The 64,424-nt window shown below is 41.2% G+C and overlaps 2 protein-coding genes across 3 annotated transcripts; both read right to left on the bottom strand.

The window, feature by feature from the left end:
- Positions 1–10,718: 10,718 nt before the first annotated feature.
- Positions 10,719–32,369, bottom strand: cavin1a (caveolae associated protein 1a). Its single transcript, XM_072694237.1, has 2 exons — positions 31,806–32,369; positions 10,719–11,434 (listed from the first exon to the last, which is right to left on the bottom strand). The coding sequence occupies exons 1-2, from the start codon at positions 32,367–32,369 to the stop codon at positions 10,724–10,726; spliced, it is 1,275 nt and encodes a 424-aa protein (XP_072550338.1). The 3' UTR covers positions 10,719–10,723.
- Positions 32,370–33,954: 1,585 nt separating this feature from the next.
- atp6v0a1a (ATPase H+ transporting V0 subunit a1a) lies at positions 33,955–60,468 on the bottom strand. 2 transcript variants are annotated; one of them, XM_072692895.1, is made up of 22 exons: positions 60,406–60,468; positions 55,802–55,952; positions 54,590–54,668; positions 54,340–54,437; positions 52,378–52,506; positions 51,242–51,324; positions 49,555–49,681; positions 49,368–49,450; positions 49,149–49,242; positions 44,550–44,762; positions 42,058–42,208; positions 41,163–41,302; positions 40,498–40,661; positions 40,327–40,417; positions 40,111–40,229; positions 39,797–40,013; positions 39,426–39,533; positions 38,890–38,997; positions 37,114–37,131; positions 36,430–36,547; positions 35,811–35,982; positions 33,955–35,217 (listed from the first exon to the last, which is right to left on the bottom strand). In XM_072692895.1, the coding sequence occupies exons 2-22, from the start codon at positions 55,916–55,918 to the stop codon at positions 35,124–35,126; spliced, it is 2,523 nt and encodes an 840-aa protein (XP_072548996.1). In that variant the 5' UTR covers positions 55,919–55,952; positions 60,406–60,468; the 3' UTR covers positions 33,955–35,123. The 2 variants fall into 2 exon arrangements, with proteins under 2 accessions (XP_072548996.1, XP_072548997.1); XM_072692896.1 differs by lacking the exon at positions 37,114–37,131.
- Positions 60,469–64,424: the final 3,956 nt, after the last annotated feature.

The following is a 64,424-nucleotide window of genomic DNA, read 5'->3' as shown; positions in this document are numbered from 1 at the left end:
AGGAAGAAGCCCACATTCACTCAGTACAAAACCATATAAACAAATTTTCCACATGACTGACGCCTAAGGCAAAATAGCTGACCACTGTGTGACGGTTGAGCTGTGATGTTACTGATATATATGTTGATTTTATGCTGATCAAAACAAATGAATTGATATACAGAAATGTCCCTTCCTTCATTTCCACGAATTGAAGGTACAGGATATCAAAGGACTCCTCAGATTAATGGTTGTTTGTTTTCATAACTGGGGCTGCTGAGGAAGTTAAAGGAAATTACCAGTATGATACGCCCATGACGCTTATCTTACTTTTGAGGTTACATTTTGCTCAGTTATGGCTGCTATCCAGTGGAAAAGAGGCAACAAGTATCATTATTATTATTTTATTTTAATGCTTCTTTTTTTTAAATGCCTCTGTAATGCTTTCATTTTTTAAGTCTGTATTTTTCGGTGCAAGCACTTTACCGATCCTGAAGAAACTGATTAACTATCAATCAACATTACTGGAGACTTTGTTTACACCTCAAATATTGAATTATTGCAACAATTGCAAAAACATCTGCCTCTTTAAAGGCTTATACATAAACCCACACTTCAGAATTGCTCAGATTTTAGTTTCATAGTTCCATAATAATTCATAGTAGGTTATAAATAATAAGCCCAGAGTTTAAGGGGCTAATTGATTACCCCCAAAAACCCACTGTGACAGTTCAGATTCCTGTCAGTAAAAAAATAAGCATGAAGGTCAATGTCCAAGAAGAGAACACACGCAGGGAACTGCCATTTGGCCTTCCAAAAACTGTCAGTTGTCACGCGAGTAGGCAAAGGATGGGGGATTTCATAGGACAGTGCTTTCAGAAGAAGAATTGAGTGCTAATGTTGGAAGAAGAGGCGGGGAAAAGAAAATCATTTTCAGTTCAGGGAAATTAAACCACTGTAAATGTGTTCCAGTCAGATGCAAATAGATGTTGACTGAGTGCCATGTGTTTCATTTGTTAAAGGATAGAACATGAAGTACTGCAAGAATTCCAGACTAGATTACCATCAATACACACAATCTTTCATCTATCAATCCATTTACACGCACAGTAAATACAGGTAGTTATGGTTGTCCATCCAGTGGGAAAACAAGAATACACCAGTGCTTCCAAACAGTAATGTATGTTTAATATTTAATAAGCTAATGAGGACCACAGCAGTTTATTATAGTAATAACTATACACAGTCTTTAACCTGGTTCATCGGATTATCATTCTAATGGCATGGCAATATAGTGAAAGTATGAAATCAGCTAACATGTCCAAATGTTTGTGGACACCTTTTTTTATCAACTCATTCAACTACTTGAAGTTGCACCCATTGCTGAGAGACATGCAAATGCACACACACACACACACACACACACACACACACACACACACACTACTCGTCTAGTCCCTGAAGAGAAGTATTGCAAATATAATAGGACTCTCTGGAGCAGATAAACATGAACCTATTAGCACTATGTCTGATGCCAGGTGTGGACTACAGGGGTACAAAGCCCCCATCATTGAGCTGTGGAGTAGTGGAACTGTGTTCTCTGGAATGTGGATGTGTGTTGGCACCAGGTAGTGTGTGTGAGCAGCATACGGTTCCAGGAGCTTAGGGTAGTGGGTTTGATCCATGCTCTAGTCATCTATGAGGTGTTTTACCACAGCAACGTACTGTACTGTTCTATATGAGTACGTTCCGTGTTCATGCTGGGACTCTCCCATTCTACTACATCCCAAAGGTCCCCAAGGCCACCAAAGAACCCCGAACATGTTCATGAAACGCATTTGTGCTTTGTGACCTGGTATAATCATCATACTGGGAGTAGCCATTAGAAGACCAGTACACTGTAGCCAAAGGACAAATGCTTTAATAGGCAGTGGGATTGAGGCTGTGATTCATTAGTAACAGGCCTAAACGTCAAAGTCAGTCCATGAAGTGGGATCCATATAGTCAGATCTGTCAATATTATAAATGTACCACATCTCCATCAACAGCGCGAACATCTGCATCATTTGGTTTTAGTGAAAACCGCACCAGCAGCCTAAAACAACCTGCCCCAATATTCTAGTAAACAAGGCCACAAAGCTCAAAGCCAAGCTACAGCTAGTTAAAGGTCAAAGTTAAAGGAAACCTCTTCCTGGAACCTATAAATGGTCTATGGTTTGTGGTTGATGTTCATGATTATGATGTGTTTACTTCCTGGTTTAAAGTTCAGCTTGGACAGTTTTTACTGCTCAATCCTCCTTCATTGATTACACTGACCCAGTTGTTGGTCAATGGTACCATGTGGCATTTGTTGTTTAGGTCAATGAAGACAGGAGAGGTATCTTGGAGGTATCTTTTTGTATTATTAGTCTACTCTAACTAGCTAAGGCTTTTCTTGGGTAAATAGCAATGCACTTTGTAAGTCGCTCTGGATAAGAGCATCTGCTAAATGCCGTAAATGTAAATGTAAATGTAGGAACAAACTGCTAAATCGCTCCTAAAAAAAGTAGCACAAGCTGGAGTGTGCTGGTAAAGGTTAGCACACCAAACCTTAGCACACCCCAGCCCAGAAAAGCCAGCTCCTGTAAACTGAGTTGCAGGAGTAATGGTGAGTTACCCAAACTAGAGCCCTCTCCACCACAAAACCTAACCTCCAACAGCACAGGAAAAACCTCCAAATTCTGGAAGTTACAGAACACAGAGGTTTAATCTCAAATGACACGCTACACCCTATGTATTGTACTATGCAATGCAGTAAATTACGGATTGTAAATCCAAATATATGATATATCTTTAATAGAACAGTATTTACTTTTACTCTTTTTTTTACTTTTTATGTGGAAATCTGAACTCAGTGCTATCTGAGTGTAGATTTATAGCGTGTGTAGTTCACTGGATAGGGAGTAAGGAGGCATTGTGACGTCAGTGTTTCCCTCCGTTTTCCTCGTCCACACAACAACACTGAAGCACTGAAAGTTTTTAAAAATCTCCACTCCCATCTCCACATTACTCCACCCCATCTCCACATTACTCCAACCCATCTCCATAACGCCGTATTACTCCACTCCCATCACCACATTACTCCACCCATCCCTTTACCGCCCTATTACTTCACTCCCACCTCCTCATCACTCCACCCCATCTCATCACCACCGTATTACTCCACTCCCATCTCCACATTACTCTACCCCATCTCCACAACGCCGTATTACTTCACTCCCATCTCCTCATTACTCCACCCCATCTCCACAACGCCGTATTACTCCACTCCCATCACCACATTACTCCACCCCCTCCCTTTACCGCCCTATTACTCCACTCCCATCTCCACATTACTCCACCCCATCTCGTCACCGCCCTATTACTCCACTCCCATCTCCACATTACTCCACCCCAACTCGTCACCGCCCTATTACTCCACTCCCATCTCCACATTACTCAATCCCAACTCCTCACTGCCCTATTACTCCACTCCCATCTCCTCATGACTCCACCCCATCTCCACATTACTCCACCTCATCTCCACATTACTCCACCCCATCTCCTAAATCCCCTATTACTCCACCCCATCTCCTCAACGCCCCATTACTCCACTCTCATCTCCACATTGCTCCACCCATCACCTCAACATCCTATTACTCCACTCCCATCTCCACCTTACTCCACCCATCTCCTGTTGATCGATCTACGAAATGAACATTAGCATTAGGTCTAAATTCATGAATGGTGTTGAGTGGGTCATAATTTATTTAGAATTAAACACTAGGTCAATGACCTCTGCTGTAATTAGCTTCCCTGTACTGTTTCTCTTTTAAAAAGCAATGGGCAGAAACACTCTATATAACTTCAGTGTGAATGGGTGGAGCGAAACTAATGTAGGCTGAGTAGGTGAATATGTGTGAATGCACTGCTTTATTTGACATCATAAAAACAGATGATTCAGTCAAGCTTTTCTATGGTCTTTAAAGGGAGAAACTGGATTGAGCTGCCTAAGTGCTTGTTCCTTCCTTCTTCCTTCTGTGCATGTTTTCCACAGAGCCGCACTGAATGGAAACAGCAGATGTGAATGTGTGTGTTTAGCATGTGTGTGCATGCATCAAGTACAATATGTTCTTTAAAATAAACACCATGACGTACACTGTGCAAGCACCACATGGTGCTTGATGTGAATAGGATGTCGATGTATATTCCCCAGTGTTTCAGACGCATATATTATTCAGACATGTCACAGACATGATACAATGGGCCACAGGAACACAGAAGGTAACTCATTCTAGCTGTAATACTGAATGCTTTTAAAATAGCTGTGGACCATGTTACAGTACACACTTCCACTGAGCAGAACAGGCCTAAGAGGTGTTTCTTTTAAGGGTGTCTTAGTTTTCTTTCCCTTTTCTTACAGAATCAAAACTGTGAAATTTGAGGAACAGTAGTGTCATGAACACGTGTATGAGAAAAGTGCCAGAGAAGACCTGTCTGAACAATAGCATTGAGACCCAGACCTTGTCTGTGTTTACACTGATCTCCTGTCAGTCTGTATGACACTGCTCGATGCCCCATTACTCTAACCCATCTCCTCAACGCCACTTTACTCTGCCCAATATCCTCAACGCCACATTACTCCACCCCATTTCCTTAACATACCATTACAGCACCCCATCTCCTCAACACCCAATTACTCTACCTCATCTCCTCAACACCCAATTACTCTACCTCATCTTCTCAACACCCAATTACTCTACCTCATCTCCTCAACAACCCATTACTCTAACCCATCTTCTCAATGCCCCATTACTCCACCCCATCTCCTCAATGCCCAATTACTCCGCCCCATATCCTCAACGCCCCATTACCCCGCCCCATGTCTTCAACGCCCCATTACTCCACCCCATCTCCTCAACGCCCAATTACTCCGCCCCATCTCCTCAACGCCCCATTACCCCGCCCCATGTCCTCAATGCCCCATTACTCCACCCCATCTCCTCAACGCCCCATTACCCCACCCCATGTCCTTAACGCCCTATTTCTCCATTCCCATCTCATTACTCTACCCCATCTCCTCAACGCCCCATTACTCCACTCCCATCTACTTAATCACCCATTACTTCACCCTATCTCTCTTAAGTGCCCATTACTCCACCCTATCTCCTCAACGCCACTTTACTCCTCCCCATCTCCTCAACTCCCAATACTCAGTCTCTCTGGAAAAGAGATTTTGGAGGAGTGCTTCATGTTCATGGCTGGGAATGAAAGGTGGATCTAAAGGGAAAGAATGGCTCCAGTGTAGTGTTCACCCTCATCCTGACTGCTGGAGGTTGTGCTTCTTGAATCTTGACCACGCCTATTTTAGTGATGTTTATGATTGTGATTGCAACACACGATATCTGTGTCAGTGTCCAGTGAGTACTGACACAAAGTCAGTATTGCTTGACCAGTCTGAATACTTGTTACTGCTGCATTGATTACAGCCCTCCGTTCACTTAATGGATTGTGCTTGAGAGCAAAGAGTACAGGCACACCCACCCACCCACACACACACACACACACACACACACACACACGCACACACAGAAAGCTCCCTCTTTTCCCTATCCTCCCTCTCTTCTCTTTTGCCCTTGCTCTGGAAAAAGCACTCTCTTTAATCAGATTCACTTCCCTAATGGAACTAATGGAACTCCTCTGAGACAGCAAGGATAAAGAGAGAGCATATTTATGAGACAGAGATCTCCTGGTACTCCAGATGGAGTATGCCTGCAGTATCCCTGTTCTGGTCATAATCATTGCCATGATTTCCCATATCGTTGAATGAAGGGGTATAGCGAAACACAAAACACAGAAATTGGATATATAAAGAAAAAACAAGTAGTAGGAATCTCATCCACTTTGATACGGGTCAAATTGTGATGACTAGACAACCTGATCAGAACATCTCCAAAACATCAGGCATGTCTTGTGGGGTGTTCTCAGTAAACAGTGGGCAGTACCTACCAAAAGTGCTCCAAGAAACAGCAACCAGTGAACCAGTAACAGGGTCATGGGCACCTAAGGCTTATTGATGCGATTCACGGACGCTCTACAGACGCTCCACCCACCACTCACAGGACTATAAGCATCTGCTGCTAACGTCTTGGTGCCAGATACCACAGGGCATCTTTAGAGGGCTTGTTGAGATCTGTGCCTCGATTGGTCATTGATCTGTTGTGATAGAACAAGGAGGTCCTTCTCTGTATTATTTAGGTGGTGCTATTTTTATGGCTAATCAATGTATTTGACTTTAGCTCCACTGCTCCAAAATCATTTATAAAAAAGTGTAAAACTGGTCTTTTAACTGTGCTTGAAATGTCTGAAGACATGTAGAGAATATAGGGATGCTTGAAATAGTGGTGTTTTCACCCACCTGCTCTGTCAATCATTATTTCAACCTTCAAGCATTAACTATTCATTTGCATCTCTTTTCTCTGGAGACATCACAGACTAGATAATAGCTGTTTCAGTTTTCATGCAGATGTGTCAGTGTGACTGAAGCAGAAACAAGATGACTCGAAAGGGAAAATGAATGAGACATAAAGTAATTAATGCTACAGAGAGAGAGAGAAGGGTTTTGAGGAACAAAGCAATTTCTGTGTAATGTCTTTATTTTCATATTCACAATGACCTCAACATCGCAACATACAGCGTGATTAGAGTTTTTTATTTGGTTATGTAACTTGTACACGTCTTCCATTCATTAAAAAAAAACCTCACTGAACTGACAGAAGGTCTTCATAAAACCTTGGGTAGGAGTGGACTACAGCAAACCCAGGGCCCGAGCATGTGGCCTTTGGGCAGTATCCTTGGCGACAGGCTAGCCACAGTGATCCTTGTGGCAGACGGACAGGAAATGAAACTAAATCCTGGCTTAAAGGTCGAGGCCAGACCTAAATTAGCTGTGTTCCAGTTACTCCATGGTAGACAGTGTGTACGGCCTATAAAGACTGTGACAAACAGCAAAAAAAAAAGAAAAAAAAAAAGAAAAAAACATGTAAAATGTAAAAGATCTGTCAAAATACAGAACATACTGTCGCTATGGTGACAGAACCTCGTATTTTAGAAATGGTAACGTTACAGGAGAAGGAGAAAACACTGATAGTTTTCAATGTAATTAAATGTAAGGAAATTGAAACTTTCGTTCCAGGTCATTTTGGACCGTTTCTGCTGGTCTGTTCATCTCAAATTTTACACAATGCAGAGAGCAGCTGCATTGACAAATACCAAAAAATGAAGGTGAGGTTTTGATATGACACAGTGCTGCTACCTAGCATCAAATGAAGTACAATATACAGCCATGTGGAAAATATTAGGGCACCCCAAGAAAAGCGTTTGTCTTTTAAAAAATAATGAATCACTTTTAAATTAATGTTAAATTAATTAACTTACAGTTTAAGGGGTTTAGTTCCATTATCTCCATCTTTCAAATTGCTCAAATGTCCAGATGTTTAAATATGGAAAAAAAAAAAAAATCACATGGCTGTAGCTGAATCTGTTATGTCTCTAATGCTCTAATGTACACACAGACTTTTTAAAAAATGCATTTTTTGACATGTAGAACAGCATATTTCTGTATGACTAAAAACCATACATTGAATAAAACCATACATTCCTAGCATACAGTATATCAACAACAAAAACAACAACAGCACAGTTTTCCCATAGGCCCTGGCTTATTCTTCTGACCCTGTATTAGTGTGTTATATGTACAGAACAAAAGAGTGAAAAAATGACCATAGTGAGCATGCATATATATGTTTTATGTACAGGGTAAGCACCAGAGCACTAGCTAAGTGTGTTTAGACACCTGAAACCTATGGCTATATACTATTTTTAAAATGTTCAAATGAAATGTTTTCCAAAATCAGTGACAAACATGAGATACATATACAGTGATGGCACCTTAACAAGCCCCCATCCATGTCATCATTTCAATCCAGTGCTGCAATACTGCCGTACCTTATGTTCAAGTCCAACGAGAAGAGAGAGAAAAAAAACCCACAACATTCATTAACACAGTCATTCAGAAAGTATCAAGAAGTAAAAGAAATGGCTGTGTAAGTAATTCCTCAGAAGTATCTCGCTGATCTTTTAGCGTTTACTCATCTGTGTTTCACACTCCGCATTCACACGTTTTTAGCCCAGTATGACTTAAGGGTCTCCACCCAATTATACATTCTACATTCACTTCTTGGGTTGACGAGTCATTAGCATTCATCAGAAGCCCTGTTGTCTTTAAGGCTAGCTATTGGTGTTAGCAAGTCGAGAACAAGAAGAATTGAAATTCCAAACATGAAATAAACAGGAAATAACAGGATTTATTTTATTTAATTGAATTCATTCAAGAGTGACAGCAACTCGTTTAGATCTCACTGGCTAATTTAGTTGCAGGTTTTGATGCAGATATAGAGAATTTACTTTTACAAATTAGCCAAAAGTGAAGCAACCGCAGGTCTGGTTGCAGAATGATGTGTAGCTTGGCCCATCTATCCACCCAGCCCATTTCCAATCTGCTCTAAACTGCCTTTCCGTCTCCAGTGTCTAAATCCAGTCGTCAGTTTAGTTCAATAATGGACTTAGTATCATAATTCAGATCATGGATTGAGTGTATCGTTGTTACACCTTCAGCTGTAGCTTGTGCAAGAACTTGGATACATTGATCTTCTTTCTTCATTTGAACGCAGTTTCAATATCATCATAATATCAAGATATAAAACCGGTACAGTGAATCGAATCCAGGTCTGAGAGCTTGTTTACACCTTGCATTAACATGTGTTTTAATGTCTAGATTGTATCTGGATTTACACTATATGGAAAAAGGCATACATAGGAAACATGATCAGTCATGGTTTCTTCTGAAATCAAGGCTATTGGGAAAGAGTGTATCCTGCTACTCCCCAGGAACAGCTTTCAACTAGATTGTGGAGCACTGCTGTGAGAGTGTTATTGAGGTCAGGATGTTGGATGATCACCACCCCGCCTCATCCCCAACTCCCCAACCCAAGTATTGGATGAGAACATCATCTTTCCAGAGAACACAGTTCTTCCACTGCTCCACAGCTCAAAGCATTAGACATGTTCATCTGCTCCAGAGAGTCCTATTCTATTGGCAAAACTTCTCTACAAGGATAAGACAAGCTTACATGTGCATTTGCACATCTGTTTCAGCATTGTGAGCAACTTTTAACGTCACTGTTAAAAGTATAAGATCCTTGAGGAACTTTTAGGTGTTCTTCCATTTGAAATTGTAGAGGAACCTTTTAAGGTGCTTTGAGGAACCTTCAAGGAACCTTTTTCTTCTAAAAAGAAACTTCTACTTTCAACAGTGTAGGTGAATGCATTCATTAGAAAGGGTGTCCACAAACATTTGGATATATAATGTATCTGGATACACTTGGGGCGGGTTCCATTTTCTCTCTTGTCTCTAAAATGCGTCTACATCTTAATTTGTGTTTTGCTCGTTGGCAAACAGTTGTGAACATGGTTTTTCAGCTGTAGCTGTCAGCACTTGTCAGACACATTTCCGCATACGCAGCTGAATGCGGTTCCACCAAATGCATTCCATTTATGCTTGTGTTGAACCTAAAGGTGAAATTTGAGTGAAATCGGAACGTGACCTGATTACTGAAAGCACATGTTGACGCAAGGTGTAAACAGCACGCACTATAAAAGAAATAAAGGTGCTTCAAATGATCTTTGAGGGATGCCATAGAAGAATCAGTTTTTGTCAGCTGTCCATAAAGAACCATGTTTATCATAAAGATTTTTTAACCGTTTATTTTTTTATTGTACTTTATTTTCTACTCAATTTGGAAGGCCACCCAATCCCTAGCACTAGCACTAGCAATGCCTCCTACACTGGGAAGGCAAAGACTAGCACATGTCACCTCTAACATATGTGAAGCCAGATACCACTTATTTTCGAACTGCTGCATTGCAAGGTAGCCATAAGCTCCCCAGCTTTGATACAATGACTAACAGACACCCATGCTGACCAACATCCCACTAGGAGTGACGTTGGGAGGAAGTGCCATCAACCCACCCCTGAGAGAGCCAGGCAAATTATGCTCTTTTGGACTCCAGCTGCCGATGGCAAGCAGCATGACTCAGGATTCAAACCAGTGATCCTCGGATCACAGTGGCAGTGTCTTAGTCCCCTGGACTGGGTGAAGGGTCTTCACACATCTTTATTACAAGCATAGCTCTTTATGGAACCAAAAGTGGTCTTTTATGGCCCCCCTCAAAGAACCTTCAAATTGTGTATTTAATACAACCCTAGTCTTCAGGAAGTGCCAAGAGTAATCTACACATAGTTATTGGGTCCAGTCCCAATGAATGCTTCATTATTTCTTTGCAGTGAATTAACACACCTGATACAAGTGACCAGACCATTATCAACCATTATCTCTATAAGCAGAATTTCAATTAGATGTTAAGTGTGTAGGATTTAGAAGAAGACGAGGGGAAGGTATTAAAAAAAAAAACACACACAATCATTACTGTGACCAGTTCAGTCAACATGCTTTTCCTGCATTATTGTCAAGGCAGCTTGTCTTGTTCTTGTATCAATTCTACTCTTCAAAAACACCTCAATGTATACCTCACTTATCCTTTATATGAACTTCTGCATCACAAGATTACATTATTTCCCCCACACTCAGGGGCTGCTTCATTCGATTCACTGGCTCGCTCTCTCGCCTGGCCGCACTGTATCCTGGATCACCAGCCTCGACTCCTCCAACACGGCTCCCATCTCCGGGCTCAGGTTGACCAGCTGGCCCTCCTGCACCTCCAGGTCCTCCTGGGCCTGCTCTTGTTCTGGCTGCTCCTCCTCCTCCTCCTCCTCAGGCTCGGCTTGTGGCTCAGGCTCGACCTCACCCTCACGGATCTTCTTCACATAGAAGGTGAAAGGGGGCACGCGGTATGTTGTGGTTTTAGAGCGCGCGTAGGTCGAGTGGTTGGGCGCTATGGATTTCTTCAGCTTGTCACGGGACATGCGCAGCTTCTCCTTTCGCTCTGTGTTAGGAGCCATCTTTGTGCCCAGTTTGCCCATCTTCTTGCCTAGGCTCAGCCTGGTCTTCTGGAGGTTCTCCCTGGTCCTGAGACGTGTCTTTTCCAGGTTCTCCTTGGTTCTCTGACGGGTTTTCTCCAGGTTCTCCTTGGTTCTCTGTCGGGTCTTCTCCATCTGCTCCTTGCTGAAGGCTTTCTTCAGCTCGTCCACGCGCTGCATGCCACTGCGTTTGATGCGCTGTGCCCGAGATACCTCCACGATTTCCTCAATCTCCACCTCCTCCTCATCTCCTCGTTCTTCTTCTCCTCCTTCACTCAGCACCTGCTCACCCTCTTCATCCTCTGGCTTCTTAGAGGTCTTCACCGGCTTCTCCTTATCCTGATAGATAAATAGATATAGATTGCTTGTCAGATTATCTGCCTTAAGCAACATAAAGCATTCTACACATTTATACGCTATCACACAATGCTAGCAGTGCTGGAAGTGTAAAGATTGTGTTTTTCTAGGCCACATAAAGCCAACTATACATTATATGGACAAAAGTATTGGGACACCTGCTCATTTATTGTTTCTTCCAAAATCAAGAGTATTTATCCTGCTTTTGTTGGAGTAACTGCCTCTACTGTCCAGGAAAGAAGACTTTCTACTACATTTTGGAGCATTGCTGAGAAGGTTAGTGAGGTCAGTATTGGATGGAGCACCCTCATTCCAGAGAACACAGTTTCACTGCCCCATGGCTCAATGCTGGGGGATTTATACCCCTCTAGCCCACATCTGGCATTAGGCATGGTGCCAATAGGTTAAATGGGTGCAACTTCATGTTCCTGAACACATTCATTAGAAGGGATGTCCACAAACATTAGGCAGCTGAACACGCTTGGAGGAGAGCACTAATACTGGATAACAGACACCCACACTGACTAGCATTGTACTGAGTTACGGGATGAGAGGGAAGACCATCCAACCCACTCAGAGAAAGGAAACCAAGATCTCTGGGACTGCTGGGGATTGAACCCTTGATCCTCTGATTATAGGGCCAACGCTGTACAGCACTTACAGTTCTTACATTTTATACACAGAACTGCAGCAGAGCTAGTTTTATATCATTGATAACAGTAATTCCAGTCATAAACAGGTTTGACACGTTGCATAAAGTTAGCATAATATTGTGACCCATATGTCCAAATATTTGTGGACACCCCTTCTTATAAATGCCTTCTGCTACATTAAGTTGCACCCATTGCTGACACAGATTTGTACCTAGGTTGGATCGCCAATCACCCGACCCATACATATTCTCCCCATAATATACAATGCTCCCAAAACACTGGCAGGGTGAACACCTGACAACATACAGCTCTTCCGACACGCGCACAGCCAGTCATCGCCTCTATTTCCGAACTGCCACTGATGCGGCGCCATCAGGCAACCAACGCACTCAGAGGAAAGCCTTGTGTACCTGGCTCTGATGCATCAGCCAGCAGATGCCATTGCCAGCCAGCATTGCACAGGAGTGAGGTAGAGAGAAAGTGTCATCTACCCACCCTGGAGAGAGCGAGGCCAATTGTGCTCTCTCTCTGGGCCCCAGCTGCAAGTATCTAGCAGTATGACCGGGACTGGAACCAGTGGTCCTCTGGTCATTGCGACATGAGACAGTGCACTAAAAAAATCTGTGCTTGCCATCAAAAAGAAAATCCATTAATTAAAAGAAAGTGAATTGTGTAAAAGTGTGATAATGATGATTATCTCATTTTTGTTTAAGTTGACTGATTTCATTTCATTTCCCTGAAGCTGCTTCTGTAATCAACATCTCAACCATTTTCACTTTTATTCAGCGCAGTTCATTCGTGGCGATAAGTCAGCTGTTCAGAATTCAGGTCATGTTCTCAGGTGTTTGATTCAGCATCAGTGTATTTCTGTAACTCAGCGCTGAATAAGTCGCATGGTGTAATTTTTATTTTTTTTTTCTGTGAAGTCAGATATGTTGATTTTGTAGCAGTAGTTTTGTACCATGATGCGCAGAGAGAGAGGCTAAGTGCACCCCCTAGTGGACATTCAAAACACTGACTAATAATTTCCACAAACTGCAGTTTCTGCACACTCTCAATACTAGAGGGTGTAAATGGTTATCTGAGTGATGCCATAGAAAAACCACGTTAACCTTCTAATTAATGCATTCAGACATTTTAAGATGCACCCATTGCTGACAAAATGTGTACATGCACACACAGAGCTTGTCTATTCCTTGTAGAGAGGTATTGCCAATAGAATAGGACTCCCTGGAGCTGATTAACATACATCCTGACCTTACTCACGCTTACTCTTGTCGCTGAATGTAGGGCTGCCACTAACAACTATTTTTTCATTGATTAATCTATTGTTTATTTTGTCAATTAGTCTGTTAATCTTAATGATTCATTTTCCTTTTAAAAAGTTAAAGGTTAAAGGATTACATATTAAGTGCAAAACTGTAGCTTTAAACAAGAACAGTCCGTATAACAGCCAGCAGTGCAGTGGGGTATTTATACACCTTATTAAAATGTATGTGATGAATAAAGTCACTACATATGATTTATATCGCTGCTGTCCGATGAAAATCATGTATCTCCATTTTTGTATGTGTTTAGTTTTCTCTATGGTTTCAACCCTGTAGCTGCTCTGTACACAGTGTCAATAATTCTAGATAAATCGACCAATAGAAATGCTCTAAATGAACCAGAATAAGCTCTTATTTTACATTCACTTCTATTCAGAGTTAAGGACATTTTTGCCTTCTTTTGTAAAGTCACTATTTTGGAGATACATGTTTTTTACTGGACAGCAATGATATCCAGTCAGGCCAAAAGAGCACAAACACACACACTGGCTTTAATAATGAGTGAATTTAGTGGCTACAAGAACAACGGATTCACAGAGCTTCCCTACCAATGCTTAATAAAGGCTGGGTTATGCCTACTGCAGACGCAAGGCCAAAGGCACGGCCAGCCCACACGGTGGCACCTCTGTGATTTATCTTCAGGTGCTTGTGCATTGCTCTCGTGCTGCTGTGGTATGCCTATGATACTTTGTACAGACAACCTTGCACAATGCACACACCTCCCTTTATTAACTCCTTTTTTTTCGAGTCGAACTCTGCTGCAGCCCCAACTGTAGCTGTGAATGGAGCTGACCGGACTGGAGCCAGAAACGACTGACCTCAAGGAGCAGTCCCGTCATGGCAATCAGGAAAAATGTTATCTGAACTAAAAGGTTAAATCCACAACCAAAAGAACAATTCTAATACTGTGAAAACGACCATTTCAGCCTCAACCCCATCGATGACAATGTGACAGCCCAAGCTGAATACCATCAAATCCTCAGAGTAAAATTCCAAAATCTAAAAGTAAAAAGCCTCTCCTGGACCTTGGAGACAGTTACTCCAACAAAAGCAGGACAAACTCTTTTTAAATACCCTTGATTTCTAAAGAAACAATAAATGAGCGGGTGTCCCAATACTTTTGTCCATATAGTGTACCTGGTCAGTACAGATATTTGGAGATAGTTGGAATGTCTCCTCTGCTCTAATAACAGCCTTTGTTGTTCTAGTAAGATGTTGGAACATTGCTGTGAGAACTTGATGGCAGTAATGAGTGCTCCTTCAAGCTTGACTCATTATAAGAAGTTGTGAACTTTTGGACACGGCAAAGTTCAGCACCGAATGCCAGACTGAGATAGGTGTGAAATGGCTCTTCGAAGTGTAGCTTTCATATCGAGCGGTATGTACAAGGGCTGTGTCTCTAAGGGAAGGTGATGCATACCGAAACAGCCCTGTCCACTGACTGCAGCACAGTCAGCAAGATAAGACGCACCCTCACTGAGACAGACTTCCTCATGTCTAATAACAGACCATATTTGCAAACTTTCATCTGATAATAAGCAGTTTCATTATTATACAAATCACATAAAGACGTAAATGTACCACACACTGCGGTGAAGCATCGGCATGCTCACAGAAATTCACACACACACACACACACACACACACACACGCCTACACTCGCATACGGCACTAACACTGAAGATCAGATCATCAGTGTGCACATAACACATAAGAGTCATCAGAGACGAGGGAGGAGGATTGTGCTCGTGGATCTTCCAACCTCAAGAGAGAACATTTCTTCAGTCAGATTGTACAATGGCTGTGAAGTGGCCACTCCCACACACTCCTTATCTCTCCTAGCTTGCAGTGTAGGCCTCTGTAGTTACTGCTGTGCTGCTTATTCTGAGCCTCCTTAAAGTGTTAGGAGTCTTGCCCAGGGATTCTTATTAGTGTAATGTGGTGTGCTTGGCCTGCCGGGTAATCAAACCTTAGTCTGCCACGCTGAAGGAGACCCCATGTCAAGATAATTAGAGGTTATAGATAGTCTATTCAAACTAGCTGAGGTTTTTCTTGGGTAAATAGCAAAGCACTTTTGTAAGTTGCTCTGGAGAAGAGCGTCTGCTAAATGCCTTAAATGTAAATCTGAATGTAATAATTATCTTGAGATAATTTTGTTGGGTTAATTATCCCAGATAATGCTCACACACACAAATCATCACACACACACATGCAAAGATTCAATCTCAAGATAATTTTCTCAGGGAAATTATCTCTGGAAACTAATGTCAGGAAACCTTTCTCAAGAAAAGGATAATTATCTCAGGAAAGGATTACGAAGGAAAACACATCTCAAGATAATGATCTCAATATCATCAAGAAAATTATCCCAAGATCCTTTTCTCAGGATATTATATTGGAATAATTACTTTACTAATTACTAAGATTATTAGCATCCTAATAAATAGCGTACTAATGATCTTATCATTTTCTCAAGATACCATTTTCTCACTGCTGTGAAGCATCACATCAATCTCAAGACCATTTTCTAAGGATAATTATCTCAAGATAAGACAAATTATCTCAGGATAACTATTCTGAGACAACTTTCCCAAGAACATTATCCTGAGCTTTCTGGATGACTGAATTCATGCAAAGTGCATAGAGAATAATCTCAGTGAAGCAGGCGAAATTATCTGGACAAAATTATCCACAGAATATTATATTATAAAACAATTATTTCAAGAAAATCTCAAGGATAATTAACCCAAGAAAAAAAAATTCTTATTACTTGTTACTTATGGGGCTTCTGTAATCTGCAGTGATTGCATTATCAACATTTAACATTTCCAATGCTAGAGTTTAAATTCTGTACTGATCTCACTACAGGACAGATCATATGCAAGTAAACCTGTATTTCTGTGCCTTTATAAGGATTCCCCATGTAGGTTAGTTATTCTTTAGTCCCTTTTATTGCTTGGACTTCAAAAAGACTAATTACTCTAATTAATCACCCAGAAAGTTACTCATAAGTAACTCCCAGAAGTTTCTGCAGCCTGTTTCACAATCTGCCATGTTTCTTTGCAGAGAGCAGCTTTGAACACCACACAATGCTCCCTCTGGTGGTCAAGAGCAGGAACAACACTCAAAACCCCCTAGTCCATGGACATTACTAGGAAAGAGGAACTCTCTCAGTCTTTAGGTCCTCATAAAATGGCCTCTGTTGCCTTATGTGGAATTGAGAGTGAGACCAAGAAGTGTGTGTGTGTGTGTTTGTGTGTGTGTGTATGTTTATTTTAGGTTCGCCTTTCCTGCTCCCTGGATTCCATCTGCGCCATTCCCTCATTGCCTGGACATCAGCCATCAGTGCCACCCCCCTCACCCCAAGCCCCTGATCACTATCTCCAACTGCACCCTAACAAATAAATACTGATGCTGTCACCACGGCAACAGCCAGCACTGCATCCTGCTAAAGCCAGAGGGCAGCAGTGAACAGCTGCAGGAGTGTGTGGGAGTGTGAGACACTCTCAGAGGAATAAAGAGTGAACAGTAACTGAGTACAGTAGTTCCAGTTCAACCATCTTCAATTAGAAATGAATTCAACTGGTTTGGAAAGGCGAGGGGCGAGGGGCGATTCTCAGGAATTTGTGCCCTTTAAGTCCCTAATGTATAAGGGTTAAAACTATCAGTTATTAAAATCACAGAGGCGGAACTGACTCACATTATGTAATAGGCTGTGACAAATTTCATGCCTTTAGCATCTAAATAAATAAATCAACTAAATATTTAAATCTAAAAGCTATTTGTGTTTTTCCTAACAAATATCAGCATTGATTGGACTATTAAAAGTATAACAAATATTAGTTATATTAGTTATATATATATAATTTGAATTGGTAAAGGTATGTATAAAATTTATTTATATATATTTTTTATATTTATAAAAAAAACCAATATATTCTCAATATATATTTCTTAATGTTGCAGCGTTTTCTGGTGTCCCTCAGTCCCTCATGTACTCATACACTTTAATTTCTCTCCCTGTGACAAAAATAGTTTTTTTTTAACGATTGAATAGATGTAAAATTATATTTCCTCTTCTCTATACATAAAACAATTATACAGATCAAGCTCAGTGTTTCAGTCTGGCTCCTTAATAAAATCTTATTTAACAAATTTCCACATTAAAATATTACTGGCGTAGTGCAAATACCAGACGTATTAGATATAAAAACACCGGTTTATACAATAGTGTTTGCTAGTATAAAAAGGCATTAGCTGTTTTAGCACAAAACCTTTAACCCCATAACATTTAGGAATGTGAATAACTTGAATAGTTGTTACGGGGTTGTAACTTTCATGTCTTTAAAAAGGGCACCCATTCCTGAGAATGACTCAGTGGTTAATTTCATGTGACTCAGTATGTGTGTAGGGGAGACCTAGCAGAGACTTCATAAATGTCACATAGGCATCTTGTGAATACCACAGCACCATATAGCTGATAATAGTGCTGCTTTTCCACAACAGCAACATCAAGAGTCCCTGTTGCCAAGAACACATGCCTAAAGTAGTGGAAGTCCTACTGATCACCAGAACACTGACAGGGAGTGAATCAAAGACCCTCAATAGGATCAGAGACGGGAGGGCAGAGATTGCATTAAACCTGATCTTCACTGAAGCTACAAGACCAGTTTAGTAATGAAGGCTTCAACACAGTCTAAACTGTTCTGCTGTTCAGACTGAATGACTGTTTAAAAAATAGGACATAAGACTCTTTTTGGTGTAGCGTGGTGATATGGTTGCAGAAACTGGTTCAATTCTCAGTCAGCATGCTCATGTCTGGCTCCCTTGGGTTGAACGTGGGCTAGATGGGTTCCAGGTGGGCATGGGCTCTGTGTGGGGTTTGTACTTCTTTTTTTTTTTTTTTCTGGGACCAAGTTGGGTTTCCCGAATTGGTCGCATTGCTACAGCCCATCCTAATCTCACATTGGTCTCATTAAGACCCCATATGCATTGTACAACCCAGATGGGGTCCATGTTTAACCCCGCTTGGTCCCATCACTGACCCAGGTGGCATCTTTCTGGACCCCAGTTGGGCTACCCATACAGGCCCCAGGATGAATTCTGAGGTTTTTGGCACCATCACTGCTCAGATCCATCCAACCACACAGCCTGTTTAGTCCCTGTTGAGAAGTGCTTCCAATAGAATAGGACCGTCTGGAGCAGATAAACATGAATGTATTGGCACCATGCCTAATGCCAGCTGTGGGCCAAAAGGGTATAAACCTTCTTTGCATTGAGCTGTAGAGCAGTGGAACTGTGTGCTCTGGAATAATGATGGTGCTCCATCCAATACTTTTGGGATGAGTTGGGGATGAGACATTTTCTCCCAAAAAAAAAAAGAAAGAAATGCAGGATAAACTCTCAACAATAAATGCGTCACAATACTTTTGTCCATTTAGTGTACCTGGTGATGCCGTTGATACCGATTCACACTTCAGACAGTCATGAATTATAAAATTTCATTTTCATTTCATTTCATTTCTTTTGCAAATGCAGTGTGGTACTGCGGTAAAACCTTGCCAGTGTCCGGTTACTACACTGCACTCATCTCTATGCTGTCATTCATACAGCGCTTTAATGGTAGAAATAAGACACCAGTTTATACAACCCGTCACTGTGCTGCCAGTGTATCTGATGACATATTAAGATCAACAAGTGCTTGTGTGGATATTCCAGTCAAATGACCTCACCACACATTTCGTATGAGGAAAGATTGTTAGTCCCAAAAAGTAAACTACAATTACATAGACCAACAGCTGCTCATGGGATGGACCACTATGACAGGCCTCCCCTAAAGATCAGTACACCCAGGGGTGCTGCCAAGGATTTTGGGCCTGATGAAAAGACATTATACTAGGCCTCATAACTCTAGCAATTCTATCAGAATACTCAATGAATACATTTTTTAGGGCTCTGCCAGTCACAGGCCTTTGGAATGGTCCTACACATTTCTGTCCATTGACCATTGGTTCTTGTAATATGGATCTAGTAATTTGGATGGATTACTGTCCATGAATCCACCTGCCTTTAACTTGAGCATATTCATTCCTGGTTTAGCTAAAAGAGGACGCATAGTCACCCTCGTTTACACCAATACAACAGCTCACAGGAGCCGTGTAGCATAGCATAGCATAGCAAAGCTTTAGCACTGTCACAAGAATGCTGTAGTTATTTTTGGTACTGATTCCTAGTGCTGAAGCGGTCTTGTTGTGTCCTTTCAGTACAGTGTGCAGTGTTTGCTAGCTGAAGAGATTGTAATCAGTTGGTTAGGGTTAGCTTTTAACCTAGCACCCTCTCACTTCCCCGGATTTGGCTTCCTTGTGTGGTGCTTTCCCCTTCTGATGTGTGGTCAGCTCTAGTCTGTAATAAGTATTGATAATAAATCAAGGGAGCGAACATTGGAGAGAAACGATTTTGCCTAGCACAGACACCCTTTCATTTGGTCGCTTCTTGAGTTTGAGCCACTTTCTTTGGAGACCAGCACAGGAAAGGCCATAGTCAAGAGGCCTGGGTCACATAGCCACATGTTATCAGCAGTTATCAGTTATTAGAGTCTGGTGAAAATGTGTGGCTTGTCTCAGGAAAGTAACCAAATATATAAAGCACACCATACTCTCCCGAAGTGGCCGTCGTGTTTATCCGTGTTGCAACTTTGCAGGGCTTTCACTAGTGGGCTGGGTGTATTATCAATAATTCTGTCTGATTGCATCAGCCTTACTGTACATACAGTATGGAAAAAAGCAAAATGAGGCATTTGTGACTAGAAAGCTGATACTTCATACATATGAGAATGTGTGTGTGTGTGAGTGCGAGAGAGAGAGAGAGTGTCAGAGAGTCTCGGGAGGCAGGGATGAAAGGCATTCTGAAGATGAGTGAGGGAGCAGCTGCTCTGCAGGGTCTGCTGCAGCTGCTCCTGCACTGCTGCACAACGGCTAACTCCTCTAGAAAAGCGGCTACTTAAGTCACATTTGACACCCCCAATGAACATTTCAGTGATTTTTCCATAAATGTCTGTATAATTACATGGTATAGATGTACGTAAAGTCATTCTGTGTGGTTTGCTGTATTCTAGAGGAACCTCTGAAGATTGTCTTACAGACAGCTATTACATTATACGGTTATGAACACATACAGAGCTACATACAGGGAGTTGTAAGGCAAAATAGTACCCTAGGAAAAAGTATGTTTTCAGATGAACCACAATTTTTCCATCATCAACACTGAATATAAACCCCCAGAAGAGATGTGCAGCTTACTGGAGGGTTTGGACAGTAAATAAAATGGCTATATTTGGGTTACAGACATCCCTTGGTACCCACCACTGTGAAGACATCTGCACACACATCATCTTACACATCACATCATCTTACTCTGAAAGACTTTGTTTACACCTCAGCCATTGAATTATGCTGAAATCTTTCTGTACTTTTCTGCACATTTATGGTGATATTCTTTTACAGTACAATGAGGTTTGTTTCTTAACATATCCCAGCTTGGAAAACTGAAGTCAGAGCACAGGGTCAACCATGAGCAGAGAGAGTTAAGGGCCTTGCTTAACAACAGCTTACCAAACCCACAAACCTTCTGCGGGGTAAGATTATGTAGAGTTTAATAGATATTTAACTGAATGTATAATGAAGATAAGGCTTGTATCTACACAGTATACAACGTTTGTTAATCATTATCACAATATCGTCTTTTAGAATAGAAAGATCACATTTCAATATATAAATAAGCCCTTTAACCTATCACAAATGTTGGTTGTTGGGTACAGTGAACAGCCTGACCAATCACAGATGTTCTTTGACTTGTGTTCTGGGGGTATTTTGACCAATTAAGGTGTTTAATAAATGTAAATATTGCAGGCCCCCCCCCCCCCCCCCATCAAAAATGCTATTGTTCATAAAATAAAATGGTAAAAAGTGCTCACGGATGAAAGGCAATCCTTCAAATTTGCACCCAAAACACACACTCTTGCATTCAGTTAGTCACTGGTTGCGCTGGCCACTGGCTGCTATATTAAGCTCTTGGCACTGACATTAGAGCTGGCTTCCATTTTAACTCTATAACACCAGCCAGTGTCAATGTCAAACTGGCAGGAGCTTTTCACCCATTTACCATCATTAAAGGTTCCTGATCGTCAGGCTGCCTCAGTGCAGTGGCCTGAGAGGACAAGGGCTGCAGGAGTAAGAATACTGAGGAGGAGTAGGGTGACGCAGTATGGATGAAGGAGGAATGGACATGGCGTGTGTGGTCCAGGGTGGAGTAGGTGTTATGGTCAAGGTATGGTGCAGTCTTCATCACTCACGAGTTCCCAGGAAGCCATACAGTGTTACAAGGACAGCTATCTATTGTTGGGACAGACATGTTCCACAGTGCGTTGTAAAGAAGGTGGCAGCGTCCTATGGCCTTCAACTAGGACACTATAAATGCTACAAGCAGGTGTGTAACCCATACACAAGTACTTACACAATCTTACAAACACACGAAGGTGCTTCAAATGGTTCTTTGAATGATGACATGTCCAAATGTTTGTGGACACCCCTTCTAATGAACGCATTTATAAGAAAATGCACACACACAGCTTGTCTAGTCCCTGTAGAGAAGTACTGCAAATAGAATAGGACTCTCTGGAGCAGATAAACATAAACCTATTGCACCATGCCTAATGCCAGGTGTGGACTAGAGGGGTATGAAGTGAGCTGTGGGGCAGTGGAACAGTGTTCTCTGGAATGATGGATGGTGCTCCTATATGATCCTATACTTTTGGGATCAGTAGGGGAGTTGGAGATGAGGTGGGGTAGTGATCATCCAACACCCTGACCTCAAGAACGCTCATGTATTTGTATGTCTGAATGCAATAAAATCCTTACAGCAATGTTCCAATATCTAGTAGAAGCCTTTCCTAGACCGTTGAGACAGTTACACCGAAAAAAAAAGCAGGATAAATACCCTTAGAAACAAAAAAGGAGCAGGTGTCCCAACACTTTTGTCCATATAGTGTAGAAGAACCACTTTTGGTTCCATAAAGAATCATGATAATGAAGATGCGTGATAATGCAGTGCACAGAATCTTTTAAAGTCTAAAGAAACAGTACGTGATATAAAGATTTCTCACCAATATAAAGGAGCAATGCCAATGTTTAATTCTTCCTAATATGACTTGGAACATAATATGCCAGATTCAGATCCTCGAGCCTCTAGGAACATCTGAATGTGAATGTGTTAAATTGGTTGTCACTGCCCCTATGCCCATGCCAGGGCACCCAGCATCCACTCATACAGCAGGACAGTATCACTGTGACTTTTTCTATGCCAAGTCACAGGACTTGACCATATAATATGACAGCATTAGCAAAACAGCGGGTGGCTAGCTCTAATAAAGTGATTCCAAGCAGGTGCCAATACTACGACAGACAGAAAGACAGACTGATGACTGGACCAAGTGAATGAAAGGCTAGAGGAGGAGAGATAGAAGGAAGAGACAAATCAGGGATTGAAAATTTGAGGAGAAGAAGCACCTGAGCACTGAACTGCAACCAGGAGGAGAGGGAACTCTGCAAAATGTGTCGGCATTTGATAATTGTCAGATTTCTGTCGAATTGTTTCGAATTTCTCATTTTCTGTAGCTTGGACAGGAAATCTGCTTTTAAAACAGTCAGTTGCAGTACTGAAGAGATGTGAACTGCATATTTTAACATTTACCTACCTTCAATACATCTAACCATTACATATATAACCAGGTTAAGGTACACGATTAAATATGATTATGGATATGGATACAAAATATGGATATTTTATAACATATTAGATACTGAGTTGATATAAGATGAACTCCCTAACTCCCCTTTAGGCCCTAACTTCAGTTCTTCACTCTAATGACTTGATCACTGTTTAGTTATTAGTAAAATTGGATAACTGTCTAGTAATTTTACTTAAATTACATTGGCCCTGAATTAGAACCCTGTGGGACAAATATGCTAAACTTAAATGGCTAGCAAATAATTCATCATATTTTCTTAATTAGGATCAATAACTGAATAATTAAGCTAGGATTTGGGATTGAAGTTCATTTATGTCTGGGTTGTTATCCACTACACTACACCAACTGAATAAAAGACACAAATAACAGAACAGCCATCAATCTGCCACATCTGGACACGTCTGTCCATTGTCTGTGCTAATCCACTATGTGCTTCAGATGCAGCATATAGAGATTAGGCTGAAAAACACACTGGATGTTTTCCTTGAATCCTGTTATTTGGTGAGTTTGGCTTATTTAAGCGCATGTTGCTGTGTCTGGCTCTGTTGCTACAGGATCGGGTGTTGCCCCGATGATCCAGGTTTAATTATAAAGCATCCGTGTCAGAGCCCTGCCCTTTTGCAAGCGATCTGAAAGAATGCAGCTATTTCAGGACCTGAAAAAGAACAGCGGAGCACCTGCGACACGTCATCAACTTTATACACGCAGGCATGCATCTCTTTCACACTGGACACAATGCAGTCACTTTCTGGAGCGCAGCATAAAGGCCCTGTGTATTGTGATTTTTAATAACAATGTTGACACATCGTTCTATTGCCATCCTCCTGAAGTGACACACAAATACACAGTGCAAATAATTAGAGACTTGGCCCTTCACTGGTAACACGCACACTGGGTTATTGATTAAAAGGTAGTGGGTTTAATACCCGGGTTCACAAAGCTGCCATTACTGGGCCCTTGAGCTAGGCCCCTGCTCCAGGGGTGCTATAGGATGGCTGACCCTGTGCCCTGACCCTGGCTTTCTAAGCTGGGACGTGTACAGAGAAGAATTGTGTTGCACTGTAAAGGTGTATAAATATAGTGACCCAAAACTACCTCAGTCTGGGGACTGTCAGCACACACAGGGACCCCTGACTTGTTAACGAATTTTCTCATAAACAGAAAATGGAAACATTAACATTAATAAAAGGCATATTTCCAGGCACTCTTTATTTATGTATTGACAAATGACTCAATTTTCTCACAGTTATTTACAGCCCTGCGATGTGATTGGTTGTCTATGAGGGTCAATCTCTCACCATGACTGCGCTCTGATATAAAGCCGCTTGTATTCATGTATTCAAGCCATGCCCAAGAGAGCACAACTGGCCACAACGCTCGCTCTCTCATGGCTCTTAAGATGCCTGTTAGCTGGTGCAGTGGAGCTGGGGACCTAGTGCTTTCTTCCTAGCATGACGGCTGCCTGGCGATGCTGAACGGGTGCAGTTTGAGCAGAGGTGGTGGCTAGCTTCACATGTATACCAGGAGATATCAAGTGCTAGCTAATTGGCAGCACCAAATGGGATAAAGGGGATAAAATAAAATTCAAAAAAGAAATAATACTGTGTCCTAACAACAAGCAATACTAGCGTCAGGAACAACACACCCAAACAGTCCCATCACCAAAAATGCCGTCAGCTGCAGAGCACCAGATAGGATGGACGGCTCATTTCCATGTTTGAAGCACCATGATGATATTATACCCAACGTAAATATTGTGGGGAAGTAGGGCTGGGCAATATGAATCAAACCAAGATCATGATCAATTGAACATTTTACCACGATTATAATAATAAACAATTATATAAGCTGCTCGAGTTGCTCAGGTAGCTCGGTTCTTGAGTTCTTCTTCATGTTGCTTCCATGTTGTAGGTTGGATGGGGCGGAGTCACATGCTACACAGGCGGAAGTATCTTTTATCTAAACACAGCTGACCGAAGCCCACTGAACACAGGCGAGGAGAAACCAAAACACGAGGTGGAGACAGAGAGCTGTATGACCCTTCAGAGCTGTATATAACCGCAGTAATAAACTCAAGGTCATGCCTTACTATGGATATTGCCACAGAATTGCTGAGGCCTTTGGCCTTGTGTTTACAACCGTAACACACTCGTGTCAAGATCTCAGGGTATAGCATGACCTCTTGGGTATTACTGCATAATTAACCTTCTGAATGCTTCATATGCTTAAAGTAAAATTCAATTGTTGCTGTTTGTGAGTTGGAGTATAATAATCTGCTTCTGCAAAATGTTATACTTACAACTACCATCCATAACTATAGCGCCACTGACAGGTGAAGTGAAAAACACTGGTTATCTTCAGTATCTACAGTGGCATCTGTCAAGGAGTGGACAGATTAGGCAGCAGGTGAACAGCCAGTTCGAAAGCGAGAAAAATGAGCAAGCATAAGAATCTTTGACAAACTGTGAACATCTGCAAAATATCAACCTGGTCTGGTGGGTTTTTTCTGGAATGCAGTGGTCAGTAATTAACTAATGTGGGCCATGATTAGAAAACCGGTGAATCGACGACAGGGTCATGGGCACTCATGGCTGACCGATGTGATCCATGGAGGCCCCACCTCACAACTTACAGGTCTTAAAAGATCTGCTGCTAAAATCTTGGTGGCAGATGCCACAGGACACCTTCAGAGGGTTTGGGGAGTCCGTGCCTCGAATGGGTTAGATCTGTTGTGGCAACACAAGGGGGACCTACTCAATATTAGGTACTAATGTTACGGCTGATTGGTGTATGTGAAACTTTTTATGAACATACAGTGCAATGTCTTATACCAGAGTGTTTCCTAGCAGGCGGAGTTAATAAACTGCTGAATTCTGTTTGTTCTCCTCCTCCGAGGACAGAACTGATGGGCGCAGCTGTAGAGAAGCTGTAGGGCAAAAACAAGCGTACTGATCTTCTGATGAATACGGGCACTAAAACTTTGGATGTTCTCCCTGAGATGTTTCCACAAATACACATTTATGCCCTCTCTCTAACTGCGTCTCCTATACCACTCTCAGAAGCTCGCTCACACACACACGCCTGTCACCCAGCGGGGGACCAATTTTACAAAGGTAATTTATGTGGGTCTCTCAGGTCTGCAACTGGATATCTGTCAAATGCCAGTAGTGTAATCTCTAGCCTCAGTGGACATTCCAGCAGAGAGCACTGAAAGTTAGACCACGCAAACACACACACACACACTGCTCGGAGATTCTTTTGCTCACACGCTCACACATACACCCACCTGCATGCACCTGTGCAAGTTATCAAAACTGTAGCGCACACACACACATATACACACAGTTAAAATCTATTGCAGATAAACATGAACCTATTGGCATCATGCCTAATGGCAGGCGTGGGCTACCGGGGTATAAAGCCCCCCAGCTTTGAGCATTGGAGTAGAGGAACAGCGTTCTTTGGAATGATGGTGCTCCACCCAATATGTTTACAGAAAATCTGTAAGCATGCATTTTACACTATATGGACAAAAGTATTGGGACACCAGCTCATTCATTTCTTCTGAAATCAAGGGTATAAAATAGGGTATCATAGTTTTGTTGGAGTAACTGTCTAGTGAGATTTGACTGTGTTCAGCAAAAAGAGTTGAGTGAGGATGATTGGATGATCACCACCCCACCTCACCCCCAACTCAACTCCCCATCCAAAAAGTACTGGATAGAGCACCAACATTCCAGAGAACTTCACAGTTTCACCATATACCCCTCTAGCCCACTCCTGGCATTAGGCAGCATGGTGCTAATAGGTTCATCAGCTGCAGAGAGTTCTATTCTATTGGCAGTATGTCTGTACTAGACAAGCTGTGTGTGCAGCTGCGCATCTATGTCAGAAATGAGTGCAAGTAGCTGAATGCATTGATTAGAAGGGATGTCCACAAACATTTGGACATGTATAGTTAATCCCTAAAAAGAGGTAACACACAACCACACCCTTTTACACTCATTTCTTCCCTCCTCCAGGAGTATGTTTAAGTAGTGAACAGTCTTGCCGTTCTCTCCAAGGCTGCCTCTAGGGGCTGTTGTACAGAAGTGGCTCATTATGGAACTAAATAGGGCCACGCAAGCCCTGAGTAAACTACAACTCAGCCATGGAAGAAGCTGACCAGTCCAGAGCACAGCACTGAGAGTACAGAAGCCATACCTGCATAGAACATGCAGCCAGTGCCCAACAGAGACTGTGTTTTATAGTAAACTCATACATGTTGTAGCGGTAAAATATTAACTTTACAAGAAAAGGAAAGACACTTCTTAAATTTTAATGGCCGTCAATGTAATCAGTAGTCATACCAAGTCATTTCGGAGCATTTCTACTGGCCTGCTCATCAAGAAACAGTTTCACAGTCTTACAAAAAGTGAAAACTGACAAAAAATGAAGATACAAGGTTTTTTTGCAGGACAGCACTGATATACCATGTTAAAATGCAGCAGTTTGAGGAGAAGGTGCTGAATGAAGCAAATTGCACTGAAGCTTTCTCCCTTTCTCTCTCGGCCCTCTCGGCCTCTAGAATCGTTAAACTGCATTGCAGACGTTACCGCATTCTCAACTATAATTAGACTGTCCATGAGTGGAGTAAGGGGAGGGGGCTGTCTCTGGGCGACTCTCGGTCACTTTGCCCACCACCCTACACCCCCGAAACCACTTTAAGCTCCTCTATTCCACTCTCAACTGCAAGCAAACCACTTTACTCTACACAGAGTTCACAAAACACATCATAACCTGGTTTATTCCACTGTAGGGGAGTAAGCCTTCTGCAGGGGAGAACCGGCCATAATGTTCTGCTCTCATGTTGAAGCTTAAAGAAAGACTCTACTTTGCCTCCATCGGCTGCACATGTTGCAGATGTTGGGTCAAAAAACACTTGAGCAGGTGCTGCAGGCCTGTTATGTTCTTCTGCTGAAAACTATTGATAATCTGCAGTATCATCACTGTCCTGCATAAAACTCATATGTCTATTTTTGCCATTTCTCACTTTTTGACATAACGTGAATCTGACAGTTGGTCTGTCCAAATTTCATTAGCAGACCAATAGAAAAGCTCCAAAAGCACAGAATCTTTTTACATTGACTTTCATTGAAAGTTAAGAAGGTTTTTCCTTCTTCTGTAAAGTTTGTGCAACAGTGACAAAATGCTACAGATGTGGCAGATGTGCTGCAAGACTACATTTATTTCTCAGGCTAAAGATATACATGGCTCTATAGGAAGGTGTTTGGGCCTCTGGCGATTAACAGTGTTTCTGTACGACCAGAGCTTATCCACAGACTTTAGAAGAAAAAGACTATTAATTTTATATTGTTGCCGTCACACAAAACCCCTGTGAATTTTTGCCTTTTCTCACTTTTTTTTTTAATTCATAATTTCTCTCCCACCAATTTGTAAATCCCCCTAGCCCTAGCCATGCTTCCAACACTAGGGTGGGAAAGGACTAAGCACACCTCTCCCGCAACACACGTGAAGCCAGTAATCGCCTCTTTTCTAACTGCCGCCAATGTGGCACTGCCAGATAGCTGACACGCTCTGAGGAAAGCGTCAGGTCCCCAGCACCGGCGCACCAGACATCTGTTCTGGCCAACATGGCTTTGAGTGTGACATGGGGAGAGAGAGCACCAAATACTCTCTCTCAGACTCTGACCTCTGATGGCGAAGCAAACTCGTGACCCCCAGGCCACAGCGGCAGCCTGTTAGACTGCTGAGCTACTCGCAGCACTGTTTCTCACTTTCCAGCAGTTGTTTTGTGAATGAACCAACAGAAATGCTCCAAATTGCAAAAAAGAATGTAGACTATAACTTTGTACATTGACTTCCATTAAAAGTGAAAGGGTTTTCTCCTCTTCCTGTAAAGCTGCTGTTTTGGAGAATTACTGCTTTAAGGTTCAGTTCAGCTCAAAAGGAGTCGAGAGTCCTAAAGCTCAGTATGAACAAGCGCACACATGCATGCACATTTAGTTTGCAGTGTTTATAAGGGAGACGAATGTGCTATATTCAGCATATCTACATTCATACGGCTGCAGGATTAGGACTTTCCAAACACACACGCTGCAGATATAATGCAGCGAAGCATGGGGGGGAAATAAAATAGCAATGTCTTCATCCTACACCATCTGATACGAGCCAACTATCTGCCAACACGCGCACTCCAGCTTTAGCGCAGATGTGTGTGTGCGTGCGTGCATGTGGCTGAGCGTGTGTATGTGTGTGTGTGTGTGTGTGAGGAAAAGACTGAGATAGTGAGATAGTGAATGATTGCATTGCATGAGAGTCAGAAAGCAAGAGAGAAACACCTAATCGTTTAACCCCTTGTCTTACTTTTCCCATTGCACATCATTATGATTTTGTTTGTGCTTTAGCTGAAAACATTATTCCAGGTCATTCGGAATAAAAAAGTGTATTAAGATTCCGCAAATAAAAATAGCTAATATTTTAGGTAGGAATTACAGTCACATTTATTGCATTTGGAAGATGCTCTTATCCAGAGTGAGTTGCATTTAAAGTCATGTGACACAGGTAGGCAAATGTAGTGTTAGGAGTCTAGCCTAACGACTCTTAGGCTAGGTTCACATTACGAGCCTCATTAATAAATTACAATGTTTTGCTTAGATCGGACCTGTATCTGTCAGTAATGTGACCAATCTGCTTCTTTCCGTACTTCCACTGACTGTTTTCACAGCTGCCACTTCTCGGCCCTTCATTGTTGTTTTTGCACATGCATACAGATAAGAAGATAAGAAGACACATGAAATTTCATCTGCTTGCACATACCCACAAATCTGATACTTATCCGGTCTAGGACCACATATGAAATTGACTCATCCACATCTGTCACATTAAGGCAGGAAATCAAATTTGAGTCACTGCAGCCTGGTAATATGAACATAGCCTTGTATAGCATGGGTGCTCACGCAGCTAGGAAATCAAACTCAATCTGCCACAAAAAGGCCAGTGTTGTTATCCACTACGCTACACCACATTTGGCAGTTATGTAGTTACTGACAGTGGTGACTCAGTGGTTGGGCACTGGATTATTTATCTTGTGGGTTCGATACCCAGGTTCACTAAGCTGACACTTTTGGGCCTTTGAGTAAGGTCATTAACCTTCCCTGCCATAGTGGTGCTGTAGTACTTATTGGCCTCATTATTGGGAGATTGCAACAATGGCAAAGCCATGCATGGTCAGGAGCATAACTGGCCTGTCTCTCTTTGGGTGGGCAGGATGGCCCTCCTTATCCCTAGTTCAGGTGGGAATATGTTAGCTGACGTAACTAAAGTGGCCCTGTCTAAAGACCTCTTCCGATGCTTCTTTCATGTGACTCAGAGGACAGAGGATTTGTGCTGGCCTGCATAGTGCTACTGCATAGTGGCAGTAAGGCTATATTTAGGATTCTTCAGCCTGTCTGCAGGACTCTTTTGTATACCAGTAACTTCCACATCTTTAAAAAAAAAAAAAACTTATGTAATTTTATATAATATACTAATACAAATTTATGGCATTTGGCTGATGCTCTTATCCAGAGCGACTTACATCAGAACCATGTTACACAAGTAGGTGATTACAGTGTCTTGCGCAAGGTAGTGTGGTGGGGGAAATCATCGGGGAAATCTAGATTATTACAAAAGGAAGCTGGTGTTGTTATCCTCTATGCTACACCAGCTGAAACACGTTTTCATTAAGCAGACATTACCGAACATGGTAGCATAGGATAGTTTATGCATCTGGTGGAATTTATAGCATATTGTAACACCACATATTTCCCAGAATTACAAAGAGAATGCATTCCAAATCTGGACTGTGAGGTTTTTCATAACCTGGAATTCCACACTAGACCTTTTTCTTTAACATACAGGGCCAAACACGCTCTATATGTGTACAACGTAGGCTCTGTTTGGTTTATATTTAGGGAAAGCCCAAGCTTCAGAGGCTGTTGTGAGGTTCAAGAGGAACCTTTGATTGTCCCATCTGGCAGAGTGCTGAGACTTTCTGATGCTGAATGTGGAATGCAAGGCCAAGCCCCTCAAAGGAATCTGTGTGTGCTTTAAAAGGCACATGGAAATATCACATACACAGTCACAGTCACATAGATCAAGTAAGTCATTTACTAATAACCGCGTTCGCGAGTTCACCATGGTGACTTCAGTCTTTCAATACAGGTCTAGATCCTGCCTAGATGGACCCATGTATAATTAACAATCAGCAACCAGCAAGTCAAGCATTGACACATTAACAGCTTAGGACTTAGATATGCAGTCCATAGCAGACACTTAGTAGATGAGGTAAGACCTGAGCCCCGTTATGGACAGCTCACAGAGAAGGCATCAAAAAGCATTCAGTGTCTGTCCCATAGATGTTACATCAGGCCAGTTTTGAAGACCTAGATTACGCAAGAGTTTTGGGAATCAACACTGAAAACTGTGCCAGAACTCACAGGACTAGTCTGGACAAATAACTTCCAAATGTTAACTCACCATTGACACTGCAATTTGGTCTAAGACTAGTCTTAATTCTTGCTTACCTGGTAAATAAGCACTTTGAAGTTTTTCCTCTTGAGCAGCTCATGCTCATTGTTCTCCAGCTTCTTGATCTGGCCAGCCTGCTTCTCCAGGTCCGTGCGCACGCTCTTCACATTGATGTTCACCTTGCGCACCTTGTCCAGGAGCTTGTTGACCGTGCCGGCCGTGCCGACGTGGTTCTTGGTCAGCTTGTTCAGCTCGCTGTGGATGCTCGTCACGCTCTTCTCCATTTTCTCCTGTCGGCTCTCCAGATTGTTCTGGGTCAGCTGGATCTGGTCCACAACGCCGATGATTTTGTCCAGAAGAGCCAGGACCATCATTCCAGTGGCCTGGGCCTCGGACCTCTCCGCATCGCCGCTTCCACCGCCCTCCAGCCCGGGCCCCAGCACCAGGTTTGCTTCTTTTGGAGCATCATCTTGGTCTTCATCATCGGACGCGTTTTTGCGGTTGGTGGCTGGGGTGGTCACTGAGGTTTTGGCCGCAGCCGTCACCAAGGCCACCTCTTCGTCATCGTCAGAGATTTCGGTGAGGGCTATGCGATCCAACTTGAGGTTTGTGTCAGCCATGGCCGGGGTTCAAGTGTAAGGTGTCCACGCAGACAAACTTACACACACACACACTTTCCAGTGGGCTTGCAGATGGAGGTCTAAAGCGCACACATACACACACACATGCACGCACACTGGCTGGTGTGTGGGAAGGCAGTCCTGGGGTAAAAATAAAGCACTAAAAAAAGACCTGAATGACAGCAGACACCGACGGGTGAAGAGCAGAGGGAATCCAACTTGCACTTTTCTCCCCTTTTGCTTTCGCTCCCTGTCTTTTTCTACCTCACTTCAGTCAGCATTCAACATTCTATTTTCCAAAAGATCTTTCACTCTTGTCCTCCACCTTTTCTCCTTCTCTAACTAACCCCTAGATCCCCTCTCCAGACGAATCTGTCCCGGTACACTGGCCAGTCTCTCTCAGCACCAAGGCGTGTGTGTATGTATATGTGTGTGTGTGTGCGTGTGTGTGTTTGTATGTGTGCCTGAGCCAGAGTGTGTGAAGCCCTCCTGTCAAATGTTCCCCTTTCCCTTCTATGCCCCTCCTCCTAACACGCTCATTTACTGTAATGCCACGGCCACACTGCCCATCGCAGCCTAGACTCCACCCATCAGCAGCCTAGCAAAGACAATCAAAGAGTGGCACATTTACGCAAACAGGCATTCTTACATACTTACCACACAACTATAAATACTAATAAACCTCAGCTCTTACATACACACCTCAGTTTAAAAAGTAAAAAGTAAAAAGCACCACGTGATTTGAGCACTCTGATAACTTTTACCAAGGTCTTAGATCTCAGTTAGCTTGTTCGGGCTACTTTTTCACAATCATTGTTGGGAAAGGCCAGGTGACCTGACTGCAAATCTCTAAGAGAAGCCCAAAAACAAGCAGCTGCATAGCACTCTGAAAATTAGTCCCTACAAGATGGCCCAAGAATTTGAAAGATTATTTGCTGGCTAAAGGGTGCCCAAACTTTTTTTTTTCTTCTAAAGACTTTTTTTTAAACTGTAAAAGAAGAGAAAAATAATCTACTTAGAATATTAAAGAAATGTTTGATCTTTAACTTTAACTGTTTTAGAAATCATTTTTCACGAACATTGCTATTTTTAGTAACAGACATTCTGACCAGGGTGTCCAAAAGTTTGTGCTATTGTACAATACATTTAATTTATATTATGGGCAGATCAATATATGAATTCTGGGCCACTGCTATTTGTAAATGCTGTAAAATACTCAAATATTTATTAAACAATGTAATTGCACCTAAATCCTTTTATTTGCATTGAGTAACAAAAGAAGTCAGATTATTCATTTATTTACAAATGCAATCATCTGTACAATGCCCACAATTAATGTATTTAATTAAATATGCTGATGATGCTGATGTCGTTGTGCATCCCAAACCTACACATTTTAAAATAACCTGAGAATATTTTTGTGAACATGTCATATTTTGTCTACTAGTACGCAAGATTTGTCCAAGAAAGATGACTCTCAGTATTACAAATGACCTGTTCAAGACAGCTAGACAGATTTAAACAAAGGCCTACAAAGGTACTTACTGTATCAATTACTTCAGAAATGACAGATAAAACTATTAGCTTACTTCCCAGCCTAGCTCTTTATTGACAAACACATACACAACATCCAGTTAGAACATCTTTTCACTTACTGCACATTACTTGGTAAACCTAGACACTGCAAAGTCCTCACTGCTCCTTATGTCTCCCTCCAAGTGCACATATATTGAGTAGATCAAACAAAGAAACACACAAATAAAAGGGACACAACAACAAACTGGGGGTTAACGGCAACATTTAACTGTAGATCTACACTGCAGTTTTGATGAATGATCAAAAGTTGATTTTCAGTGCTAAAAATGGTTGTGACTGCATGTAATTAACTGCACACTCTTAACAGTAAATCAAGGAAAGAGAAGTCTAATGATGACCAGTAATGCTCCAAATATGACTTAATGTGTGGGGGAGCTCATTGTAATTTGCAGTAGGGATTGTTTGACTCTACCTCATTTCTAACCAGTCATCTAAACCAAATCACAGATATAGCTTAATGATATATTACTGCTCTAGGATATGTAGCAGAGAAACATACACTAATGATTAGCGTTTATTACAGTTCCAGAATTGGATGATAAGAGCTGCATTCATCATGGGAAAATGGGAGTTTGAGTTGTTTCCCTATGATGAAGTGTGAATGCAGTCCCTTTGAGTGACAGGGCAGGGCAAACATGACTGCAGAAAACACACATCAATGACTTCATAGGAAAAGATACTGCAGAGAGATATTCAAAAAAAAAAAAAAAAAGAATGCACTGCAATCTCAGAACTTTTGTGTGGACAAGAAAGTTAGCTTATTCATGTAGTGGTGCAGTAAATTGACATTTTATACTAATGTGTCACATTATTAGAATTTAGAGAACTTTATATGAATGATACAAAATGATTTACATCCACTCAAAATCAAATTACTTAACATTTTGATTTGTGTTTTTCAGAAAAAACATCACGTTTATAATCTGCAAATGACGTACATTTTCATTAATTTCCCCAAGCCCTGGAACAGGAAGTACTCACAGACCCGTAGAAACAGAATAAATAAAGTGGATTCTCCAACAACCTTTTAAGTTGTGACTTACATTTCAAAGCAAGAATCTTTCAAAACAGACAGAAACCCTCTCAAACCTCACACATGCATTTCTACTAATCTGAGGAGCTCTTGGCAGTTTTGGGGCGTGGTGCTGGAAAGTCAGATCAGTCCTCAAACTTTCCCTCCAGGATGCTGTTGAAGGTAAACGGCATGAACTTGAAGCCCTGTCCAGAGTAGAACTTATTCTGAAACTCTACCCTACAGCGAGAGGGAGATAAAATGGTAGAGTGAGTTGCAGGTCACATGATATATGTACAAATTGGTGGTAAAGTCCTAATACGCTTTAAACCTACATCTGTGTTCTCATCTAGGGGGCGACAGAGAGTTAAATCAAACATAACGGTACTATGGTACTATACAAAGGCAAAGACCCATATTCACCATAAGTGTTGGACACACAGATGGAATTTGGCCTCCGCCTTTAACCCATCCACACAGTAAACACACATTCATACTAGTGAGCAAATGCACACAGTGGACAGTGAGCACATGTGCCTGGAGCAGTGGGCAGCCATCGCTGCACTGCCTGGGGCCATGCTCAAGGGCCCAACAGTCCCAAGCCTGGGTTTTGAACCCACAACCCAGTCATCAATAGTCCATGGCTTTAACCGCTGAGCCACCAGTGCTTTGTGTGGTGCAGTGTATAGTACCGGCACAGGTTCTGCGTAGTATTAAAAAGGGTTCTCTTTATTGTGCTATATAGAATCTTTTTAATGCTCTTAAAAGAACCACAGAGAAAAGGGTTAAAGAATAAAATGGGTATGGATATATGGGCATGGGTGTGGACTCACCAGTGCAATCTGAGGGCATGCAGGAAGGCAGACAGGCCCTCCATTATAAGGAGGATACACACTGTCAGTGTGGCAAAAAAGGCAAAAATAATAAATAAGACAAAGGAGAAACCAAAGCTCTTAGGCGAAAAACCAATTTTCATGACCATTGACCACAAGACCTCTGACAGCTCTGGAAAAAACAGAAGACAAAAGAATGTGTGAACAAACAGGAATATATGTTTCTCATATGTTATACTGTTTTATTTATTATTGTCTTAATTTAGAAAGTCTGCAAAAGTACCTTTAAAAATACATACACTACATGGACAAAAGTATTGGGACACCTGCCCATTGATTGTTTCTCATGGAATCAAGGGTATTTATATAATAAATATTAATATATAAGTTTATCCTGCTTTTGTTGGAGTAACCATCTTGGAGTATTGCTGTGAGGATCTGATTGTATTTGCATTCAACTACAAGAGTGTTAGTAAGGCCAGGATTCCCTATCCTCCCCAACTCCCCAGCTAATCCCAAAAGTAGTACACAGTTCTACTGCTCCACAGCTCAATTACAGTGACATATATATCCATGCATATGACTATTGTGGGAGTGTGTGTACATGTGTGTTACTTACGTGCATGGGCTAGGCTCAAAGCCCACAATCGTAGGTAGGAGGCAGTGTTTGAGATACAACCTAAGCAGTATTCTATTGTGTGGATGGCCTGATGTACAGCAACATCTGTAACATCAAACTAGTGGAGGAAGGAAGAAGAAAAAGAAAGAAAGAAAAAATAAAAACACAAGTAGGAAAGAAAGAAAGAAAGAAGGAAAGAAAGGCATTAGGACATCATCATTACAGCAGATAATTTTTTTTCTCTGCATCTTTCAGAGATGTTACTAAACAAAATCCTGATCAGAGGTCCCGAAGCCCATGGCAAACACAATCACATGATCAAATCCCCACATGGCATCAAATTAACATCAGGTTTAGAATGAACACCAGGGGTCAAGAAGCAGGGCTGTTCCAATTTGGCACACCATATGGCACATCAGAATATGCATCTTATTGGATCACCAGGTTCCAACTTTCCTTTCAACCCAAATTGAAGAGAGGCACCTAAAAAGATTCCAGTCTTAAAAGCTTACTAGAGAAGCACCAGCTGACACCGCCTGAAGAGGGCCACCAACATAGAAGCACAACCCACCAAAACACACACCGACAACCACACACAGAGACGATGAGCACTCACACAGACGCACAAACACAAGTCGACATTCTCTCTCACACGCACACAGTGAAAAGGCTTTCTGCTCTTACCACTTCCTCTTCGGACTGCTTGAAAGGTAATCGGACACACATGTTTACAGTAGTGTTAGTAACAGTGCTCAGAAAGGGTTGAAGACAGAGAAAGAGAGAGATCAGCAAGACAACAGTTCAGAGAAAGTTCACAAATGTAAAGAGATTAACAATGAAGATTAAATGAAGAAAGTAAATGAAGAAAAACAGTTGATGGGGACCACTTTTAGTACCACAACTCACTGGTTAGATCCAGGACATTAAAAAATAATCAACAATTTAACATTACTTTTTCAAAATTATGGATTTTGTGAGAGTGTAACTTAAATCTTCAAATTCAAAACCTAAAAATCGACACAAGGTCTGTTTGTTTTGTTTGTACCAATGGTTGCCATGGCATATATGAATGGTGGGGTGGGCGGTGGGTGTTAAAAAAAGGGGCTGACCCACTTTAAAGCAGCTCTGGTATGCAGGGCACACTCTTATAGTGACTCACAGACTGGAACATCCACCAGTTACCCCACTGCTGACTACAGGGACATTACCCAATACCTTGATTACGAAACACTGATGGTACGAACTAACCAGCATACCTGAAAATTAACTTGGATTAAACTAAATCACTTGCCTACTTTGATTTCTGATTAGAAGTGTATTGGTACACACATTCGGACTGAACTATAGTGGTTTGGTACACATGTTAGTAGTAGGCAGTGAAATAACAGCGTGCAGTAAGCTTTGGCCAGGCGTCCATCAATGAATATAATGTAGAAGCAAATTTCAAAAATGCAAATTCCACCCAGAAATATTAAGCTTTAACGCATTAGTAAGAAAAGTTCAAATGTGCATGATATTGTGGGAACTGTAGTGGATTTAGAGTATCGCTATGATGCGGCAGATTTAATGTCCTTTAAAAACTAGATTAGTGTTATGGTTTCAGGGAGGATGTTCGTTGCATTACCCCCACCCACTGTACCAAACTCCTATTAAACCATGAGGTCCAAACCGTGGTGTGAACCGAGCCATGACACCCCTAATATTGATAATATTAGTTTCCAAAAAATTCACCAATTATTGTATCAATGCATCAAGGTTAATACAAATTTAACAACATTGTATGGCACAAATGCAAGCAAACAGCTTGTCAATCAGATTCACTTTCTTACTGTAATAGAGAAGAGAAGCACATGTTAAAGAAAATGTGATTTATCTTTTTGCCAACTGACTGCCATCATTGCTCTAACCATTAATGCTGATTTAAAAATATATAAGATCGTTAACTAAGATATCCAGCTTGATTAATTGATAGTTGTAGTTTCATCCATATTATCACAACATTGCATATAGGATTAGCTCGATGCAAATAAGGGTTAACAAGCATAGCAGTAGGCACTGAATACTGCTGCCATGTAACTTTAAATGGCACTATGTGGTATGCCTTACATATACACTTAAAACTCATTAATACATTACATGTGTAGAGGTCACCACACAATCAAACCCACATAACTGAACTTTACTAACTGAGCTTCACAATAATGTACAGTCAAAAGAAATAATGTGCATCTGATACATAAAAATGCATTAGTGTGTTTACGCAGATGAAGAGAAGTGTATTAAATGCAATAAATTCCCTCCCAAGCTAGAAAAAAGGAGCAGTGTTTAGACTAGGATGATTGTTCTTCTCATTGAATTAGTCGACTGGAATGAATCCATGACTGAATGAATGAATGAATGAATAAATTAATGAAGAAATACATAAACAAACAAACAGTAACAATCAGTGCATGTTCTCACCTCTGGCTCCTCCTCTGAGTGCATTGACAGCTGGTCATGCTGAATGATCTCAGCTTCATCCTCTGTTGGACCGTTCCCGACTCGAATCCCCCCAAAGTTCTGCGTGCCCTGGGGAGAAAGAAACCCATAAGTTATGGGAGTTCTCTCTTTCTGTTTCTTCTGTGTTTGTGTGTGTGTGTGTGTGTGTGAGAGCTTGCATGTGTGTTTATTTATTCCCACGACAAAAGTGTCTGGACTTTGTAGGAAAGCCAGATAAACAAGGTCATCTTAAAATACATTACCAAACATAAAATGCTAAATACAAAAATAAAATGCTTAGACATGTATAATATTGTAAAACATATAGTCTTTTTGAAACCTAATGATAGTTATGCATGTGTTTTGAAGGCACTATGCAGGCAGACTTTAACTAGTGCTAGTAAACATTATTTCAATAGGTTGTCAGTTACATGTGTGTGCATATGGGAAAATGTAAAAATGTCCATAAAAAGTGCATGTGCATCAGAGATTGTAACAGAGTGTGATAAAGTCCTTACGAGATGCTTCCTCCAGAGGTACTGTCTGTGCAGAACCACAGTCTTTACTATGAGCATGCATGGCACACAGGCAAGAGCAATGACCACTAGCAGGCACTGTATTGCCATCTGCAAACAAAGAAAGAAGGAACCAGTTAAAAAGCACAGTACATCTTCCACTTGCCCTTTTATGTCTACTGGGCACAACAGCCACCCCTACAAATGCTTCAAATAAGGTAGTGGTAATATTAGAATATCAGGCACAAGAAATGCAGAGAATTTACGCCAACGTCTCCAAGTCCGTGTGCGTGTGTTTGCTCGCTTTCAGACATTTACAGAACTGAATATTCTCAATTTTAAAAAGTAAAACATAACACATGTAAGGTACAAACCTGTCCTCTGTATAGCTGTTTATTGGTAGGGTCATTATAATTGAAGAGGAACATGTTAATAAAGGCAATGAGGAGGCTGGGAGCATCCCTGGAAATCTTGGCATTGTAGGCGGTCCACTTGTAGAAGACGAGTATCACCAGATAGCCAAACAGGCTGCTCATGAAGACGATCTCAGGGATGAAGCCCAGCCAGATGTTCAGAGGCTTCTTGAAATAACTACAAGCACACAGCGATTTCAGCTTTAGTTTAATATACAGTATATTATATATAATAAACGTTATAGCATGGTAGAGGAGAAGTGTCATGACTTTACATGTGGTTGAAAAGACTCAGAGTGACTCCAAACAGCATGTGAATAACTCCCAAGATTACGGACATCTTCATCTTAAAGGAGTTCAGAAATGTCAGCTTGTTTACAGCCAGGTTCCAGATCTGCACGGGGATGAAGATAAAGAGATGAGAAAAGGTGCACTGGGGCAGCTAAAAGAGAACTGATCTCCAAGCAAGAGGAGAGATAGCTGGTTCCTACCGGGTCAATGCCAATGGGGTAGGGCCCACCAAAAACTCCCCGTAGAGCAGGGTCCAATTGCAGCACCCTGTTCCCTTCCAGGGTCTCAAACCTGCAAAGAGAACAACCATTCTCTTAGCCATAAAGTACAGAATCACTCAATCTGCAAATCAGTCTGGGTTTAAGACTCACGTCCAATTGCCTCCTTTGTCGACAAACATTGGGCGCACACTCCAGCTGGAGCCGAAGACATTGAGTGACTTTGAGAAGCAGTCATTATAGATTATCCCAGTGTAGACTGAGAAGATCCCCATCAGCAGGATAATATATCTGCCAGCAAAAACCATGCTAAACATCTACATGGGGGAGAAGGAGAGCGGAAATTAAAGACAGGGAAAAAGTGAAGGAGAGTGAAAGGACATAAGGCACCTGACTATTAGATTTCAATGGTATTTTAAACTTCTATTTGAAGATGCTCCGGCCATCTCAGCAAAAAACAATATATATATACACATCTCAGATAGGTAAACTTCTGCTTTTCCCAATGCTTTTTTAAAAGTCTGAAAGAGCCTAAAGAAATGAAACCACTGTTTCTCTACTTCAGTGCTTAGTTCAGAAATTTAACAAGTAGGCTAATCGCTCAAATGAATCTGTTGGAGGGAAGTGAAGTCCTTCAAATGTCTCAAGAAATGTTCTGCCCAATACGAGAGGTGCAGCAAAACCTCTGAAAGAAAGTCTGAGAAAAAGATGGAAAGCTGAGTGGATGGATGGGTGGATGGATGGGTGGGTGGATGGGTGGGTGGATGGGTGGGTGGATGGGTGGGTGGATGGGTGGGTGGGATGTGGGTGTATGATACCTCGTTTTCATTTTTCTGGGCAGTAAGGCGACTCTCTCGCAGTACCAGGTAAAGAGCGGCGCAGGTCATGAGAATGCCGTGACCCAGATCACCAAACATGACAGCAAACAGGAAGGGGAATGTGATGATTGTGTAGGGAGCTGAATATGAACCAAGACAATGAAGGTAAGGTTCGCAGAAGATAAAAACATGAGACCATAATACCATTTGGACAGGATCAGATTTTACATGAGTTTTATTACCAGAGTTACCAGAGTATCTAAATATTTAATGTCTGTTTTTTGTTGTTGTTATTTTTTAAGCAGTGCACACATTCTCACATATATCTAAGACAACTTTCAGATGAACTGCTGAAACGACCCCAGGAGCTAGCAAGCCTATTCTACAAATTATATGTTTGCACACATTTCATCATACCCTGTGAGTTTGTCAGTGGTTCATATGTCAACAAATACTTCGAAGACTTCTTTACTTCTGGCCAAAATCAGGTCAATATGTTCGGTCTTATGCTGAGATTATGACGGTTTAAATTAAAATGTCTGATAGAAAAACACTCATATATCCCTCTAGATTTTGCAATTGGACAATTGTGATGGTTGTGTGTAAATTCCATTACTCTCACTAAATACAGCTAGCTGGCTTAGGATTACAGAAATCATTATATTTTACCAAACTGACCTAAATGTGGCAACAATACTTTCATATTGACATTAACAGGCCACTTAATTACTTCACAAGCATATGTCTTGTCCAAATAGTACTCACGACATAGATACATACACTGACCAGCAGTACAAAGCACACAACTTGGCAGGATGACAAACAAGCTGTTCATTCAGGGCTCATGGAATCTCACATCCACAATCCTGGGATCTCCGAAAGACATTAAGGTTACCTGGGTTGATCTCACGGTAGTTGCCAATGCCATAAGCATCCACAATATTCTGGAAGCCAGAGGTGAACTTGTTGGTCTTGTTGTAGGTGGGTGGAGTCTGTTTGGTCTGCATCCTGTTCAGGATGGAGGGAACAGTGGAACCACTTTTCTCCTGAACAGAAAAAACAGAATTTGCTTAAAGTCAGGGTCACAGTTTCACTATTAGGGCTTTAAAAATGTATATATAGTAATATATAAGGTTATTATAAATATATATATTAGAACCTTAAAGTAGAACAACAAAAATCTATATAATAATATCTATATTATTTCATGAGTACATGATGGGACTGAACGATGGATTCTATCAAACAGCAACTGTCCCTTTATCTATCTATTATCATGAGTTTTAATAGGACTCTTTTCCACTCAAATACATTAGCTTAACTAAACACAGTGAACTAAAGAGCTTTTGCAAAAAGACAAATGTCTGCCTCTGTGGGTGGGTATGTCTATGGAGGGGTATATAAGGTTGCTGCTATAAATAACCTCTTGTTAAATAAGGGTAAAGGGCAAATACTCTGTATGACACGTCTAAGCTGCTAGCTTGCTTTGCACTCATACAAGCACCCTAATCTGAAGTCACCAGATCTTATTCTTGTTCATCGTTGTCATTGTGCTGCATCTGTTTACACTAGCCACTCAGGTAATTAGTATGGCAATGCTCTGTTTGCTATTTTAAGTCCTGCATAATTAAGAACACCTTATTTTCAGCCTTCGATGGTTCTGGTCTTGTCATGCTTTAAAGAGCAAAGGCGTGCATGCGTGAGAAAAGCAGAAAGACAGAGATCAAGACAGGCAGCCCGAGTGTGTGGCCATGTAATCCTCTTAAGCACTGCTTACAGTGGGGCTAATATTCAAGTAAACCCTGACCCTTCTGCTATGACTGTTTCTGGGTGGCTGGCTAGCATCGGTAGCATACTGCAGTTTGTATCGTGCTAACAGTAAGGTGTGAAAATATGAGTTCAGGCACACACACACACACACACACACACACACACACACACACACACACACACACACACACACACACACACACACACACACACACACACACACACACACACACACACACACACACACACAGGTATGGATGTACATGCACGCATAGGTGTCTTAAAAAGAGCCAACATAGCCATGCATGCACACATACACATTTACAGTATTATACTTCTGAGGCCCATATACTGATCTAGGTGTTTTTAAACCCATCTTGAACCTGACCCTCGCTCAGAGCTTAAATCATAAATTGTGACCATAATAAGTTTAGCTTAACACTAATTGTAAATCTGATCCTAAGACTTAGTTAAGCTAACTAACATTTATATTTCAGACTATCAGAGCAGGCAGCCATATATGGACTGTTTGTTTGTTTGTTTGTGTTTACAGTTTAAGGTGAACAACAACAACAACAAAATAACCAACTGTAAGAGCCCAAGTTGTTTACTGAACAATTTCTGTAAAGGCTTTAATAAATCATAGCTGGCTCTTTAAAACAAAGGTGTTTCAAATGGTTCTTTGACTGATGCTACAGAAGAACCACACAATCCCACAAAACCTCCATCTCTAGTCACAGAAGCATGGTTCTTTATGGAACCGAAATGGTTCTTTTTTTGCACTGCACAAAGACTTTTTTAAAGGGTGTACTCAATTAACAACAATGATCCCAATCCAGTTATTTTACTCCACAAATGAATCTCCTAATGCAGAGTATCAGCTGATACCAGTCTGATCTTTGTGTGTGTATAAATGATACAGGCACATAGTTTAGATAAGATGTGCTGCTGATTAAAATCCCTTTATTTTTAGTAGCAGTTTCTACCTAGAGAGACTTTTCTTAAACTGACTGTTTTATAGTGTTTATTATCTTATAATCCAGTCTGACTCTCCTCCCTGACCAATCAGCTCCCAGTTCCCGACAGGCTATTGATAACAGGGTTGTGGGTTCGATACCCGAGCTCGGCAAGCTGCCACTGTTGGGCCCTTGAGCAAGGCCCTTTACCTTCTCTGCTCCTAGGGTGCTGGAGTTGGCTGCCCACTGCTCTGGGTGTGTGTGTACTCACTGCCCCTAGTTCACTAGTGTGTGTGTGTGTGTGTGTGTGTGTGTGTGTGTGTTCACTACCACAGATGGGTTAAATGCGGAGGACACATTTCGCTGTACATAGAGTACATGTACATACAGTGACAAATACTTTGTGTGTGCGTAGTGGTGCACACTCTGGACTGATATCTGTTGGTTTGTCGACTACTGGTGTGTAATAACTGGTTTCGTAAGTGAATGTGCTGTGATTTGGGTTTCTATAGTGTGCGTATTAGCATTAGCCTACTCCCTAATTATTATTATTATTTAGTAGTAGTAGTAGATACATTTAACTATTTAATATTTAATCTTAATGTTCTTATTTATTAATTGTCATTATTGTGATTTAAACTAAATTCCCCAAAGTCCTTACCGTGCCCCTGCGCAGAGCAAACTGAATGGAGTCCAGATCAGATACAGGACACCAGATCTCAGCAATCAGACACTTCTGTGTGACATCAATGTTGCAGAGATTAAGCGTGTGGTAGATTGCCTTCATCTTCCTCACTTTGATGAACCACACACGGAGAGTCTTAGCAGCTGCCTGCAGCACACGCTGCCTGTGATCCTCTGTCTGATTCAGCACCTGAAATGTAGAAGCAACAGTAATAAAAGTAGTCAGCAAAGTAAGCTAGGTGTAAGAAAAGGTCTTCTGCTCAACTCTCCTCTTTTCTCTTTTTTTAATAATATGTTTTTTTACTGTTAAATTGGTGAAACAAGGAAATATTTATATTTATTATTATTATTTTTACAATTAGTCAGAATTGTGAAAGTTGTAAGAAAGCACTGTAGCACAACGAAAGCCCCAATACAAATTCCTCATATGGATTCCTTGCATTATGCCCAACAACAAAAAAATGCTGGCCCAACTACTTAAGAAGCAAATGTATTTAATTAGAATACTTGCAGAAATTTGTATTTTGTGCTCCAATGCTCCCCCTATAGGTAGGAAGTGTAATCCTCTTTCACCTCACTGCCGTAAATACAAATCACTCCGGGCTCCCCTTGTGGACCCCTTGTTATAAATGTGCACTTGTTGACAAGAGGGATACAGATCCAGCGTCTGATGCAAAAGATGCACATGGACTGAGGTGGTAGTGGATTTTACATGAATATGCCTTGGGTTACACTGCATTACACAGTCTTTGTGAGGCGTCTTGTGCAGCTTCACCATGAGCAGAAGTTCCATGGCCTGGAGTGGCAATGAGAGACGCCATTCTCCCTATTACAGTCAGTTATTTTGAGGTACAATGGCTACTGAATGTTGCTCTAAGTGATATAAACTGTGTAGTGTTGGTTACAGGATGTTTTAAGGCATTACATCAGAACAGAAGCTCAATAATCGGTACTATTATGGTGAAAAAGAATCCATCTCTAATTTGAGCTAACCAGCAATTGGACAGCTGAAGACAGTCCCTCTTAGACAAAGCATGCTTCTTGTGCTTGCCTTAATCCTGTATAACAAGGCAGGCTTTTCAAGAGTGAGTTCAGGGTCCATGTATGGCTGTTTGAGCCCCCCTGGTTTGCTCATCAGAGAGTACTTATGGAACATGGGGCTGAGTCAGAACAAATAGCGCAGAGCACAGAGTCTCTATTTTAGGAGAACTGAAGAATCTCCCTATAGGCCCTGCCAGGACACTGGATGAGTAAGTAGTGTATATGTGATAGAGAGAGAGAGTGATAGAGAGAGAGCAAGAGAGACTGTGCCAGTGGATCAACACATACCAGACAGCTGAGGTGCCACTCTTAATGCCCAGGCCTGGCCACACACTCATCACACTCTGTCTGGACTGCCACCCACATACAGTGGACCCCTGCTGCCTCAGCCCCTCTGAGACAGCAGAAGGCGTGGCAGAAGATTTACACAGCATTACTAGCTCTCCCTGAACCTGCCAGAACAGCGGCATCTTCATCTGTCTCTCCATCTGTCTCTGTCCCTCCTGAGCCATGTTGCACACCAAACTCAACCTCAGGAAAACACACAGGCCGGTGAACAGCCTGCAGTGAGTCACTCATTATAAGTCACATGTACTAAAGCAGTGTTTCCCCACACTGGTCATGGAGTACCCCAGGTCCTGCCCAGGGGTGGTGTTTCCCTGCTCAAATTGATCAGCTAATTCTTGAGTTTTATGTAAATGGGTTCTACAATGTCATGAACCGGTGTGAGTCAAGAACAACTGTAGAGAGCCTTATGAGGGTCTAAGCTAGTATTCAGTAGTGCTGGGTATTTCCATTGTTTAAAATTCACTAGCATAGTAGGTAACACCACCAACCAAAACTGATAATTTGGGGGTGCAATTCCCAGAAATGGCACTGTAAGTGCTTGAGTTCGACTTCCAACATTATTTTAACTACCATTTAAGTCGCTGTGGATAAGAGTGGGTGTTATATATGAAAATGTTTAGATGCACATTTAATCAATGGCTAATCTTACATTTAGTCTTAAAAGTACTTTACTTTAGTAAATGTATTTTAGTAAATGTATCCCCCCCCCCATGTGCAATTAAGAGTCTTTTGCTGTAAATAGTATTGTTATTGCTCTTTTAATTCTTATTTATATTGTGTATATAGTGTAAATTAGTGTAAAAGAGTGTCTTGCTATCCCTTTCTGCTGTTACACTGGGAATTTCCCCACTGCCGGACTAATAAAGGACTATCTTATCTTATCTTATCATATAAATGGAAAAATATAGGGCAGTTATAGGACCAATTATCCTCACAGAAATGTTAGCCTAGGCTTGGAGTTAGGGCTCCACAATATATTGTTTCTGTATCGTCACTGCAATGTGCCACATTGCTCAATAGTCACATTGCAGAACGTGCAATATCCCATTTGGCAAAATTAATGCTTTTTGCTGCTTTGCACAGTTCTCATTTTTCATGACATGGATACGAGATGCAGATTATATCTGTCCAATTTCATTTAATTGACTTTATCTTGCAATCCCAGGCCATGACAATAACTCTAGGATATCTAATTTCTAAGTATTAGTGCATCAATACATCTTATATGTTTGCGTATGAATGCTTACTGGAGCTAATTATCTTTAAAAAAAAAAAAAAAAAGACACTGTATGTCCAGACTTGTACCGAAGGGCTTGTTTATGTTTAGAAGTTTAACAACATTTTTTTTAAGTGGATAAGTGGCACGAGGAGATAAACAGGAAGGGAAGTGGAAAGATTCCTGCAGTACAGGGCTCTGCACATAGTGTCATTCTCAGAACAAGTGTGTGGGAAGGAGATGGAGTGTGTGGGTAGATGAAAAACAGAAATATCCCAAATATTATATAGCATAAAACTCTAACATTATTAATTTACACATTACTTTAATTATTACTCAAACCATAGTGCATATTGTCTTGTGACCATTAACATGCATACCATAAGACCCCCACCCCCCCCACTGGATCATAGTTGAACGAGGAGAGAGGAGAATTAGGCAGTAAGTGGCAAGATGACACCTCATGTGATGTTGGCAAGGTGACATAGAGCCCTACTCTGAGTGCTGGCTTTTAACCAGAATTCAAGAGCATTCGTGTGGGCGAATTTGCAGCGTGGGTGTATATGAATTTGAGCAGGTGTGGGGGAGACACCACATGCGTGTGTGTGTATGTGGGAGAGCACGGTTGAGTCACTGCAGGTATGGTCACTATGTGTGTGGGCTGCAGTAGAGGTTACACACCCAGTGGCATTAAGCCTTCCCTTTCCTAATAAGGCTTTGGCAAAGATTCTCAGGCGGACTATTATCCCAAACACCATTGCTCCATTTACATACACCCCCTGCAGGAGCCGTCTCTGACTCACTGATGAGATATGATGGCATCTCTGCCTGGCGCTAACACAGATAAAGGAAGAATGTCTATACAAATAGCTCAATTCCACTATCAGGGTGTGTGTACATGTGTATGTGTCCTAATCGAGTCTCATTACGGCACTGGGACCTGGATCTCTCATACACACACTGATTTAACCCGCTCTGATTATGCCACACAATGCCAGCATCATCATATCCATTTACATCAGCGTCTATAGCCAGATGAGCTACTAATCAATTGTTTCCCTGAAATATTGATTTATTTCTAGTGCATTTTCCAATCATTTTCCCCTCTGTAAATAGTCTAGAGTGCATACATTACCGGTCCAGACACTCTTGCATAATCTATTTGGTGCAAATACACCCAGGACCAAGCCCACAAAGTGGCAGCAGCTGTGGCTACCTAGCATTCGTTCATCAGTTTCTGACCATGTAAGGGCAAGGCTTTCAAACAGCACTCAAGTAAGGCAAATGTAAACAGAGCACAGAGCCACACTCACTCTCTCACAAACACACACACAAACAAAGGCCAACAGCTGACTATATCCACTTTAACAAACAACAAATAAAGACAGACAGTCTTTAGTCCTCAGACTTGCGGATGAGATGGTTACCGATTTGAATTATATACAATACAAACTACAATGATCATCATACCACTTTTAAAAAAATTATTCATAATAATAATAATAATAATAATAATAATAGCAATCATCTTTTATAAAACATCACAGTGAAAGTAAAATGGCATTGCAATCTGTAATGTGTGTTTGTTAACTTGCTAGGTTGTAAAAATCAATATTAGCTAATATCAGCTTTCTAACAAACCATAAGTTAGAGTGCTGCAGCTTTAGCCTCTTCATTTTACTTCCACTTTCCATCAAAATACCATAAGAACATCTTTATGCTGTCCTTTTTTCCACAAAGGGAGGATTTAGTTGGAAGAGTGCCGCAGCCAAATCTTTACATTCTTACTAATGACACTGGTGAAACTGATGGCATTGGGAGATTCACTTGGTGACACTGCTTTAGAAAGGATGCTATCTAAATATAATTCCTATTATTATTATTATTATTGTCACTAAATGTACCACCACTCACTAAACGAGGCTGTTTGCCATATGTTTGTGTATGTGCGTGTGTCCATGTCTTTCTCACCATCTGAAGATCATCAATACGAGTATTCACTCCTGCTGCCATCTCCTTCCTCTCTTGGGGGGTCTCAGGGCAGGGGTACAATGAAGCACGAAACCTGGAGTTAGAATAAAACACACACAGGTTCATAGGTATCTGACACTATACGGTTACTAATGATAACTGTTAAGTACTGTTAATGTTATCAAGTTAAGTATGTTAGTAAAGGGTAAATCCAAATACCCTTCACAGATCTTCTTCACTCGGTTCTTCAGCTGGTCTCCCTGGAAGAAGATGATGAACACAGACTTGTGCACCTGGTCACCCTAGAAACCCAACAAACCACAAAGAGAAAGACAGCGGTCAGTAACCATTCATTTAAAAGCAGCTGATAAAAATCAAATTCAGTGTTGAGTAAAAGGGCACTCACGGATGTGGGGTCCTCCAGTGGATCCTCAATGTCTGCTTGGCGCAAGAACACGTTACCACGACAAACTCTCCATAACATCCTCTCAAAGGTGGGGATCCTCTCTCTTCCAATTACACCTGCTACAAACCTGCAAGCAAAAAGACCAAGTATTAAGGGGCTCTGAGTGGCTCAGCGGTCTACTGTGTTCTGAATTTCAATCCCAAGCCATGCCGCGGTGCCATCAGCAGCAGAGTAGATGGGGTATAGTATAGAATAGGGTAGATGACGCTCTCTCTCTCCCCTCATCACTCCAAAAGCAATGTTGGCTGGTACAGATATTTGTTAGCTGGTGTGGTGGCGCTGGGGACCGGGTGCTTTCCTGACTTTTCAGGCGGTGGCTGGCTTTAAAAGTAACGAAGGACACATGTGTTTAACCCTTACCCTCCTTGTGTCAGGAGAATTGCTAGTGCTAGGGCTATTAACAGTTCAGTTAATTGGCCGCACCAAATTTGGAGAAAAAGGGTAAGATTTGCTAATTTTCCTTGATTTAATCTGACATTAAAATAAAAAGGCATGAATGCTAAATGTATGAATGCTAATGCATTAATGTACTCTACATTAGGCAACCCTGCCTTTTGCCCCAGTCCCACAGGCATAAACATACAGCCACTAGACAAAAACATAACAGATTAATTGTGTGTTATGGGTATTAACTAAGTAGAGCCTCAAGATCAATCCTAATTTCAACAACATTAGCACTGGAAATGCATCAGCCATACCACACTATGCAACATCCTCATCTCCTAGAAAAGCGGTGAAACTTTGACATTACAGCAGCAATTACTAATTTCCTGTCATCACAAATAATGTTAGCCTTTTCCTCTTCCTTACGATCAATAAAGCACTGTACGAGTGTTTCATAAGTCCTGCTCAGACTTCCCTATGAGAAAGCAGTGCTTCCTTTACAGTGTAAGAAGCCTGTGCAGCATGGTAGCTTGCACTTCTCCAAACAGCACTAAACGTAACTTAGGACTTATTTATTTCCATGCTTTTACAAGCAGGGTCTGGTCGATATGACTTTCAATGGTAAAAAAAAAGTTTAATAATGTTCTCAACGGTCACATTTCTTAAACTCAAATAAACAACAGAAACAATCCATCTTGAGATGAACTGGCAGGTTTATTTTGTATGTATTGGAAGACGAGACACTGTTTACATCATAGCTAAATCATTGTTTCTTCCAAAATGATGGGTTTAAAGAGAGTTTATCTTGCTTTTGTTGGAATAACCTCCACTCCAAAGCTTTCTACTACATTTTGGAGCATTGCAATTTGACTGCATTCAGCCCAGGGTGTTGGATTATCACCACCACACCTTATAATAACTCATCACAAAAGTACTGGATGGAGCACCACCATCAGAGAACACAGTTCCACAGCTCAATGCTGGGGGCTTAACACCCCTCTCACCCACACCTGGCATTAGGCATGGTGCCAATAGGTTCATGTTTATCTGCTCCAGAGAGTCCTGTTCTATTAACAACACTTCCTTACAGAACTTAAATTAATGCATTCATTACATGGGGTGTCCATAAACCCTTGGATACATAGTATGTATGGGGCAAACTGATTTCGAAATATGCTTTAAAAGGCCTGAGCAAGCAGAAAACACAGTTCAACAGAAATCTACTGAAGAATACGTAGCTCACCCCAGTCTTAGAGGAGCCACTCGTCCAACCTCATTTGGGTCTAGTAGAGTAGACGACTCCTCCATCAGAGAGGGGTCTTCCATCTGTGTGACAAAGTAACAGTTACATGTCAATTGCAGACAGATAAACATATATAGTATATCATCGCTGCCATGCAAAAACCTTGTATCTCCAAAATGGCAACTTTACAGAAGAAGGATTAATCCTTTTCTTTCATTCAATGGAAGTCAATTTAAAAATATTTTTTCCTATTTTAGAACATTTCTATTGGAAGCTAGAACCAGGTGGGTAAAAAAGCAGAGGTTTTACAGCATTACAGCAAAGAAACATATAAACATACTGAAAGAGAAAAAAAAGAGAATGAAAGAGAAACAGACTCAGCAAGGTGTGTCTGAAGACACAACAGGTTATAGGGGTTAAAAATAATCCCTAAATAACGCCTTTCCTTTCATCACATGCATGTTTTGAAGCATTAGGTTTATTAAACATCTGGCATGTATCTGTAATGTTTATAAATCATAAACACCAGTGCTTTGAGTACATAAATGCACAGACCTTTTTAAACATCAACTCTTACAGGTTACAGGACGTCAATGATTACAAGATAACTACAGACATAGAGCTAACTGATTTACACCCATCAGAGCCCATATTAACTTGTTAAGGAGACAATAACATCATAAAGTTAATCTAGAAACAGGGTTTTTTCTGGTCAAAGATCACAGCAGAGATACAAGCAGTATGCTGTGGTGAATAAATGATTATAGGTAAATTGTGCCAAAAGTAAAATGAAGAGCAGTTGAACTAAAAGCAGCAATGGGCTGATCAGCCTAAATGACTGGTTGGGTTGGGTAACCCATCCTTAATGTTACAACAGACTCTATGTCTGAGTTCCTTTGTAGTTGTGAATCCTCCTATGATTACTCATGGTGAAAATGAGCCGTAAACACATTACAACATGACAGAAAGCTTAGCTTTGACTTTTGCACAGATGGCTGTGATGAATGTGCTGTAACAGCAAAGTCATTTACTGTTCTACAATCCTGCAAAAATATGAACTATTCTTGGAGGATGGAGAGGATTCTGACAAACAGAGGGAAACAAAAATAAGAGAAGAGAGTTTGAAGCCTGAAGACCTCGTCAAAGAACTGCTGTGTGCGTCTGAGGATGTGTTTGAGCTCAGTCAGCTCCAGAAAGTTCTTCTTCAGGGCTTCTTGGTTAGTGTTGATTTCCTTCAGCTCATTCTCCAGCTTCTCAAATGTAGCCTGAAAAAAAGGTGGCAAACAAACAAATCACATAATGAAATGTATTTATTTATTTATTTTTACACATTCGTTTGTCAAATTTTGTCCAATGTGGTACTTCCAATGAACCCGTCCGTTCATAGCCCAACACTAGGAGGGTAAGGATTTAACACAGTCCATTTACAAATTGCTGCCAGCCTTGAATCACTGACACTTGTGCTGACCAACATCCCTTAAAAGTGATGAGGGGAGTGAGCCCCATCTACCCACCTGAAGAGAGCATGGCCAATTGTGCTCTTTTGGACTCCTGCCGCTTTGAAACAGGTTTTGAATTGGATAAGTAAGACAAGGCATAACGGCTAAATATAACATATAAGTAAACACAAAGGTTTAAAGCATTACTAAACAGACATGGCTAGTTTTCACTGAAATTGAAACTGTTAGTAAATTATGAGCCAGTCTTAAGGACACAAATTAGGTGTAATCCATGTCCATGAGACTGGCACTTAAACTATTAAAGGGTGCTCCTAGATTAGTAGTGCCAATCTCTAGATGTGGGATATTCAGATTTAAGTCTATACAGTAGGGCTCTCATTTCCCCCACTGAGTAAAACTGCACACAACTCAGCTGAGCATTTAGCTATACAGTCACATGGGCACTTGGGCGCCAAGTCACAAGTACTTAGCATTCTCCTCTGTGCATGTTCAGCCATGTGACAATGCTATGTGGAATGTAGTTTGAAAGCTTACAAAGCTTAACACAATGCTCAGCAAAAAAGTGTTCCAATACTCCCTGACTGAGTGACTTTGTGCAACAAGGTCTCCACAGAATTGGTTACTACTAAATTGACTGAGCAACCAAAACACAACCATGCAATCTTCTGCTGTGAAAAGGTGTTTGGCCTCTACTCCCTCTGACCATTTTAACCAAACCAAAAAGTTCATTAGGATCAATGATCAGTAACCTGTGAGTGCCTCAGTTAATGGCCAGTCTTGATTTGGGCCAGTCCTGTCTAATCCAAAACTTCCTTTTGGCATGTAAACCAGATTGAACTTGGCAGCACACAGGTTGTTCAGTCAAAGAGAAGAAAGACATGCTGTCCAAATGGAGAAAATTTGGTATAGCTGTCAATCTTTCCAGGAGTAGACACGCCCCAGGGCAAGCCACAAAATCATCCAGGAAGTGAGAAGAAACCCCAAGAACAACATCTAATGAACTGCAGGCCTCTCCTGCCTCAGCTAGGGTCAGTGTTCATTACTCAAAAGTCACTTTTTCACACAGGATTGGGTATTTAATATAAGCTCCCTGGACAAAAAAATGAGTTACCTTGTTTGTTTAAGGCAGTAGACTGGGATTTTTGCCACTGCTGGCAGACCCGTCTATCTGTACGCTTCCATAAACCTGCAATTTCAACTCCTTCCTTTATAATATGGCTTTTGGCACGGCCACACACAGTTACTCATTTTTTCCCAATAATTAACACCTGCTTTGCAAACCAAGTTCCACACATCTAACGAGACTGACTGCAGTATACCATCTCTTGCCAATCGATGAATCCTGTCACTCAACCCACAGGTATATATAATCAGAACATCCTCGTGCAACGCCATCTGCAGGAGCCTGAATTTAGCACCACCTTAGATGATGCAAGATGGCAATTTTTCTTTGTCCAGAGAGTTTATTGTCTTAATAAGTATGTCTATTACATGGTTGTTCAGGGTCCCTTTTTTGCATTTTTATGCTTTTGTTTAAAATGCAAGGTCATTCAGTGTTTGAAATGTGCAAATATTCAGGAATTTAGAAAGGAAATAAGGACTTTTTACAGCGCTGTAAATCTGTGTGTCATTCTGTACCTCCAAGTCTATCATGTCTCGAGGAAAAGGGACCTCTGGGTTCTCCCCTGTGTCTACAATGTTTATGTTGGCCTTCTTTATCTCCTTCTCAACAAATCCTGGAAGGTAAAAGCGAGAGAAATTGAATGAGTGTTTGTGAGAGTATACGAGAGAGTGAGAAAAAGAGAAATGAAAAGTCAAAACGTCTCTTGTTTTTCTATATGGTATTTTATCACCAGCTCATATGATGTTTGCCTTATCACTGACTCACTCAGTTTGCGGTCCATCTCCTCACAACGACGGACTTCATTTACAAACTTCCTCTGGAAGACGTTGACATCAGGGTTCAACTGCAGATTGTAGAGAACAGAAACACAGTAAACAGAGTGTAGACACTCTGCATATTTACCTGAATTTAACAAATTACTTCTATTACTAAAGTCTACTGGCAACCCAAGACATCCAAGTTACAAAATCACTATATATATATATATATATATATATATATATATATATATATATATATATATATATATATATATATATCCCATCTACACTTGTAGTGACTACACACCGGTCAGCCATGACATTAACATCACTTTCTTGTTTCTACAATCTTGTTTTTTTTAGCTCGACTTACCATATAAAAGCACTTTGTAGTTTTACGATTAACAGCATGTAGACCATGCATTTCTCTACATACTTTGTTAATCTCCTTTTAGCCTGTTCCTCTATGCTAAGCACACCACAGAGCAGGTATTATTTGGGTGGTGGGTTATTCTCAGCACTGACTGACATGGTGGTAATTGCGTGTTGTACAGGGGTACAGGGGATCAGACACAGCAGCGCTGCTGGAGTTTTTAAACACTGTGTCCACTCACTGTCCACTCTATTACAACACCCCTACCTAGCTAGTTCATCTTGTAGGTGTAAAGTCAGAGTCAGAAATTCATCTGTTGCTGCAAAGTTTAGGTCAGTCATCCTGTAGTCCCTCATCTGTAATTACAGGACGCTGTTGGTTGGATATTTCTGGTTGGTGTCGGATCCACTCATACCAGTGCAACACACGCTAACACACCACCAATTTTAGTCACTGAACTGCTGAGAATGACCCACCATACAAATAATAGCTACTCCACGGTGGTCAGTCCTGTAGAGTCTTGACAATTGAAGAACAGGAAGAAAGGAGGCTAATAACAGAGTATGCAGAGAAACAGATGGACTGCAGTCTGTAATCATATAACTACAAAGTGCTCCATTAGAGGAAGTGGAGCTGAATGGAAAATGAGAGTGGAAACAAGGAGGTTATGGCTGATTGGTATATATTCACCAACTTATAAGTAAAATAATAGTTGCAAAAATGATTAGGAGGGCCCTTAAAACAGGATCCAAAGGTAAGGTTCAGCACCAGTTAATTATTTATCTACTATCTACACTGCATTCAGAGGGCCTTACTGGTGCTTGTGCTTCTGTGTGTACTCACGTCTCTGAACTGCACCATGCCGATCTCTCCGAGCTCGCTGACACAGCAGTAAGCAGACTCTGACTGCAGGAAGAGCTGGGCCAGAGTCATCTCCTCACTACGGAAGAGCTCCCCCATGGTGTGTTACTTTACACCGCACCACCTAGAAGTACTATAGAAGAGAAAGAGGGGGAGAGAATGTGAGGCAGTGCCAACAAAAACACAAAAAAGCTTTAGGCTAACATACAGTATTCAAGTTATAACAAAGATGGTCGATAAAGCTCTGTTAAATCACCAACAAACACAGGCATACACTTTGAAAAGTGCTCAGTTCAAGGGTGCAATAGCTGCTCTGCTAGGAGCGCTTTAACAGAGGGGAAGGAAGGGAGGGTTTTATAAGCCTGATACCACAGAAAAGCCCAAAGCTGAAAAACAGCACGTTTACACTTTCACTTACAGATAGTTTCTACCCTGCAGATAACAAAAGTAACTCAGATCTAAAGCGTTTAAATGTAAATGATGTAGAAGACAGTGTTTACCACCTATTTTTATACATTAATTAAGTATTTATTAATCACATTTCAATACTGCTTAAAATCTGCCCTCAAGGTCTGAAACCTTATCTTATCTTTACTGGCAGGGCCTAGTTTGTGGCCCAGGACCCCAGTCTAGATGTGTTTTGGGGCAAAGAAGTGAGCTGAGTAAAAAGTACAACATGCTTATTACCAGGACTCTTCAGTAACAGACTCTCAGATGGCAGAAATGTGGTAAACACTTGATATGCAACATGGAAAACCATATTAAACCAAATTTAGATTTGGTTTTCCTAAATACTAGGTACTAGTAGGTACTAGTGCACAATCTGAGGTTAACTGTTGATCTGATCATACACCCGGCCAAAACTGCACTATGAGTGACCTTAGCAGTGGGTCATTGGATGATCTGATAGTTGTGATAAATTATGTCGCAATACATCTTTCTGACCATAAATTTGCCATCATCAGTACTTCTACAACACTGAACAACTACATGAATTATACTTATAATGGTGCAAACAGACCAATTACAGAGAGCCTGCAAATATAGAAGGAAAGATTGATCGACTATGTATCAGTATCAGCCCAAAGATGTGATCAGCAATCACCTAGCCAATCCTGACAGCTGATCAGACTATATGATTTCTATCCTGTGAGTTGTTATAGCTCAGCACCCTGTAGACCATAAGAACCTCATTAAATCCAGTGTAAAAATATCTGCTCTGTGTGTGGTGTATCATATCTGACTCAAATCTATATATCTATATAATATCTGACTCAAACTTGCATATATCATGTGGGAAGACTTTTAATACCACTAACTGGACACCCCTCTCGACAGTACATCACTCAGCCCAGTAAAGAGAGTATCACAACACAGCAAAGCTTGCAAAGACAGCTGACAACACTCTGAACTACAGTGTAGTTCTGTCCAGGAACTCTGGTGAACTCTGGTGCTCACTGATGCTCGGAATTACAGAGGCCCTACTTGATGATTCATTACCAAGTCTCTCTGGAAAGGTTACTGTAGCATCCAGCCCCACCCCTGACTGATATAGGCGATCGGCCGATCATCTCGAAAGACGATAGCTCTTTTTAGCATTTATATCTGTATTAACGTCACTTTCAGACAGTCATTTATCAAATGACCAAGCATTGATAATCAGTGATGCTGTATCTAAACGGCAATGGTGTGGAATCTTATGCTCCCCTGATGTCTCATCATCCCTTTAGCATGTGACGGACTGCACAGCTATGGGAAAAGCTCCGGGTATTCAGAGAGAATCAGAAAACACAAAGAGGCATTTGACCATTATCATAACTGAATCACTCCATAGACAGAGCTGAGCTTTACCATTATCCATAACATTATCCAAACCCTGAGGCAAAACCTGAGTTTGACTTAACACTGTTTCTGTTGTATTTATAATTATTTTTGACTGAAGCACAATATACTTTAGATATTTACCATGTTTTCCACTATTTTCTCTCAAAACATGCCCAGTTATATTGACCTCCTAAATAAATATTAGTACCTTCAATCATTTATCTTCTTTCAAACCACCACCACCACATCCTCATGCCCTGTTATTGTATTTATAATAATGTAAAAAAGGGACCTGAGCATTCAAATTTCCTAAATGTCCAAATGTTCACATCTTGTCTTGCATTTATCTATAAGTGTTCCAATTTATTTATTTTTTGGCAGGAATAACTGGAGTCATTCAAATGGTTAATGCTGTTCAGACAGAATTGGTCAATATAAAATTAAGACTAGATTGAACTGTGTCAGGTTAGAGTACATTTGGGCCATACATTTTATTAATTCATCTTTATGTATAATAATCTAATAGTCTAATAATCTACATGGATTTGGATAGTTTAATACAGGATGTATAATATATTATACACACTGTATTAAATTGTCCAAATCCATGTAGATTATAAGACTTGATACCAACCACTGAGAGCACAAACATCTCTCACCCATCATTTCATTCACGCTACATTTAACATTCAACAACCCCACAAAAGGTCCTCAGAGCCCGATTCCACTCTAATAACACACCTATTGATCTAAAACTTTCCACTTATGCAAATTTTATTATATCACAGTCAGTAAGGAAACCTGTGCTTGTATTCATCTCATGGAAAATTCGAAACGTGTTCAATAATGCAACAGGCTGTGCTGTGCGAGCCCTGCGCTTTTTCCACTCTCGCCATCTGGCCAAGTATCAGATAGATCCCGGTCACTCGCCATTACGAGGCCTGTCCTGTCCCTGCCATCCTCCAGCGTATCGTAGCGCTGCTCCTGCTTTGACACACCCGCTGTAACCTCATCATTGTCTTCAAGCACCGAGCACACTGTGTCTGCTTGCCCAGACAGACTTACAAAGACCTATTACTTCAATGCAAGTGACAGAGGCAGGAGACACGCTTATGCATAGTACAGGGAGAAACACTGAACTAGTAGATCATTGCGGTCATGCAAGAACCTTGCATCTCCAAGTGGGCAATTTTCTAGGAGAAGGAAAAAACTTCCTTCATTTTTTATGAAAGTCAACGGATATTTCAACTGGTCTGTTTATCGTGCATTTGTGACAATATAAAAAACAACAGCCAGATTTACATTATGTTAAAAAAAATAACTGCCCAACAGCAACGATATGCTAGATTGCTCAAATTCATGCCTATCCTTAAGGCCGAAAGCCTATACGAAATTCCTTAAATTCGGATGGCCTAAAGATCCTGCAGGAACTTTATTTCAAAGTAGTTCTTTAAGGAACCAGATTTCTAAGGCTGATACTAAGGAATTACTATTAAATTACTAAGGAATTGGGGATATTGATAACAGGGTTGTGGGTTTCGATTCCCGGGCTCGGCACTGTTGGGCCCTTGAGCAAGGCCCTTTACCCTCTCTGCTCCCTGGGTGCTGGAGCTGGCCGCCCACCGCTCTGGGTGTGTGTGTGTCCCTCACTGCCCCTAGTTCACTAGTGTGTGTGTGTGTGTGTGTGTGTGTGTGTGTTCACTACCACAGATGGGTTAAATGCTGAAGACACCTTTCGCTGTACAGTGACAAATACATGCACCTTTACTTTACCTTTAAGGTTGAACACGAACACACACACACACACACAAACACACACACTGAATAAGACTAGAGGATTAATAAGACACACACACACGGATTAGCAACCCGTGAACCTGAACGTGAGACGTGTTGATACTACAACTGAATAACAGACTTAAGGTCTTGAGCTACAATAGTATTCTTTGTTTACTGAACAGCCTGAATTTCCATTTTCTGAGTCTTTGTAGACCTGCATGTTAGCAAGTAACGAAGGATTAAGACATTCACCACAGTAAATAACCCACAATAATAACCACATGTCTCACCTAACACAAACATCTGATGGTACTCCCACTGTCACTCCCACTGTCTGACCAAATGAAGGGTCCTCATAGAAACCCCCCTTCCTCCACACGTCTGTTTCCAGCTAGCTACAACAGGCTGAAACCACGTTAAAACGTCTGTTTAACGTCGTTTAAGCAAGAACAGCGCATTAAAGTCTTCTACTAACCCACAGCAGAGTCATTTGCAAACCTAGTTTACACAACCTCCCAGAAAACGACGCTGGAGACGTTAGCTATCTAGCTGGCAGTCTGGCAGTCTGGCAGTCTGGCTGGCTAGCCCCCCGCTAAGCCATCGGCAACCAATGAGCCATCAAGCTAGCTTGCTAGCTAGCTAGCTAACCTCAACTGTCAACAGACACTCCACAGCAAGGGCGTCGACCACAACGATAACATCTGCAACAGCAACTCAAAAGACACCAGCCATGCGAATGAGGACAAGCACAGTTCATACAAGCACTTTCTGCGACCCAGCTCACAGCATATAGCTAGCTACATCAGTTAGCCACCGCGCTAATGCTAACGAGCCATAGCAGGACAGGTTATCGTTCCTGCCGAGGTGAATAACAGCGATTTACAGCTTTGAAAGCTCTTAAAAAGTCGTAAGAAGGTTAGCCTAGTATCCCAAGGTGAGGCTGAATTAGGCTAGAAATAAAATGTCTGGGTAAATTTACTCACAATACAGTAATATCAGCTGAACTGATGCGAAGACTCCCACTGGTACTCGCCCCACTGACTCCACTGTAGTCCGCTGAGCGTCAGCTGATGTGACGTCAGGCAGAGGGCTGGGCAAGTCACGTGATTCAGGACTGGCTTACCTGGACAGGTACCGTCAAAGAGAAAAACATAGCACACCTCTTCGTACAGTATTATTCCAGTTAAAAAACAGTTCAAATGCTATTCATGTGTTTTTGTAATGTAGTTAGTAAAGAAATTACATTTCATTCATTTATTTAATGAAGATCATTTTTTTGTAAATATATTTTTGTCAATGTTGCACTTTTTACAGAAAAGCAGGTCTCCAGGGTATCCATACTGCATCCATTTACCTCGGATAAGTCGGATTTCGGAGCTGGGAATGACGTCACGCACATTTACGGAGTTCCGGTTAAACATTTAGATAATTGTACGCCATTTCACAAAATTAAAAAACTAGGACTAGCCAAGAGAGGATCATCAGAGTCTCTCTCCCCTCCGTTATGGACATTTACACTGCCCGCTGCATCCGCAAAGCAACCAGCATTGTGGATGACTCCACCCAGCCTTCACACAGACTGTTCTCCCTCCAGCCATCAGGAAGAAGGTACCGCAGCATCCGGTCCAACACGACCAGACCTGCAACAGCTTCTTCCCCCAAGCCATCAGACTTCTCAACACAACTCAACTTCTGAACTGATGTCTTTTCTGCTACATGCACTCTCTCTCTCTCTCTCTCTCTCTCTCTCTCTCTCTCTCTCTCTCTCACCAACCATTTACCCCAGACAATATGGGAAGCATTTTGCACAAATAACTATACTACCTCACTGGACTCAATATTTATTGCACACTGCATAATTTGCACACTACCCCTGAATTATTTATTATTCTCTGTCTGTACTGTGTTGTGTTCTCTGTCCGCACTTGTTTGTTTGTGTTGCACTTGTGTTTTGTATGCAGTGTCTATGTTGCACCATGGTCCAGGAGGAACGTTGTTTCGTTTCACTGTGTACTCTGTATGTAGTTGAAATGACAATAAAACCCACTTGACTTGACTTTGCAGTTTACTACAACCTGTTTGACAATTGCTTACCAATGTTGTCAGGCAAATCTAACCAAAATATGCCACACTTTTTATGTTCCAGGCTATTATTGTCAGCACTGTCCCAGGTTAGCAATGTTAGCGATACCAGTTGATAACAACACATTATGCAGTATTTTACACATCCAAACATCAGGGAAACACATCAGCAGATAAGCTGGACAGTACTGAGTGACCACTGGGTTAATAAGACTCAAATATATACAAGGGCGAATAAACTGTGTAATCCTAGTGTATTCATTACTGTTGAGGGGCGGGGCAGCCATCTAGAATTTTACACTTAAGGTGGGTGAGGCTCTCCCAAATTTCTGAGTAGGGGGCAACATTTAGGGGCATTCCAGTTGAAATGTCTTACTTGGAACTTATCATTTCTGCCATTCCAGTTCAAATGGACCACAGCATCAGACAGCATTTATACTATTAATAGACAATAGTGTAGATAAATGGATAGACAGACAGATAGACAGAGGATTAGATCGGGGGTAGATCAAGGAGCAGATACATAAATTACACACAGCAAAACATCAAATACAGTGAACAAACAAGACTGTCCCACTAAGACATGCACATTCAGAGGTATTTTAGGGGATGTAGGATATCAAAACATTAATGCGTGGAAAAAAGAGAAATGCCAACAATGAAAGTGAGGTAAATCTCATTAAGAGCATGAGGAACCAGGACTGAAAAGGGGAACTTTTCACTGTCAAACAGGACAGGGAACAAGTGTTGTAGTGCAGATTTACAAGTGAGTGTCACTCCGGAACACCGTTCTAACTCATCTAACCACCTCATCCAGGACCACCTAGTGATAGGGGGAGGCCTAGTGAGTGGGGTTATTGGCACAGACAAAAAGGTGAGAACAGTGGGTAGACATTAAGCTTCAGTCTGCTAAAACTAAAGCTTAAGAGACAGTTCACCCCTCAGCAGAAGTAGAACCTAATTGCAGGCTAAGGCAGGATAGGAAGAGTTAAATAAGCAATGAATGTTTTATAATGGTAAAGTCAAAGTCCAGTTTTCAATCCAACTGAGATTTCGTGACACTATTTGAAAACTGTGGTCCACACGCATCATCCAGTCAACCTGAACAACCTGGGGCAAATCTGCCAGGGCGAATGAAAATTGCTCCCAATAGTGAGCAGAGCTGGTGGAAATGTACCCCAAAAGACCTAAAGCTCCTACTGCAGCAAATATAGTACTAGTCTAAATGATTTAAACACTTATGCAATCAGCATTTTACAGTTTTTTAAAAGATCTGCTGACAAATAACAAATTCTAACATTTAAGGCCAATAAGGACATAATCATTTGAGAAAAATACTGGCTGAAACAATCTGTGAATTCTATATGAATCAAATATATTTATATGTACATGCTAAATACTTTTAAGGGTGTCTAATTGGCTCCAGCTAGACACTGTATATGCAGCCAACATTATAAATATTTTTTATCTTAATGTATAATATTTATTTAACTTTTTATTGCCAGTAAAGCCCAGAAACAAACAAAAAGAGATACTGACTATAAACAAAGATAAATCGAAATAACTGTATGCATCTGTTATATTGGCCGTTACATGATGGTTGGTGTCCTTGCTTTGCTGCAGCGCATATTTCTGCTAGTGACATGCTTTCGGGCCTCTCTATCATATCACAAGTGGTTTGTGTGAAGTTGTGTATAGATTACCTTGGCTGAAGCCCTCTTTCTCTAGTGCCCACATCACATGTTTTAGGCTATTGGTATATCCACTTTCCATTCAAACATTCATTTATAATTTTATTGTTTGCTGTAAAATCTTCATTTATTGGATATATGTTATTTTGCTGTATGGAGCCTACGTACGTATTGTTTTGCTCTGGGCAGCCCACATAAAAACTTCAGTGTTAAGAAGTCTGTGAGTGCTATTCACTTACTTTCACAACTAATCTGTTGTCACAGAATGTAAATCCAATGATAATAATGATACTTGAAGGTTTGAGATCAGAATCTACTCATTTTGGCTTCAACCGATCAATCAAAAATAACCAGTTTATTATTTTGGCAGATCTGTGTTGCAGTTCCCTCTTAGTTTGGTTGATTTCATGATATTAAAGCAGCATTATGTGAGAATTTGCATGTCTTGCTCCTGGGCTCCCCCTACAGTCCAGAAGTGGAATTTGCACTAATGTGCACTTTGAACCATCCCTCATAAAGGACAAGCATTTCTGGACATGCTAAAGAATTCAGAATCATCAATGAAAGTGAAAGAAGCATGTGGACTGACATGGTAGAGTAATATTGCAGGATTGTATACAAACATGATTCAAGTATGCAGCGTTCCACAGTTCTGATGAGTATTGCACTGCCCACTTCACCAAAGTTACATAGAGCAGTTAGCCGCGTGCCAAGCCTATTCTCAGTGGAGCGTCACAATGATTTTAAAGCTGATATTTGAACAAATGCTGCATGATGTTTCTTTAAGTGGGCAAATGATTTTTAAATGCCTTTCTGTCTCACTAAGGAACAAATACTTTTTTGTATAACACCTTTGGCTATAAGAAAGTAACAGAAACATGATGTGTTTTAAAAAATCAGCCCAAAAACTGTTTAATTGTAAAGAAACTGAAACCACCATGATTTAAAATAAAGGATGGTTGTTGTGTCCATACTAACTATACAATTAATCACACAATTGCTGTTTACAACATGTGTATTAGGAATGTGGAAAACTGTTTTGCTGAGTTAGCTGCCAAAACAAGGCAGTGCACATTTTGTCCATTGCTTCAACACACTCCTATTAATGTACAAACATGCATCAGTAAAGAGCTCAAACAGGCCACAGTAGCTCAAAGCTCAGAAAGTCATGTGAGCCGGTGAGGGTTAAGAGGTCACGGAGTGAAGAATCTATCACTTTTAGCTTAATG

The sequence above is a fragment of the Salminus brasiliensis genome, chromosome 12 (assembly GCF_030463535.1).
Source record: "Salminus brasiliensis chromosome 12, fSalBra1.hap2, whole genome shotgun sequence".
NCBI lineage: Eukaryota > Metazoa > Chordata > Actinopteri > Characiformes > Bryconidae > Salminus > Salminus brasiliensis.
Note: the sequence above shows the minus strand (reverse complement) of the source record. Positions and strands in the feature narration are given on the sequence as shown.

Excerpts from the sequence above, each read along its gene's own strand:
- cavin1a (XM_072694237.1), bottom strand. The coding sequence starts at position 32,369 with ATGGCTGACACAAACCTCAAGTTGGATCGCATAGCCCTCACCGAAATC. Across the intron at positions 11,435-31,805 it reads TCAAAGTGCTTATTTACCAG|GATAAGGAGAAGCCGGTGAA; the intron begins GTAAGCAAGAAT and ends TTTATCTATCAG.
- atp6v0a1a (XM_072692895.1), bottom strand. The coding sequence starts at position 55,918 with ATGGGGGAGCTCTTCCGTAGTGAGGAGATGACTCTGGCCCAGCTCTTC. Across the intron at positions 42,209-44,549 it reads TTGCTCTGCGCAGGGGCACG|GAGAAAAGTGGTTCCACTGT; the intron begins GTAAGGACTTTG and ends TTTTCTGTTCAG. Across the intron at positions 40,230-40,326 it reads ACCCCATTGGCATTGACCCG|ATCTGGAACCTGGCTGTAAA; the intron begins GTAGGAACCAGC and ends ATCCCCGTGCAG.